At 42.5% G+C, this 72089-nt stretch overlaps 1 protein-coding gene across 1 annotated transcript; it reads left to right on the forward strand.

Annotated features, from left to right (window-relative positions):
- Positions 1–1943: 1943 nt before the first annotated feature.
- Positions 1944–27655, forward strand: TM9SF2 (transmembrane 9 superfamily member 2; the record flags this gene model as incomplete). The annotated part of the gene is made up of 17 exons (XM_079547053.1): positions 1944–2078; positions 4377–4444; positions 6658–6751; positions 7525–7652; positions 12081–12210; positions 13672–13796; positions 14441–14552; positions 16229–16308; positions 16403–16511; positions 16635–16767; positions 17006–17125; positions 19316–19373; positions 20019–20178; positions 21636–21787; positions 22827–22938; positions 23570–23741; positions 27435–27655. 17 exons carry the CDS (start codon positions 1944–1946, stop codon positions 27500–27502), a joined length of 1956 nt encoding a protein of 651 aa, XP_079403179.1. The 3' UTR covers positions 27503–27655.
- Between the last annotated feature and the right edge of the window lie 44434 nt (positions 27656–72089).

Here is a 72089-nt window from a genome sequence, read left to right on the forward strand (position 1 = left end):
GCACCTATAAGACTTCCTCCTTAAAGAACAATCAGCTTTCCTGGGGGGTCCAGGAAATTCACCCTTTGGGACTGAATCTCAAAGGACCTTCCCTACCAGTGTCCCAAACAGTTCAAAATTCAGTCTCTGGAAGTCCAAGGTAGCAGTTTTGCTGACCCCTCTCCTTACTTCACCAAAAATACATAACTTTACCATTTTGTAGTCACTCTTCCCAAGGCAGCTCCCAACCTCCACATCTCCACCAGTCTTTCTCTGGTTGTGAACAGCAGGTCTAGTGGGGCACCTCTCCTGGTAGGCTCTCTTATCAACTGTATCAGGAAGCTAACTTCCACACACTCTAGAAACCTCTCAGATTGCTTCTTCTGTACTGTATTATATTTCCAGAATATATCAGGGAAGTCAAAGTCCCCTGTGAGAACAAGGGATGGTGATCAGGGTGACCTCATTGCAGCCTTTCAGTACCCAAAGGGAGCCTACAAGCAGGAGGGGAATCAACTCTTTGAAAGGGTAGATAACTGCAGGACAAGGGGAAATGGTTTTAAGTTGAGGGAGGGAAGATTTAGGTTGGATGTCAGGGGGAAGTTCTTTACAGAGAGAGTGGTGAGGTGCTGGAACAGGCTGCCCAGAGAGGCTGTGGATGCCCCATCCCTGGAGGTGTTCAAGGCCAGGTTGGATGGGGCCCTGGGCAGCCTGGTCTAGTATTAAACGTGGAGGTTGGTGGCCCTGCATGTGGTGGGGGGTTGGAGATTCATGATCCTTGAGGTCCCTTCTAACCCTAGCCATTCTGCGATTCTGTGATTCTGTGATCACGCAACTTCTGCCAGCTGCTGCCTTAGCTGCCTCTGGACCGTGGTGATGTATCAAGTTGTGAGCTACATAGGAGTCCTCAAACCCTGGTAAGAACCAGGAATACAAAGATACTCTGAGAACCAAGTGTAAATCAGCAGCAATGCTGCGTTATTTATAAATACAGTCCTCCATTAGATGTTTGGAGTTTCTAAAGCACAATCAACCCAAACTGGTGGAAAACTGCAGGAGGTTGAGAAAGGTCAAACAAGAATCTGAGCAACACTCGCTCTGCATTCAGAGGAGGTTTAGGTTAGACATAAGGAAGAACTTTTTCTCTCAGAGAGTGGTCAGGCACTGCAATGGCTGCCCAGGGAGGTGGTGGAGTCGCCGTCCCTGGCAGTGTTCAAGAGGCGTCTGGATGAGGAGCTGCGAGATGTGGTTCAGTGCTTGTGGTAGGAATGGTGATGGGAGGATGGTTGGACTAGATGCTCTTGTAGGTCCTTTCCAACCTTGTGATTCTATGGTTCTATGATTCTCAATATATATGTATTTTGTGGGACGGACAGGTTGGGGGTTAGGAAAAGGCTCCACACGAGTGGGCATGGAAGGAGCCGCCAAGGCAGTGGGCACGGCCCCGAGCTACTGGAGTGCGAGGAGCGTTTGGACACCGCTCTCAGCCGTAGGGCTTGGGTGGTGCTGTGTGGAGCAGGGAGACGGACTACACGACACACATGATCCGCGTGGGTCCCTTCCGACAAGGTGGACGCTACGATTCTGTGACTCTGCACATTCACGCCGCCGCTTCTAGAGAGAATCAAAACCTGCACACGCCCACAGGGCCGCGCGCACCCGCAATGAAGCACAGCGCGCAGCGGGGCCGGCCCGTGCCGCCATGGCAACCGGAGCGGGCGGGGCGCAACCCGGAAGCGAACGCGCAGAGCGGCCCCGCGGCTCGCTCACGCCCCGCCCCCTCCCTCTCGGCCCCCGTCGGGCTGGCCGCGCGGGGTGACGTGTCCGAGCGCCAGAAGCCGGAAGCGGCGGCCGCTCGAGGCGGGGGGCGACGCAGCAACGACCGTTGGTGCCGCGGGCGCGCGCGTAGAGGCGCCGAGGGAGCCGCCTCCCCGCCCCTCCTCCTCCACCGCCGCCCGCCCGCGATGGCCCTGCGGCCGCTCCTCGTGGTCGCCGCTCTGGCGGTCACTGCGCCGCCTCACCCCGCCGCCGGCTTCTACCTGCCGGGCCTGGCGCCCGTCAACTTCTGCGAGCCCTCCAAGGAGAAGCCCGAGTGCAAGGTGAGCCCGCCGGGGCGGCCTGGGGCCGGGCGGCCGCGTTGAGGCGGGGAGGCCTCGGCGCCTCCCGCGCCCCTGGGTCCCGCCTCACTGCGCGGCCCGAGCCTGCCGGGCGTCCCGCCGCTCTTTTTCTCTCCTTTTGCTACCTGGCTGCCGCCTTGAGGAGTTTGAGCTCGCTGCGGCTCGAAGCGTGACGGCTGACGGTAACGCGTTAGTAGATGGTGCGACTGCCGGCTCCTCTCCCGAGTTACTGTCATCTTACAGACGGGAGCGGCCCGCCCATCTCCTGGCCCTTGTACGTGCTGCACCGAGCGAGCCTTTCCAGCTGGTCGTTTGTCAGGGGTTAGCAGCTGCTGGTTGCAGGTCGCAGGCAGATAACCGGCCAGGGTGAGTGTGCGGTGACAGCTGTGTCTTCCGGGCTGTCATGAGTCCACAGCACAGAGCTTCCCTGTCCCAAGCACTCTGATCCTAAACTCTCAGTGATGTTTTAAGTTACTTTCAGTACCTACAAACAGGAGGGCAATCAACTCTTTGAAAGGGTAGATAGCAGCGGGACAAGGGCACATGGTTTTAAGTTGAGGGAGGGAAGATTTAGGTTGGATGTTAGGGGGAAGTTCTTTACATACTGGCTTACTGGTGAAGTTTTCTCACGTAACTGAGTGGCATATTTGTGAGGATGCTGGTTGATAGGGGTGTGTTCTTAAGGCAGTTTTTGCTCCTTTGGGTGAGCTTTAGAAGCTGTTTGCTGCTGTTGTGACAGAAATGGTAGCAGCTGTACTTTTCTCATCTTTCTCAAGTGTGTTGTTTAATTCTGACTGGTCAGATCCTCTTCTAAACAGGTAACCATGGATTCCTTCAGTCTTCTTTCCACACTGCTTCTGTCATAGCACCAGAATGCTCTGTGGATGTTGTTTTGTGGGATCATAGAAGTAGTGTTTGAAAGAAGTAGTGTTTGAAAGCAACCTCAGGAGATCACAAATTTATTTAAGAAGCAAGACTGCTGCCAGCACGAGACCTGATCAGCTCTGCCCTTGTTTAAGCAAACCTTGAAAACTTCCAAGGACAGCACATCTACCACCTGCTACAGTGCTATGCTGCCCTCCTGAAGAAATACTTTTCTTCACCTACAGACTAAAGTTTTCAAGCTGAACTCTGTAGTTCTTCAGAGCATCCCTGAAAAACACTGCTGTTTTTAAATTATTCCTAGTTTAGGCTAGGGTCATGTTAGAAGATTTTTAAGCAAAGCAGGTTGCCTGCTGTCCTTTCGTTATACCTGAGATGCTTATGGAGTGATCCTGCTCAGGCATCATTGCTTTATTTCTTTTTTCCCCCCTCATGCAGTGTCCACAAAATGTTTGAATCCTTATCCTGAAAATGCATAACTTTATAAATGTGTAATTAGACAGTTAATATAAATCTGTCACCAGTGGCTAGCTGAACATTTTAGGATAACCTCATCAGCTGTATTATTCTGAAAATCTGTTTCTGAGTTAAGCCATTTCTTGTTATTCCTCTACCTTGTGCCAGCTAGGTTATGTACAAAGTGAGATAGAAGCATGTAGTAAGTCTGAGTCGTTCTTTTAGTTGAATTGCCCCCGTTTAGTGTAGTGTGTGGTGAGGAGGAGGAGATAGTGCATAATCAGATAATTGCCACAGCATAATATTTGTGTAAGTGGGTACAATTAAGCTTCCTTGTACAACGTTAATTTTTCATGTGTTCTAGCTGAGTTCTGACAGTTGCCACCGTTGATTTAGTAATACTGAGTTCTCCCCCATGTGAGATTTTTAGATTTTGTTGAAATCCCCACAGCTGAGTTTTTGGTTGCTTCAGAAATGAAATTGTGGACCAGTACACAGGTACTGATCTGATCTGTGCTTTTCACCGTATCCTTGTGAGACTTCTTGTGCAGAAGTTCTGATGATGGCTAAGATCGCTCCAGCTGCTGCATTAAACTAAAACTGGCAACTGTTTTATAACAGTTTTATAACTGTATTATTCTTGTATCTGATTTCTTGCTATCTTGTAGTCTGCATGCTTATGTTAGCCTTCTAGTGGTTTTGTCATGTGGGCTCTGTTTTCCCCATGCTCAGATAGCATTTAATTCATGGTCCAGGCAGATATAATTCGTTATATGAGAATGTGCATTTCAAGATATAGAGTTGCATAATTCTTATCTGCCCATTGTGAGACTTTCACTTACCTTATTGACACAAGAGCCTATGTGTGTGTGTGTGTGTATATATACAAAATATATATGAGCACAGATGAGATATAATCAGTGACTCTCTTAATTCTTTCAGTCTGGAATCGAGCTGTTTGTGAACAGGCTTGACTCTGTAGAGTCTGTCCTTCCCTACGAATATACTGCGTAAGTATCTTGCATGTCTGTGTCATTCTGCTTTTCACTTCTTCCCACAAGATGAATTGCATTTATCTTTAAGTGTTATTAGTGCCTTGATTTAGCTGTTTCCAAACGAGGAATGTCCGCTTATTTTTCCATTTTAGGTTTTATTTTTTCCATTTTCGTTTTTTTGTTTCCATTTTTTAATTAAACAATTTGCGAATCTCGAATGAATTTCCAAGAAATGGGTTTTTCGTTCCCTATTTCTTGATTTTCTTTGCAGATTCTCTCCTTATGTCCCTCCCTGTCTATATATTGTAATTTTGTAGGGCAAAGTATTACTACTGTCTTTAGTAGCCTATAGCCAGATGAGTTAAAGTGGTAACGAGGTGTGAACTTTCCATCAATTATCTTAATGAGGTGTTAAATGCTTTCTCGGTTTTCATCGTGGGAGTACACAAATATGTCTGTGATCTGTGCAAGTATGTAAAGTTGTTGCTTGGAAAAATACTTTGCTATTTCATATCGAAGAGATCAAGCACGAGTTATATCCACATCTTAATGCATATAAGCACGGGACACTTGAAGTTAGGAGGTATCCGGAAGGTGTGCTATTAAAAGATTCGGTGACTGAAAGTACTGTAACTTTTTTATTCAGTGGCATTTGATGTGAAACAGCTCTTTGATGCTTTTGTTTTATTATTTTCTCCAAGAATTCGATTTGCATGCGCTTTTTTTTTTTTTTTTTTTTTTTTTTTTTTTTTTTTTTTTGTGGACTGTCATGACGTGATGTGAAGCCTTAATTCCTAGCTAAAATTCCTGCACAAATAGGAAATCTGCAACTACTAAAGGAAACGTTTATTCTCCTCTAATTAATATAAACTGAGTTCTGAATAGCCAATCGAGAGGCTTGACTTCAGGGCTTTTCTTGTTCCTTCTGATACCAGAAGAATTGAGAAACTGTCAAGAGTCAAGGTGGAGAGTTAGAAAGTAGGTGTCCCTTAACAATAGCGCTGGGTGTGGGCGGGATGCTCTCCTCCAGTCACGCATGTCTTGCATGAAAAAGGTCCTCAGCTTCTGTGCATTCAGAGGCCTTTCCTGAAGGCCTCCCCTACATATTCCATAAGATACAAAGTCTCAAGTGCCTCCTTTATCTATTCAGTACAAAGAAGCAGACCCTTCCCACTGTCTGAACAAAGGTTATCTGTTAAGGGATTTATCAAGCTGCAACTTGTATCACTTCCCCCAAACCGGGCTGTGATTTTCATACTTGACAGATTCAAGTAAGAAACTATATATATATATATATATATATATATATATATATATATATATATATATACACATTATATATATATATATATATATATACACATTATATATATATATATATATATATATACACATTATATATATATATATATATATATATACACATTATATATATATATATATATATACACATTATATATATATATATATATATACACATTATATATATATATATATATATATACACATTATATATATATATATATATATATATACACATTATATATATATATATATATACACATTATATATATATATATATATATACACATTATATATATATATATATATATATACACATTATATATATATATATACACATTATATATATATACTATATATATATACACATTATATATATATACTATATATATATACACATTATATATATATACTATATATATATATACACATTATATATATATACTATATATATATATATACACATTATATATATATACTATATATATATATACACATTATATATATATACTATATATATATATATACACATTATATATATATACTATATATATATATATACACATTATATATATATACTATATATATATATACACATTATATATATATATACTATATATATATATATACACATTATATATATATATACTATATATATATATATACACATTATATATATATATACTATATATATATACACATTATATATATATATACTATATATATATATATACACATTATATATATATATACTATATATATATATATACACATTATATATATATATACTATATATATATACTATACTAACTATATATATATAGTTCCTTTACTTGTGATGATGGTTTTGATTTGAGGTACTCTGTTGGGTCTGACGTGCACATCTACTAAACTTTGTTAATTTTGCTATCTTTTCTATAATTCAGGTTTGATTTCTGTCAAGCGGAAGGAAAGAAACGTCCATCTGAAAACCTTGGCCAAGTGTTGTTTGGAGAGAGGATAGAACCGTCTCCTTACAGGGTTTGTTCTGTGAAAAGGGCTTTTATTAATACTTATAATCCAGTGTAACCAAAAGAGGTCAGAATCTTGAGGATCCTTTCATTAGGGCGTTTTAGGATTTCATTATCTGAAATTCCACATAATAGAAATCTGTCAATTTAACCTAACTTTGCGTAGGGTCATAGAATTGCTCAGGTTGGAAGAGACCTTAAAGATCATTAAGTCCAACCACAACCTAACCATACTACCATAACTCTTAACAACCCACTGCTAAATCATGTCCCTGAGCAGCACATCCAAACGGTTTTTAAACACATCCAGCCTGTGCCAGTGCTTAACAACCCTTTCTGTAAAGAAGTGTTTAGTGATATCCAACCTAACCTTACCCTGGCACAACTTGAGGCCATTTTCCTTTGTCCTGTCATCTGTCACCAGTGAGAAGAGACCAACCCCGCTTGTAAACCTTGTGGCCTGAAATGCTGCAGAGTTTTTCTTCTGTCTTTGGAACCTTGCTTCTCAGCTGAAATTCCTCTCTTGTTAGAGGAAATTGAGTACTCTTACTCTTGAAAACCAGGTCCAAAAATTGGGATCTTACAATGTGCTCTAAGATCACGAAGGGATTTTATAGTACGTGCCAATATGAAAAGCTCCTCTGTAATATCAATGTATATAGTTTTGAAAATTCTTTTTATTAGCATACACAGTAATAAGTGTATGGGGGAAAACTTGTTAAACTCTGGAATTGCAGCAACATGCTTTTACTAATTTTTTTCATATGTATTTCATTTTTGTAGTTCACATTCAACAAGAAGGAGACATGTAAAGCTGTTTGTACAAAAACGTATGATACCAAGAAGGCAGAGGATAAGCAGAAATTAGATTTTTTGAAAAAAAGTATGCTACTGAATTATCAGCATCATTGGTAAGTTGACATTGTTCATGGATTGGTTAGTCTAATATATTGCTGATAATTAATCATAGAATCATAGAATTCTGGCCTGTGTTGAAAAGGACCGCAATGATCATCCAGTTTCAACCCCCTGCTTTCTGCAGGGTCACCAACCAGCAGACCAGGCTGCCCAGAGCCACATCCAGCCTGGCCTTGAATGCCTCCAGGGATGGGGCATCCACAGCCTCCTTGGGCAACCTGTTCCAGTGTGTCACCACCCTCTGTGTGAAAAACTTCCTCCTAATATCTAACCTAAACCTAAATTAATGTAGTTGGTCATTTTGTATTTGCATGTTAATACAGATTCAACATGAGGCTTTTGCACTAAATCCATTACTGTCCTGTTTTTGCAAAAGTTATTTTTGTATGTTGCCTTAATGTCTCCTAATGCATTTATTTATTTTTACTTAAGAGCACTCACCAGGAATGAGTGCTTACTCCATGGAAACAAGTATGTTTCCAAACATAGCATGTGATTATTTTTTTTTTTTTTCTGCTGTCTGCTCACTGTAAAGTACTGCTATTTCTTTGCACCTGTAAGCATAGAAATTGGTTGGAGGTAAGAATTGAAACTTTCAGTCTACTTTTAGGTCATCTTTACTCTCTTCAAAAGCCTTTGCACTCTTTGTAATGTTGTGCCCAAGAGATGGGATCAGTAGTTCTGAGTGTGCAAAGTTTCTTTTTTTGTATAGGATATGGAAATGAAAGGTGGCCAGTGAAAATGAGCTCATTAACTTGAGGAACACCTACACACTGAATCTTTTTCTGTTCTCTGAGACCCTCTGTAACAGATACAAAAAATAGAACTGGAAAAAAATAAAATAAAATCTAAATTATCTTGGAATGTGCTGGGGCTCTGTTCCAGCTTGGATGTTGAGGTTCTCTTCTGATGGTCCATAAGGGTGAGGCATATGGGATGTAGATGCTGAAGTCATGCTGATTTTTTACTTAGGACTTAGGATGTGCTCTGCACCAAAATCCAGAAGCTGAGAAACGTTTATCTGCAGGGTCTGTGTAGGTGTTGTAGATGGCATACATGGATATTTGTCTGTAGTGCTTTTCTGTTGGTGTTCTGTGCTAACAGCAGCCTTTAGGTGCAAGCGTAGAAGGAACAACATTGGCATTAAGTTGTCTGAGCTTTCACTTTGGCACGTCTTTGGAATAAGCATAATTAATATTGCCCAGATGATTCCAATTACATACTGCCTGCTTCACTGAAACAAAAACTGGTTTTCATCTAATTAAATTAAACGATTCCGAACATATTAGTAAAAAAAGGAGGTGAAATGTTGAATGTTGCCATTGTCATTTAGGTGTTTTTCCTCTAATACCACATTTTGTTTGTTCAGTTTCAATGCAGCCATCCACAGTGAATAGGCAGTGAGTGCTTTTTTTGCTGTTCTTGGAAGCTGACGCTGTCCTGTCTAGGGGTAGACTGTCTCACTGATCTGCATCTTCTTGGAAATCTCTGGAAAATCAGTGAGGTTGCAAGCTGATAAACTAGATGAGAGGTTCACAGGCAGCAGCTGCATGTTTATATAAGTGAATAGGGGAGTAAATAAAGGAGCTCTGAAAAATGCAGCTGTTTTTGCAGGGATTTGTAGTGTATCTGTTTAATGCTGCAATAAGTAGGTCTTCAAAGATACTTCATTTAGTTATATTTCTTTTAAATCTTGCATGTGTTTATAAAATTTGCATTGCTTTGAATTTCACTGGTATGTGTTGGTGTGGCATAATGCTTAACCTTTGAAGCCTGTCTGTGTTTTGGTGCGTGCATGAAAAATGAAATGAAAAATTTCCCAAAGCTGTGATGCTATCACAAAACAAACACTTTTCTCTGCTTACATCAGTTCACAAATGTACTTAGCATATTTAAGAATGTTCTTTAGTCTGTACCCCAAACTTGATAGAGATGTTGCAATTCAATTGTTCAATTTTCAGTGGGACAACTTTCCTTTGGTGTGCTCTGTGTTCTTATATTTCTAATTACTTTAATAGCAAAAAATGAAACAATTGGAGCATTAGTTCTACTGCTGTAAAGCTTTGCGACCAGTGGCATGAAGTATCCATGTTTATGTCTGCTACAGTAACAGCAGTCCCTCATCAACCACAGATCCGCAGAGTGGAAGTGGCTGCATTTTGTGGTTCAGAAGTGTAATATAGGATTCGGGTACGTGGCAATCAGCAAGGTGTAGCATAAGGGAGGGTTTGATAGAGGTTTATTATCAGGCTTCAATGTGTCATAACATTTCAGGGGAACACAGATGGTGCAAAGTACTTTTAAGGCTTTCAAGGCCACTTAATAAGATTAGTAATTGACACACTGAATTGGACTCAGCAGCAACGGTGATATCCTGTCTCACCACGTTCATCACCAGATGTTCTTGGAAGACATGTAAGAATATTTGTATAGCTTATTTGCTCCTCGTGTATAATCTCTTCAAGTCATTTCAAATGTGAAGATTAACACTGAAAAATGATTTGCTTCTTAAGTTATCAATTTGTTCCAGCATTGCAGCTTGAAGGCAGCTTTGTATGCCTCTGCTGCAGAAGATGCAGGGGAAAACCTTTATCCCAACCAAAGTCATTTGCAGTAGGTTGATCTGTTACCTGTTTTTGTGCTTTACGAAATGGAGGTGCTAACAAAACCAACCTCTTGCACATGTTATGGAGCTAGAATTTCAAATGAGAACCAACTGTAATGACTTGCACCTGGAATAGCTGCAAATCTGCAGCTTAATTGTTCCCTGTACAGCATGGCTAGGCAAGTCAGATTTGGTTGTTGCTACTGCTGTTCATAGCTCTGCTGGAGACTGAGAGCTTGCAAATTGTGGTTTTCAAAGGGGCTTTTTAAAAACTTTCTTCTGTTGTGTCAATATGAGTCAATATTGCTAACCCAGCTCTGTATGGTAGCTAATGGTGGGGGTGATGCAGACCTCGTTATTGTTTTATCAGCAAAGGCACCACGTGTCACTTAGCAGTTCTTTATTGTTGACTGAAGTCCTAGTTGTGTGTGAAGTACCTAATGAGACCTTAGCAGGTATCTGTTAACCTTAACAGCTTAGTGACTGTAATCCTGGAGTGCTTAATTGTAACGAATATTCAGCAGCTTGATAAGTTCTGCAAAAGCCTGTCTTGTTGAGTTGGTGAGATGTCTTCTTTTGGTTTGGCAGTGCTCAAGAGCTGGCTGTTGTCTCATGTCTTCACGTGTGTCATTTACTAATTGAACTGTACAAATGTATCTGGGAGCAATTAATGATGCTTTAAGGATGGCTGCTGAATTTTAAATCTTCTTTGAATAAATTGCTTTTGGGATTTATCTTCCGGATAGTTAAAACACTTTGTGACATGAAAATGTACATTCTTAATGCTTTTCTAGCACAAAAAGAAAATTGAGCATGATGAGTATCTCTCAATTTAAAAGTATGTCTTTAGTGGGTTTTGTTTTGTTGATAGATAGATACAGATAGATATAGATGCACTATTTGCAGCATGTTGGATAGTATCTTTACCATGTTATTCTGTGTAAAGCTTTTGCTGTAGTCCCATGCAACTTCCTTGTCTCTAAATGGGAGAGAGAAGGTTTGTGGAATTTCAGTGGTAAGGAGCTGGCTGGATGGCCCCATCCAAAGGCTGGCAGTTGATGGCTCAATGTCCAGGCAGACATTATTGACAATGCCCTTCAAGGGTCCCTACTGGGCCTGTTTAATATTTTTATTGGTTATATGGATAGTGGGATTGAGTTTACCCTCAGAGACTTTTCAGGTGATACCAAGCTGTGTGGTGCAGTCAATGTTTTGGACTGAAAGGATGACATCCAGGAGGAGCTTGGCAGGCTTGAAAGGTGGGCCTGTGTAAAAACCTCACGCAGATGAACAAGGCCAAGTGCAAGGTCCCACACCTGAGGTGGGGCCGTCCTAAACATGGGCAAGGGCTGGTTGGTGAGTGGATACAGAGCAGCATGGAAAGAACTTGGAGATGCTTCAAGCAGTGTCAAGAAACAGTATTAGTATTATTAGTAGCAGTATTTCTGAAGAGCAATTAGAAAGTTGGAGGATTAATAATGTTTATGTAATGTGTGAGCAGTTTTTTATTTTGTGTTTTTGTCTCGAAGAGACTGGAAATTATGTAGTTCATTTCAGCTGCTTTCCTGGATGACTTGGGCTATTTTTAAAGAAAAAATAATGAAACAGTTCATTCCTGTGCCTTCAGAGTGAAAGAGCTTTATGATTTGATCTGTGTTTGTAGGGGCACTTCAGAAACTGGCTCAGTAAATAGAATGCTTTGGTGGTCACCCAGTGGGCCGTGTATTTCCAACACCTACCTATGGATTTGTCTATTTTTATTTGCATGATGCCATATATTTTGAAAGATGATGAAGTGTCAGTATATAATTCACAGGATTGTGGACAACATGCCTGTGACCTGGTGCTACGATGTTGAAGATGGCCAGAGGTTCTGCAATCCAGGCTTTCCCATTGGCTGCTACATTACAGAAGATGGCCGTCCAAAAGATGCCTGTGTTATTAATGTACGTTTGAGTTGGATTTTTTTTTTTATAATATCCTCTTTTTACTGTTCTAAAGACTTATTATGTCTGTGTCCTGTTTCTATGGTGAGTCCTCACTATCTTTGTTCCCCTAAAACTGAATGTTTTGATATATGTGCAGGTACTGCAATCTCTAATCTCACCTCAGCTTGTCTAAGAACTGCCTCCTCTGTGATGTATGTAGTAATTCAGAAAGGCTCAAAAAGAGAAGAATGTGGATAGTGTGTAGAATACATGGAATGCAGGAGAAAAACATTGTCCTTCATTGTCTGTGATGTCTAAACTTTGAAGAACTTGGATTTTACTTTAGTGTGAGATAGAAGTGTTTCATGGAAACAGGTTTTTGCAGGCGTATTTTTTTCTCTGCATGAGAACTAATAGTTCTTGAAGGAGTGCTTCTCTTAAAATGATGTGGACTGGTGGAAAAAGGCAATATATAAGAATACTGAGTGAAGCTTCTCTTCCATGTCAGATGGGTCCTTTTGGGTTAACTAGTGGAATTCCAGATAAATGCACTGTTAGTGTTATGCAGATAAGAATGCATTAAGAAATGTAGAATGTCTTCAGGTTATCCCAGACCTTTTCCACAGAGAGGTGATGACTAAGAAGCAGGTCTTTTGTTTTACTTACCAACTTCTAATTTTGTTTCTTTTCCTGCATAGTGAATTGATTTCAGAGACTCCATATAACTGGATGGTTGAAGTAGATTTGTGATCAAATATGTAATCTGGCAACATTTCTTAATCTTGTTTAAATATTTGTTTTTAATATAAGGGTAATAACTTTTGAAGGAGTAATTGAAAGGCTGTAGAAGAACACCTAAGAAAAATAAAACCCAGGCTTCTCATTAGGGCCCTCTGTAGAAAGGGCTGGGGACAGAACACCCTGAAGAAGCACTAACAAAGCTGCAGTAGACATAAAGCTTTTAACAGCTTGTTTAATGGACTGATCTTCAAACTGGAACATCCCTTCACCTGAGATGTCTGTTCAACATATTGAATGTTGTTTACAGTGAACCTTTGGTTTCAAACATGGAAGTGGTTCTGTCACAGACAGCAGTGATTTGCGTTGTCTTAAAAGGTTTGGTTTAATCTATGAAAAACATACACTGTGTTTTAAAAGAGCTAATTGTTTATTAAACGCATCTGGTTATGAAAGTTGTCACATAGCTGTCAATTCAGTTTGCTGCTTGAGTACAATGGAAACGTTGTCAGTTCCTCTATCATCTCAGGTGAAGTTCTGCTCTCAACCTGTAGTTCTGAGCTTTTTTTCTAATGCAATAAAGCAGTTCACTGTCTTTGTATTCCCAGAATTGTGCATGCATCTTTGGGAGAACTTTTTGACAAGAAAACTATGCAGTATAAAATTAAATTTTGTAAGGCTTTCAGGTGTCTTTATCTTCTTGATTTTTTTTAACCTTTTTTTTTTTTTTAATCATTTTAGTCAGAATTTCATGAAAAAGATACTTTTTATATCTTCAATCACGTTGACATAAAGATATATTACCATGTTGTGGAGAATGAAGCTCTGGGAGCAAGACTTGTTGCTGCTAAACTTGAACCAAAAAGGTCAGTATTCAGAAATAAGTTGTTGAGCAGTGATCCATCCCAGCACTCTTGCTTTGGTTTGGAGAAATCTTTTCAGGTATGTGATGTGTACATTAACTTTCCTCTTGATTGATGGAGGATTGATGCAATCTTACTCTGAGTTCTGTAGATCTTTGTGCACTATTTCCTACGTGTGCCAAAAAAGATAAAATGAAATTTGAAAGTAATATGTGTTAAGGGAAGCAGTCCCAGTAGGGAATGTTCCATATCATCATCGGTGCCAAAGGCAGGAGTAATTTGAGTGCAAATTCTGATGAATTCAGCAATCTGGATGCAGTGATAGCACAAATATAGCTATCAGTTGTTCAGGTGTCTGTGTGGTCTTTCTACAGCTGGTTTGATTATTACTGATGCTGCGTTTTAGAGAGTGTGTTCTTCTGTAGTTATGTTTTAGGAAACACTTCTGTGCCAACAGTTTTTGTGTCCTGATGTCCTCAGTTTGTGACACGCTCCTTAGGAGCTCCGAAAGTTGAGACATTAAGAAGTATTATAACGTTTAAGGGAAGAGTCGGGGATGAAATTGATGCTTGTGTAAGATAAGCAAATGATATCTTAATGGTGGCGTTAGTGATGCAGCTTTCATTCTGTGTTTTTTCTTCCTGCAGTTACAAGCATACTCATCCAGACAACCCTGATTGCTCAGGAGTGCCTATGGATATAAGCAATAAGGCTAATGGAGAAGTCAAAATTGCTTATACGTACTCAATATCTTTTCAGGTGAGTGCTAAGGTTTTTTTATGTTAGTTACTTCTTAAAATCAAATCTTTTGTGTTAACAATTAATTAATAATTAATGAATTAATAATCAGAATTATAAAGATAGCTAAAATTATTTCAGAGCAGTACATTTGTGGTTTAAAAACTTAATTTAAACTGAAATGTGACTTGGGACCTAAATGCATGCCTTACAATTTTGCATACCTCCCCACGCACCCTGAAAAATGCATATGCAGCTTTTAAAAGAATCACACTTTCTATGTCTGTCTAGACTGTCTGGCAGATTTTTTCTCACTCTAAGCTCCAACTCTGAGAAACTGTGCATTTTGGCAAATTAGTGCTGTAAGCAGTCCTAGAGGAAAAGCTTTATGTTTTTTCCCAAGGTGGTCTTCCCGTATACATCTGTAGGAAACTTAAGAAGCTGGTATTGTTCATCCCTCTATTCTCTAAAGGCACAGAAACACTTCATCGGGCAAAGGCAGGGACCAGTGATGCTTGAATGTGTCTCATTAGGATGAACAAGCATGATGTACCTTTTAAAATGGAATTTCCTTAAAAAGTAACAATGATGAAATGTCCAAGTATTAGTCCAAGACCTGTATTGCTTCTCTTATACAAATGGCATGCCCAGCTGCATGTGTTTTACTGTCTTGTGCATAATGTTATGTGACATGGAGGTATTCCTCTGAAATTCTGTCAGGTTAGTGGATCAGATCAGCTCAGGAGGACAGGAATTGAGGGAGTATAAGTAGAAGAAAATTGTGATTCTGTCCTAGAATTATTGATAAGGATGAGAAACTTGTTGCTTGCCTTGAGATATGGTTTTACTGCCTCTGTGAACTAGATACTTGATCTTGGTTTCTGCGTACTGTAATTCATTGCTTTGGGGTTCTTTTAATCTTCGCAAACAGCTTTACTACAAAGTGCTGTTGCTTAACTTACTGAAATAACATCCTGTGACAAAAACACGTGGCCGTTTGTATTCATTGATTGTGGCATTGATGGTTTGCTTAATAGTAACCTTCAGGTGATTAGCACTGTTTATTCTTGTTTCCATGTTTACTGTGAAACGTAAAATGAAGACGTGTTGTATTAGAAGTGTTTCTGATACATGAATATTTAGTCTGAATAAGTGTCATCAGTTGAAAAGCAGCAAGGAAAAAATTTCCTTCTGTTAACAACGTAAGTTTGTAGCGTTGTCTTCCCCACCTGTCTTGCAGCTCTAGCTGACAGTAATTGGATTGGTAGTTGGTGCATGAAGCTGCGTGAAAGCAGGAGGTAACTTGGGCAGTTGTGTTCAAAGAGGGGACCTTCAGGCTGAAGGCTGTTCACATAGCACAGCTTTGTCTCTGAGTATGGAGTGTGTTGACTTGCATACGCTAAAAAAATTTGTGCTCTCAATTAGTTCATTAGTTATCTGAATTCATGGGAATTAATAGAAAACTTCATGCTCTGAGAAGGCATGGGTCTTAATATTATTCAGAAAATGTTTTATTCTAGAGTCTATGGTCAACTCTTAAGTCTGTTTTTAAGTTGTTATTCTGTAAATATTACATTTAAACCATTCCAAATTGAGTTTCAATTCATCCTGAGATTTAAGATAGCTTTGCACGAATATAAGCTCTTGAATTTAAGTTGGACTCTGGTTGTGTCTGAAACCGATGTTTCTTCTTTCAGGAAGAAAAAAATATAAGATGGGCATCAAGATGGGATTATATTTTGGAATCCATGCCTCACACTCATATTCAGTGGTTTAGGTGAGAAGAAAGTTTGTCTTCAAGTATACAGTACCAAAATATTTTAACATTGCGATGTGGACGATGACTCGCTGCTGTTTTTCAATCATTGCAGCATTATGAACTCCTTGGTGATCGTCCTTTTTCTGTCGGGAATGGTTGCTATGATTATGTTGAGGACGCTGCATAAAGACATTGCAAGATACAATCAGATGGATTCCACTGTAAGTCTGAAATGTACCTCCTCAAGTGTATTTATAATGTAATTTCTTTGTACGAGGAGTTATTTTGTTACAGGCTACGCAAGTGTGATTTACTGTATGAAAATAGCTGGATTTCCTTTACAGGAAGATGCGCAGGAGGAATTTGGCTGGAAGCTGGTTCATGGGGATATCTTCAGGCCCCCGAGAAAAGGAATGCTGTTGTCTGTTTTCCTAGGCTCTGGCACGCAGATCTTAATCATGACTTTTGTTACACTGTGTAAGTAATAAAGCGGGAAGGAGTTGGTTCTGTAGAAACCATCTTTTCAGTGCTAATTGCGTGTAAAAAGAGCAGTACGGTTTTGTCTACAAATGTCTTAACGTCTTAAGATTAGAAACAGCTGAGCTGATACAGTAGACATATAAGTTTTTATCTTAAAGTTTAGGTACAGTACGTGGTGTACTGGCTTTAAGTCCAGTGTGTAATTAAGTTCTTAAATTGTGCATCTCCTTCATAGTTTTCGCTTGCCTGGGATTTTTGTCACCTGCTAACCGGGGAGCCCTAATGACCTGTGCTGTAGTTTTGTGGGTACTGCTTGGGACTCCAGCAGGTTATGTTGCTGCCAGATTCTACAAATGTAAGTAAAAGTTATTTAAAATGACAGGGCTTAAGTTCATTAAAGTAAATTATCGTCATAGAACTGACTTTTATTTTATGGAATGGTTTGTAGTTTCCCTCAGGGCAAGATGGAGAAATGTATTTACCTTAACAGAAAATAAGTATGGAGTACTGACACGGTTAAACTGATTTTGATGTGATCGTGCTTAGAGACCCTGAATTGCTTTTGCTGCTATGTACTTACGGAGTTACGGGGGAAATTATTTTTTACTAATGCTAATTCCTTCTGATGATTTTGTACTTATGTTTTCCTATGGCTGGAGGAATGCAGACCCTTAACTTGATTTTAGCTTTAGCTGTTGACATTGTTTGATAACTTTTTTTTTTTTCCTAATAATGAACTTCTGTTATTGCCTGAGATTTTTGTCACTGCTTCTTAGCTAGTTCAATTTTTGGGAGAATAGTGCTTTTCAGGCTGGATGTGGGGTGAATTAGCAGTATTCTGTGGCTGCAGCATCCCAGTGATATTTGGACACCAGGCAGTAGTTGGTTGATACTGTTTCCTCCCCTTACCCTAACTAGAAATCCTTTCAGGGCCTGTCCACTGACCAGAGCTAGTTTGCACCTGTACCTTCTGGTTTATTTTATGTCCAAGTGTGCCATCCTCTATTCTATTACCTTATGTCAATTACCTTACATGAGGTACAAGATTGTTTATGACTGAGTAAGCTGGTTTATTTTTTTGGACTGTTTGGACTATTATAATTCTGAAGACACTGTGCTAGAGAATTCATCTCTGATCTTGAACCTGAAAGTTAGCGTCGGAGTTCTTCACTTTCTTCTGACTATTTTATAATTTTCCTGTGGGGCACCAACTGGATGAAGAGCCTTCGTTTTGAAGGAAGCTTTCCCACAGTGGCAGTGATGGTATTTTTTAACTTCTCTTCAAACCAATTTTGTTTAAATAGAAGGAGACTTAAATGCTATTACATTCAACAGTGCTTTGGGGCTTCTTTATATCATGCTGGATGTTTTGTATTTTTAAAGATAATTTGAATTTTTTGATGGCAAAACGAATTCCGTAGTTTTAGTGGAGGTGGTAAGAATTATGTTTCTTATTATATTTGTCATGAGTTCAGTTGATATTTGACAATTTAACTAAATATTTAAGACAGTGAATGATGACTCCAGAGATATTCTTGTTGCAACGAATGGTAGAGCATGTCAACATGAATGTTTTTCCTTGCAGTGTGCCAGCAAAGCACTGAGAGACTTAAACAGCAAAATACAACTGAAACAGTTATCCAGTTCTAAAAGGTTTTTTTAATGCTGCATTTAAAAAGTGAAGCGTGAGTTGAAAAGAACTGGTTAATATTAATTACCTGTGCTGTGTTCTACCAAGGATTTTTTGAAGGAACAGAAAAGTAATTAAAATCATTCCAACCATAATCACTGCTGAGTCTTAAAACTAAAAAATACATAAATAAATGTGTCACGAGGGCACTGCTCAGCTGGAATTCCAGTGGGATATTTTCATTTGGAAGTTCTCTGACTAGAATTTTTATCAGTGTAGTACAAACTCTTCAGGATTTTTTTTTTTATTTATTTTTTTTTTTTTTAAATAAAGCTATCCTAGGTCTTTTGGTATCACCAGTGCTTAATGCCATTAAGATTTACAGGAAGGAGTGATGTTCTTTTAAGCATTAGTCCTAACTTGTAAAACTCTTAGACAAGAGTTATTTCAAGAAAGCAGCTTAGCTCTCATTTCATGTATTTATATAAATATTACATTCTAATATTTATATATTTATATATTTATATATGCTAATATATATAATATTATTTTCTAATGAAACTGTTCAAAGGCTAGAAAACTTGAGGTTGTTGATCATAACAGGTTTAAACTGTTTTTTAAAGACTTAAAAGTACTTCAAATCTTCTTCCTTAGATAAAGTGGTCAGAGGCCAGGTTTATTTACTTGAATGTTTTTCTCGTGGATCTGAGAGTTTTCTTTGCTCTAATCTTTGTGATCAAGCAATACGATGAAGGAATTTGTTATTACTAAAGATTTATTTTACTGTTTGAAATTTGAGCATGATAGGACGTTATTTGAGTATTTGCAAGCTAAGTGTAACAGCTAAATGGACTGGAAAATTAATAGTTGTGAGCTTAATGCACGTTTTGATGACTGTCAAATGTTTTAATATAGCATTTGGAGGTGAGAAATGGAAAACAAATGTCCTGCTGACATCATTCCTTTGTCCTGGGTGAGTTGAGAATATAGCCATGATTAAAAGAATTAAATTGCTTCTCTGACATGCATAGCTAATATTCCGGCTTCAGCTGTACAAGTAAATCTTATTACGGTGTCCCTTTGTTCCAGAAGCTGTAAGAGCATGGAGGTGCATTTGACAAAGATAGCTGTGTCAATGGCATGTCATACTTGGTTCTTTTTTATCCAAGTTCCGTGTTTACTTTTGCCACATGAAAAAACTGATTTAAGAAAGAGCAAAATCGTGCTATTAAGTTTCAGATGTAGTTCTTCCATGCTTTCTTTTCCTCTCTGTGCTGTCTTTCTGACCGCGCTATAGTTGGTCCTACATGGTGTCATACACTGTATAACCGCTGTGTTAAATTCTTCTACTTAATCACAGCAAGCAGTCTTACCCTGGAGCGTAGTTAAGACAAGCATATATTTGAAATTGCTTAGTTGGGATGTCAGCTCCTGCTGAAGTTCAATCCCACTGGATTACAAAAGAATCGCTAAGCTTGACCTCTTCATTTGGATATTTTTTGTGTCACTTGATTGTAGGAGATTTGCACTAAAATCCTTATACGGTTCTATTGTTTTGTGAAGACCTTTAAATATTAAGAAGTATTTCTATGCCCTGAGTGTGTGATGTATTTTTCAGAATCGTGTTTGCGGATTTTTTTATCATGAATCTCATTCTCTGGGGAGAAGGCTCTTCTGCAGCTATTCCGTTTGGTACCTTGGTTGCTATTTTGGCACTCTGGTTTTGCATATCTGTTCCACTGACGTTTATTGGTGCCTATTTTGGCTTTAAGAAAAATGTAAGTATTTCTTGATATACAATGTTGTGTTTTGTTTTTTTTTAAATATATTTCTATACGGCTATGTCTGAGGTAGCACCTAATCTAGTTCACCTTGTCAACTCCAGTCCTGTTCTCTTTCTTTAAAACTGCATTGTGTACCTGATCTTGAAATTCCAAGACTTGAATATTAAGTTGTTGAGTTGCAGTGATATTTCTGAGCACTGATCAGGCTTATCACTGTATTGGATTGAACGATTGTTCAAGGTAATGCGGAGATCCGGGCATTCTTTATTTTAACTACTATTTCTCTCATTACAGAAAATTCTGTTGACCCAACCAAGTATAAAGGGAAGCAGTTTATGCGTTTGTGGGTATTTTGTTTGGTTTTCCCCTGTGCATTTTGGTGCTGTTCTCTGTCTACAGAGTCTGAGATGAGAAGGGTGTCATCTTCCGATGAAGTTGCGAGTTCTTGTGAAATCTCTTCACTTAAGTCTTCTGTAAATGATTATTGCTGCTTGGCAGACACTAACTGAATTAACTGAGATTTCCTCCTAAACTGTTTTCTTACTTACATGAGGGTTCTTTGTGACACGAGTGACCAAACCCTAAGCAGTGAAATCAGTGGTTTTCTTTTGCTTGAAAAGTGGCTTACTGTGCCCCACAAGCTTAAAGACCTGTAAGTCTGTCTAATATTTTCTCCCATGTATGGGCAACCTTCATTTCAGCTCTCTGCAGAGCTGATGGAATGCCTTCAGAAAAATGTTTAATTATACTGGAAGGCTTTGTAGGTCAATTGTAGTTACCTTATTTTACTTAATTGAAAGTCAGTGGATTTTTGTCAGAGGGTTCTGACAAGGTAGTGTGAATGGTGTCACAAATATGTTAAAGCAGGAAAGCAAGTACTGAGCTGAAATTGTCGATTTTCTTGAGGTGATCTGTAAGAAAGGGGAAAGATGACAAAGTAGGCATTCATCTGCCTTAATTTTTCCTTTCCACCATGCTGATTTGTGCATGTAGCTTAATTAGACTTGAATTCAAGATTAAAGTAAATCAAAATTGCCAAATTGAATCCTCTCACTCTGTAAGTGTACCCTAATGTGATTCTTGAAGTAAATCCTGAAAAACAAGATGCAGAGATTTCTAGAAGGAGAAACCAAGAGTGCAGCACCACCACTTCCAAGCCAAACACTGAGAAATATGTTCCAGCTACACAACAGATCATAGACAGTCATGAAAGAGGAGGCTCAAAATATGTGTTGCAGTACTTTAAGTAAGAGCTCTCTTTCAGCTGTTTTGCCTTGCAGATTTTGTTAGCTGAACTGGTAGAAAACGCACATGTAATGGTAGATGAGCCTGTGCATATTCAGAATGTATGAATAGACTTCTGCCAGCTCTCCTGTCAAAGAGAAAGCAAAATAAGTAGTGGTGTAGTTTGACTTGTTACTTACCTAGCAATTTCTTTGTTTTGTTTGAAGGCTATTGAACACCCTGTTCGCACAAATCAAATTCCTCGTCAGATTCCTGAGCAGTCGTTCTATACAAAGCCATTACCTGGAATTATCATGGGAGGGATTCTGCCTTTTGGGTGCATCTTTATCCAGTTGTTCTTCATTCTGAACAGTATTTGGTACGTTAACTGCAACCTAAACTTTACCTTCTGTGTCATAATAGGTTGTCGTTTTTATGTGGAAGTTCATTCAGGTTGCATTGACTGATTGAGGGATACAGAATTACCAGAATACTGGCTCATTAAAAACGTAAACGTTAACATCTTTTTAACATTTTGTGGGTTAGAAGATACTCAGTGCTTGTGTTGCTTGCTGAGGTGTATGGAGAAGGGACTGTGACAAGCATAGCAATTTACAGCTGGCTCATATTCAGACATATTCAGATTACTCGGCCTTCTTGTGGAAGCTGCTCTAAAGTTGACATACATGCATATAACTTGAAATTAGTAAGCATGTCGTAAGGAAGCATGTGATCTGAGGGTGTTTGTTTTGGTTCAGGCTTTTTATTGTTGGGGTAGAAAGCAAGACTACAAATTGTTCCCCAAAATTGTTCTCCTTTCAAAGGCATCACGGAGTAATTCTGTTTAATATCAAAAATAATGCAGCTACTCCAGTTCAGGTGAATTTTGGTGTGAGTTCATAGCACGCTGACAAACTAATCTACTGTAAGGATTTTGTCTTCCTCCTGGCACAGTTTAGTTACTGGGGATCTTTAAACTGTTTCTGAACCTTGAATAGGTGCTTCTGCCCAGCATACACAGCTGAAGCATTTGACATTTCTTATTATTTTGCAGCTCTGCCCCTTTGATTGAAATGTGAGGTGAAATCCAAGTTCTGCTGAATTCAGTGGAAGAGGTCATGTTGACTTTACTGGAACTGTAATTTCACTCATTATGTGTAGTCAGTTTCTTCCCTAAAATCCCAAACACCAGCAGCATTGGGGCTCACTTTCTCGCTGTTTTCAGACTGAGCTGTCAAGGCTCTTATTCTTGATGTAGAAAGCAAATTAGTTAATTGTATGGGCACGGAATTAATAGTGCCTCAGTGAGAAAGGAAGTACCTTAAGGTGAAGGTGATATTACTGTGTACAAAGGAATAGTACCAGTACAATGTCCATTTTAATTTTTCTGGTTATTTTTTGAAAACTCTCTTCATTAGGTCTCACCAGATGTATTACATGTTTGGCTTCCTGTTTCTGGTTTTCATTATTTTGGTTATCACGTGTTCTGAGGCCACCATATTGCTCTGTTACTTCCATCTATGTGCAGAGGTAAGAAATACTCATCAGTATTCATACTTAGTACTGCTTTAAGGACGCTTCAAGAAATGCTAAAGACTTCTATAATTGGAAATAAGCATTAACAGAATTTGACATAAACATTTAAATATGGTATTAAATATCCTTAAATCGAGACTTTAAGAAGTGAAGCTACTTCTGGCACAGCTTGTAAAGAAATAAATAATAAATCAAACCCTGCACTGAGTGCCACTGAGTCAGATACATCACCTTCAGAGTCTCACCTCCTGGTTTCTGAAGATTTATCCACTGACTTTGCTTAATGAGAGTGCATTCCTTCATCTGCCCAACCTGGGGGGTATAATTAAGGGGAGTAATTAAGAACCTCCATGGTTTACAATAGTAGATTGGGCTTATTTGTGTTGTTTGGGTTTTTTTGCCTAATTGATACAGATCCTTCTTATCTCTAGTTCTGAATAATGTATTTAAAGCACTGTTGATTTTTATAGTTTTTGCTGTAGATCAAAACTATGAAAGCTTACTTTGAGATACAGTGATGGTAGAAGAAAGATGGCCAGTAGCTTTGCTTTCAGTATCAGAATCAGAGCATTAGAGGTATGTGCAATTGTACTCATATGTCTTTCTTTTTGCCCCCCACTTCTAGGACTATCACTGGCAGTGGCGTTCATTTCTCACTAGTGGTTTTACTGCAGTTTATTTCCTAATATATGCAATACATTATTTTTTTTCTAAACTGCAAATCACAGGAACAGCTAGCACCATTTTATATTTTGGTTATACCATGATTATGGTTTTGATCTTCTTCCTTTTCACAGGCAAGTACTTCTGAACTTTGATTTCAAATGTTGAGTTTACCTTCTGCTCTCCATAGGAGAAGCCTTGGCATGCTTTATCTTGATACAAGATTACAAATTTAATATGCAACTGTGATTTTTTCCCTTGATTTGATTTCTTCTGGAACTTTGTAATTCTTTTCCTGTTGCACTGAAGAAATGGCAGAGGAAGGGCAGAGAGACTTTTTTTTTTAATACAGTGTTATTAGAGTTTTGTCATCTTTATTATGAGTTTCTGGGCAAGCGTGTGTCTTAAGTGCTGCACTGCTCTTTGCTCATTAGTGAGATGAGGTGACAATCTTCCCTCTTCATCATCTTCAATACTAGAAAGGAATTTCCAGTCAGACATGCTTGTCCCTTATTTAGGATGGAGGACGCAGGAACTCTGCTTTCAAATGTTCATGAAAAAAGTTACCACGTGGCAATTCCTCGAAATACTTAGAATATTTAATTCTGTTCCAGCATTCCCTACAGAGTAGTATATTTTTTAAGCTATTTTGAACTGATCAATGCTTAAAATGATTTCAGGTTCCATGCTTATGAAGAAAACCTAATGACTTCTGAAGCTTTGATGCAGCTTTATGCATACAACTTTGCAGGCTATATTTTGCAGCCTCCTAGAGCACAAATGGTTTGCCATCAGAGCTTTTAATAGAGATACCACTATAAGTAGAATTTTCAGTTCCACTGAACACAGAGAAGAAAAAATGTTTAGCTGGAGAAGATGGGTGGCATTTGTGAGTGTTTATTCTTAAAGTGAACATCACACACTCATTTCAAAGAGCTTGCTGCTTCAAAGCAGTTTGTAGTCCACAACTGAATGTAGATAAGGATCAGGAACAAAAGCCTCCAAGGAGTATCTTGGGTCACCGATGGCTGGAAAGAGAGAATGTGATATTACAAAAAAACCTTTTAAAAAGCTCTGTCCCAGGAGTGTTGGGCTTGCGTCCGTGTCTTAAATAGCCAATTTAACTTCTTTTGGCCTTGCTAGAATGTTTTGGAGGTTGCATATCGTCTTTACTTTTATCTGTATTTTGTGTGCTGATTAGCAAGCTGTTCTGAAGACACAGATCAGATTCTGCTTTCCTTCCTCACTCTCTCTTACTTGTTGCTCTGACTTTCTCTTAACCTTTTATTTCTGATCTGGGTTTACTAATAGTCTCATTGAGGTACAGAGCTTAAGAATACATGATTGTTTGACTAGGAACAAATGCACAATGCTGATCCTCCTGGCCTGCATCAGAAATTGAGTAGCCAGCAGGACTTAGGGAAGTGATTGTCCTCTTGTGTGCAGCACTGCCGAGATCACACATTGAGTTGCTTGAGGGTACGCAGAGAAGAGTAGTAAAACTGATGAAGGGACTGGAGAACAAGAGTTGTGAGGAGTGGCTGAGAGAATTTGGGTGGTTAGGTCTGGAGAACAGGAGGCCGAGGGAAGACCTCATCCTTCTCTGCAGGTATTTGAAAGGACTGCACAGAGGAGAGTGTTGGTCTCTTTTCTCAGGCAGCGAGTGATAGGGCATGAGGAAATGACTTCTAGTTGTGCCAGGGGAGAATTAGGTTGGATGTTCGGAAGAGTTCCTTCATGGAAAGAGCGACAGACATTGGAAGTGGCTGCCCAGGGAAGTGGTGGAGCCCTGGGGGCACTGAAGAGATGTGGCAATAGGGGCAAGACTTAGTGATGGGTCTTGGTTTGTCATGTTGCTAGTTAGACTTACTGACTTCCAGCCTAATGATTCTGTGATTTCACTTATATCAATGTTTAAACATTGTGATGTATGCTTAAAGTCTCATGAAAAAGTAAGGCCTTGATAAGTCTATGATCTTTAATTTAGTTCCATTACCTTTTCTAATAGATATTCGGTATGTTCGCCTTTAATTGTGAACAGTTTTGGCCAAAGCCAGAATTGCATTTACATAGAAAACAAAGGGGACCATATTTTCTGTGCTGAGACTTCTGTTTTAGCTGCTTTTCTGTACCTTCCACGTACGATTTCCATCTTTCACTCACCCTTGTTCTCTCAAGCCAGTCATGTCACATGATGCCTTTAAAGGTGTGCAGTGCAACTCTTTTCCTTTGCTCACACATTCGCTTTCAGTTGACGGCCACCAACTGGCTGTGCAGTGCCTGCCAGTGAATTTGGGAAATGCTTTTCAGGATGTGTTCACAGGGACGCAAAGAATAAGTGATTTAGTCTTAGACTTCTTCAGATGCTTCCTGTAGTAGTTATCTGTCTGTAACTGGGACAGTGGAGATGCAAGTCATGCTCTGTAATTCCATTTGTGTGTAGAAGTTAGGGGAGGATTTAAGCAAAATAAACCGTAGGATTAGAACTTTGAAGCATCGTGTGCTTAATGGTTTTTTTTTACTTCCCACTAGAGTAAGGGTAAATTACCCCATAATTTAAGGGAGCAGTCGTATTTCTGAGCATATAATATAACTCTGTCCATTTAGCTTGGCATGCTAATTTGTGTTCCAAGGCAACATTTCCAGTTCTCTGAGATGCATTGAAGCACTCTGAGATAAGGGTTTATAGAAACGTGTTAAAGGGGTACTGAGTTCTCCAGATTTTTAAATGTAAAACCATACTGGCAATTTAGCAAAAACTGCTCCTAAAGGCATCTGACTTCTTGTGTCAGGATGATAAAGAAGCTAAAAAGAGAAAATCGTAATTGTTGTATCAAAACTATTCTGCTGTTGCTTACTCATCTGTTAAAATTTGTCAGGATCAGGAAGGGTTCTGATGGTGCCCTGCTGCTATGTCAGTGTAGCACATGCTTCAGGCACTTGCTTCCATACTGCATTCCAGGTCATTGATCAGACTCAGCAGGCAAAATACCGGGAGCTACATGACAAATCTTTGATTCGCAGCTGGGACTGCAACTACGTATCACAGTCAATGAGTCAGTTAAACATCAGTAGTTTAGCAAGCGTGAAGAAAAAAAAATTACTGGGATATCATTCATGGTTCTTTACGAGCTCGTGTACTGAATGAGTTAGTATGCAGCTTCTGTTGTGCCTCTTAGCAAATCTTAAACAAAGGTGATGTTTCAAAAGATGGCTTTATAAGAGGCATGCAGGCAAAAATCAGATAATTGTCACGGTTTTTTTCCTGCCCTACTTTTTGTGGGAGGAGAAGGTTCCTGTAGCAGCTGTTCTGAGCTGCTTTTAAGCGCAGTATCGTTCTGACTGAAGCTGTGCTTTAAAGCAAAACAGTTTTAACAGAAATATTCTTTTGCATGCAAAGTAGTCGATATGTTTAGGCTTTGCCAATCTGTCTGTTGGAGCTTCATAAAGAGATTCTCCTTTCTTGAGGGAAACAGTCCCTGTCCTTAAATTTCAGCTCAGGTTTGTTTATGCCTTTTGACTGCCTAATGTATTTCAGAAGCATTTATTTCTATGGTACATAGCACGTTTTTGGTAGGAAACAAGAAAAACGAGTGGTAGGAAGAGAAATGATGTGACTTAAAATGAGTTCTGCATGACATCTTTCCGATTGTGGAAATTGAGTGCGTACAGATCGGTTGATGCCTGTAAAGGCCGGGTTCCATCTCTAATTTGATCTGATCTGATGGGTACACTGAAGACTACACATAGCACATTGCATACGTAGATTGATATTAACGTCTGCTGTGTAACTTTTCCTAATATGTAACCTTCCTTTTATTTTTTAGGGACAATTGGATTCTTTGCATGCTTTTGGTTTGTAACCAAAATCTACAGTGTGGTGAAAGTTGACTGAAAGAACCAATGTCAAGAATTAACGCGGAAGAGGTTAAATCTTCACGAGCGTAACTTACAGACCTGATCTCCGTGATGAACTTGAGCTTTATCAGAAGTGTTGGCTTTCTGTTCTTTGAGAATGATACTGAATATGCAGCTGCCCCAAACACTTTCTTCCACTAACACGTTTATATTGTGACTTAACAGCCTGTTTTCATGCAGATCTCAGTGAAGATCAGAGTTACAATATTTATGCATTTGTAAATACAACGATACCTTAAAATAAACGTTGAATTCTAATGGCAGAGTAGAACCGGCTGTGTTAGGCAACTTAATGATACTTCTGATTAAAGTACAATTGTAAATAGGATTTTCTAGCTTGGTAGGTGGGATGAATTATTTTTCTTTGAGGGAAATGAGAACTTTTTATTATGCTAACTTTGAAGGATGACTCTTAAGAAGTGTCGCTTTTAGTTTGGATGTGATTTTTATTTTTTACTGGTATTATGTCCACAAATATTCTGATTTCTGTGACTTCATTAGTTTCAGTGTTTTTGGCCTTTTAAACTATGTGCCTCTGAGTCCTTGAATTTATAAATTCATAATCTAATAAATATTGTAAAAATGTCTTCAGTGGGTCATTACCTGTTAAAAATTCACACAAATCCGTAAATACAATTATATGGAAGATCACACAGAGCTTTTGATGGCATTTTCTGCAGTGTTCTGTCTCTTGACACTCCTTTAGATCTGCAGGACGCGTTGTGTCACACGGCTCAAACACTGCCGTGTGGTTGTGGCGCGTGAGAATGAAATGATGCACACACTTAGCAAAGACACTGCAGCATTCAGCCAGTCCTTAGCCCAGGCTCTTGTTCAGGAATTGCTGTGGAATGGTCAGTATGTTGAGAAGGTCTTAATGCGTGAGTCAGCATCCTCTGCTGCTCCTGCTTTAGAAAGATCTTGATGAAGCATATGGCAGCTGCTGCCGATTGTACTTAGTGTACGTTAAAAGAAAAAGCCAATTCCTATTTTTGCCTTATATTAAGAGACTACTGTCAATTTCAGGTGACTAGCATTTAATTGATATTTGCTTCTTTGAAAATGGAGTATTATATTCATATGTTGTTCAGTAATTTAGATTCAAAACACAATCTGGCTTTCGGTAAATTTTTTTTCACAAACCTGATAAAATCTTACTTCAAATTAATCTTCCTGTACCATTTGTCATTTGTAAGTTTGGGTGTTTTTGTTTTTGTTTTTGTTTTTGTTTTTATTATTATTGATTTGCTTTTCTAAAAAGACCTTAACCTAATGATGCTTGAATACTGAACCCAATAAAAATATCTTTGGTTAAGGTATTTTGTCATTATTAACCTCCTGGAAGCTGGCACGTAAGAATATTTCAGATAACATCTGAACTATAGTGCTGCACATCCCTGCTAGATGAACCACACCTCTCATGTTCTGCATATCTCCAACCACAGCTGTGTTCAGATGCTGTGGACGGAATTGTTTTAATTGTTTTCATGTCCCTCCCTGCAAGCAGTCACTAGGAAATGCTGATTTCAGATAACTCTTCCATGTTTTATGTTCAAAACAGGAAAGGGTGAGTGGGTGTTCTTTACAAATGCCATGAGCTGCAATGTGACTTGATTTAAATTTCTAGGAAGGGTATCAGTGAATATTCTTACTATCCTTGCTTCTGAGGTTGCATTCTATGTATATCCGTGGTTCAAATCATCAGTAGTTACACAGCTGTGAGTTTTTGGTTTGAGAAATGTGGATCGTGTTACTGCAATACAAGTGCAGTAAGTGCTCAGTAATGTCAGTGTAGTGATATGAAAACAGATCTTAAAGAGAGATTTGCAATTGCTGCATGAGAGTAAGATTAGCAGGGATGGGATGTAGCTATTATGATCTGTATGCAGGTTTGCAAGCGGTGCTTTGCCATTTTTTTCTGTCAAGTAGACAAATAGTGGTGGATTCTTACCTTTGTGGTGTTTCATTATTTTCTGGAATCTAAACCCGCAAGCAAATTTTTCCAAGCAGATTGGCCTTACAATAATGGCATCTGATGCATAATTGGGAATGGTTGAGTTTCAGTGCGCAGAGATCTGGGAAGTTTATTACATCATAGCTTTAAAAGCAGAGCTATTCTGAAGTGGTCTCAACCCTTGGAACTCATCTGTACCTCACATTTTGTTAGTTTTCTAGTGTAGAGTGTTGTTGTGTACAGCAGGGCATTAAAACGCTCTGCAGTGCAGCATATCTGTGATTCAGATCTCTTAGGAGACCTGGGGATTTGGTCTCTGCTTTCAGCAGTGCCTCTTCTTGTCAGAGCACATCGCAACTTACGTATTTTTCTGCAGGACAAAAGATTCCTTGTGCAGAAATGATCTAATCTTCACCCAACTGTGCTGCTTCCTACAAGTTACCTCCAGTGTAACCTTTGTTCTCTGTCCTGCTCTTTCTCCTCATTCCCAATATCTAACAGATCTCCGTAAAGCTGACTGCTGAAATCATTACCTCATGTATCAACTTCGGGTAGACATGTGTACGTAAGTGCATGACGCTTTAGATTTCAGATACTTAAAGCATAGATCTGCAGGGACTACAGGAAAGCTTGATTTATCGTTTGGTTACTGTAAACTGCCATGATGGGTTTCCTCTGCTCCTTTTATTTGTAACATCTGGAAATCCCTGTTGGTAAGATGGGAGTAGTGTTAATCTGCTTGTTAATCAGATATGCCAAGAGATGACAAATGAAACTTGCCACGTTTGAATGGCAGCACATTCCTGCAGCTTCCTGGACTTGCGACGCTTCCAAAAGTGCAATCTAAATTCTTCCTTCCCTCAGAGGGATTTTAGCATCACCTACTGGCCACAGCACATATAACCTTAAAGTATGGGAGCAGAGTTAAGGGTAAGATGGGACTTTTACCTAACCACACTCTTGGAGAAGTGAAGACATGAAATATATTGACATACAGTTAATTATGTATGCTATTTTCAAGTTCATCAACGATCAAGAATAAAGAACAGGTAACACTAGTCATTCATGTAAGTTCTCTGTGAAGATGTGTAAGTGCAGTCGTGTGCCTGGAAAAGGTCCTTTAGAGTGAACTGTATTTCAGATATACAGTCTTCCTTTATAAGGATCGGTTCTTCTCACCCAGATACCTTTGATGTCTTCAGATGGTTTTTTTTAAGTTCACTAAAAATGCAGCACTTCAGGCAGGGCCGTCAAGTCAAGATAGTTGATTGATTTTCTTCTCTGTTTTTGGAAAAAATATTTGTTGAGAAAACGCCCTCTATTTTTCCTATCTTTCCATGCCTAGCTTTTAATTTGTTCAGAATTCATCACTGAAATGAAGTGCTTACAATCACAGAACAACCAGACTTGAGGAAGAAAGGCACTGCTGACCTCCCAACATGGTGGGCAGTCCAGCCTCTGCTTACCCCCGCTGTTGTTGCAGCAGCAACACGAGGAGCAAGCTCGTCACTCCTGGAGCACCATAAGGTAGAACCATAGAATCACCACGGTTGGAAAAGACCTCCAAAGTCATCCAGTCCCACCTACCACCAATATAACCCCACAAGACCATGTCCTTCAGTACAGCTTGTAAACATTTCTCGAGCTCTTCCAGGGACAGTGACTCCACCACCTCCCTGGGCAGCCTGCACCAGTGCCCCACCACTCCTTTGGAGAAGAAACTTTTCCTATTATCCAATCTGAGATGTGACCGAGGAAGCCGGTGGGTTGGCGTGGAAGCCCATTCTCTCTGTGTCCCAAGGCCACAAGAGACCATGCAGTTGTGACATTTCTTCTCTAGCCTTGCTTAGGAGCTACAAAATAGAGCAGATGTCAGTCCTGTTTTCTACTTTTCTACAGGGCTCTGCTCAGATCCCCTGTTTATCCCAGGAAGCAGAGTGATGGCAGTAGCTCTGCACAGAAACTGTAGAGAGAAATAAAGGGGTTTCCCTTTATTCCCTTATTATTGTCAGACAGGACAATATCCAGACCCAGGGGGCAAAGTCCAAACAAAGAATTGATTCCTGTACCAGGAAAATACTGGTTTGTCAAAACAAAGTTTGCTCTGTTACACAATGACCAGTTTCAAGCAGAGATAGTGGTTTGGGCTTGGTTGGTTTGTTTGCCGTGGAAGACATTTCTTACAGCCAGATCAGAATTTCAGAAGAAAACAAGACAGGCAGACAAGTTTAGGCAGATTAGAAATGTGTTTCTAAATCCCCCAGCGATCTTCTTGACCACTGGACTATTTTAGGGTGAAACACATCTATCTTTTAGTCTTTGAAACAGGTTTACAGACAGAGGTTTTTGAAGGCAATTTTTTGCACAGAATGGGGCAGAAGTTGAATCTCAATGTTTTGTTGAAGAAAAAGCTGTTTCCTGGTCAACTTCACACCTGACACTTAGGAGGACTGCTGGTAAAATAACCTGAGTAGAACATCTACCCTGTAATTTAATCCAGGAATGCACTTCTGCGTACTGCAACACCAGTCCCAGCACACAATGTGCAAACAAATATCCAGCAGGATCCTCTTACAGAGACACTGACTATTGCTGTGCAGGACCTGGAGGTGGGAATTGTAGCCTTGGAATCCTTGAAAGTACTGGCAAAGGGAAATTCAATGAAAAATGCTAGAGTTCTAAGATTGCAGGTAGATGAAAGTGAAGAAAAATACTTTCTTTCATTCCTAATTAACTTTGCCCGAGCAAAGTTAACATGGCCCGAGCACAGAGAAGGCAGCAACACTTCTAGGTCCTACCCAGAATATTGCAGAAATCCAAATAAGTCACAGCCAGTCACAGCACTGAGAAATGCTCATGGGACATCAAATAATTACGCTGTTAAAAAGTTTACGAGTAATGGAAGAGCTCCATTTACAGAACTTAAGTTCTGGCAAAGAGAGAGCAGTGAGGTGGTGGAACAGGCTGCCCTGAGAGACTGTGGATGCCCTGTTCCTGGAGGTGTTCAAGGCCAGGTTGGATGGGGCCCTGGGCAATTTGATCTGCTACTTGATGTAGCACAAACCAGAGGTCCCAGTTTGTGTGGAGATGTGTTCCACCTTTCACCTTTATGTGTGTGTAGGCTGCCCCTACGTATCCAAACACCACGATGGTTCATCGTGCCAAGTGTCATCTGTGGGCTATGCAGGAGGCAGCCATAGAGTCCGTAACTCACAGCAGCGCTCAAGAGAAAAAGCAGCATTAAAATTAAAGAGGAGATGAAAGCTGTGCGACAAAAGGATTATCCAGGGTCCTGTCCGTGCTGAAAGTACCACATGGCCTCCCTCACAAAATATTGGTGCGCAGCAGTGGACGCCCCCGTGGTGAATCTCTGGCCAGGAGCCTCTTCTTAGAGATGCTGCTGCTGGATGTTTCTCCTGAGTCTGTATCAGTATCTCCCAAGATCACACTTCTGAAGAATAAGTGCTGTCCTCATCAATGGGAACGGTTTGCTATGTGGTGGGTATCTGCTGGTCAAAATTATGTGTAATTTTTACTTTCAGTTTAACTTAGGTTTAATTGTCTCGATTTAAGCCTCTTGCACTAACACTAAGCTGCTTTTGTTTTTACTTTGGATCCAATAATTTTAATGTTTCCTCCATATGGCAGTGGGTTTTCAAAGGAAAAAAACAAGGTCTGAGACGGAGTTACTTGAATGGATTGAAATTAGGAAAGTGAAACTAAAAATAGAAATAGGACATATCGAGCTAATGTGACATACAGAAGGAGCTTCAGAGTGATAAAAAAAGTCATAATTTAGATGAGAAAGTTTGTGTCTTTTGTTCAGTCCTTCTGTATTTACAGTGGATTCTCTTATGACTTCAGCAGTAGCTGAACTAAGGCACAACGTTTTTCACTGCAAAGAAGGCTGCAGGGTGACCTCATTGCAGCTTTTCAATGCCTAAAAGGAGCCTACAGAGGGGAGGGGAATCAACTCTTTGAAGGGGTTGATATGAGTAGGACGAGGGGAAATGGTTTTAAGTTGAGGAAGGGGAGATTTAGGTCGGACATCAGGGGGAAATTCTTTACAGAGAGAGTGGTGAGGTGCTGGAACAGGCTGCCAGAGAGGCTGTGGATGCCCCGTCCTTGGAGGTGTTCAAGGCCAGGTTGGATGGGGCCCTGGGCAGCCTGGTTTAGCATTAAACGTGGAGGCTGGTGGCCCTGCATGTGGCAGGGGGGTTGGAGATTCATGATCCTTGGGGTCCCTTCCAACCCTGGCCATTCTGTGATTCTGTGAAAGAAGACCCGAGTTGCAGGAGAATAGTTAGCATGGTTTTCTATCAGCTGACTTTCCTCTGCTCACATATATGATGCAGTCACTCTCTGCAGTTGGCCTCTAAGGTAGGAAGTTTTTCAGCGGTTGGATGATCCAAAAGTAGCTTAAACTGTAGTAGTGAACACATTTCCTATCCTCTGAGAGTCCTGTGATGATTTCTGAAAAGTGACTGTTGATGCATGACATAAAATGTCAGTGACACCATCGAAGTCACTGGGACAACTACTGCGTCTCATGTCACCTCTGTCACAAAACTGAGGGTTAAATGGAAACAGGAAGGCTATTGCCATTGCACTCCTGCAACATTCGTCACTGTCACACTGAGATGTGGTGGCTCTGTGCACCTGCTGTTCATGATGGGCATGGCTGAACAAAGCCATCAAATGCTTCCATTTGGGAGCCGGGACTGGCACTAAATTTACATTTGCCTTGTCTGGGCTGGGGTTTTCAGAAAGATCCCTGCTCCATTCTGTTACGGTGCATGGCATTGAGCAGAGACATTCAGTGAAGGAGCTATGCAGCATTTTACGTTCTCAGCCCAAACAAATGAACGCACACAAAAAAGCTGTGCCTGATGGTGGAATGAGAATTATTCATACAAATAGGAAAGGAAGGTTTAGATTTTAAAACTCTAACCAAGATAGAATATGGCACTTCTGCTTGTTTATTAGACATCACTTTTTTTTATCAGGGTCTGGAGCCTACCTCATCACCTGTGGAGAGTCTGATGGTGTTCTGCTGCCAGTGGTTACGGCAGTCCTTAAGGACAGGGCTATAGCATAATTGGTCTCCCACCATTCACCTGATGGAAAGTCTCTGTTTCTTGCTGGGATGCGTGGGTACCTGGGTTATTCCATGAAAACAAAATCATTCCACTTCATGTTTCTCACATCAAAACTATTCATGAAATCTTACCACGCTTGCCACAGACTTTCATTTTCTTAATAACCAGGAAAAGAACGACCTCGTTAAAGTGATGTGAGACATCACCCTTTGGATGTTCAACAGCTTTTGGAAAACTTTCATTCTGAAACGTGCTGCTTTCTGACATGACTGAAGGCAACAGCATCTAAGTGATGTTTCATAGGCTATATTCAGATTATTAACTATGTTCAGAATATGATTCTTACCTTGTCAAATTTACTGGCTGAGAAAAATTTAGTAAAAATCTGTCAAAGCTCCTGATTTTGTTTTATTTTCTCTCCTTTGGCACTGAAAACATGAGGTACTGCAGCGTTTTACATGAGGATTTCAGAAATGTGAAAAATTATGGAAAGTGTGAGAGTCACAGGTAGGCAGGACGTAACTTCTCTAAGAATTCTTTAAGTGTTCCTTTTGTCTGTTATTACGTCAAAGTGGAGCATAACTTCTGAAGCTATCAGCAACCTAATCCAAACTGCTAGTGCCACAGGGCTAAATTATAAAATACTTCAGTAAATCTAGCACTCACCCCCAAAGTGATGCCTTTGTGGCATCACTTGGTGCTAACTTTGTTCACTGAGGCCTTCTGCACGGGGCTCCATAAGCTCCTTACAAACCATAGCACTGTGTGCCCAGGGTCTGCAAAGAGGTAGGAACTGGTCCTGACAATAACAGATACGACCACGGAAGAGAATCCTGGTATCATAAAATCCCCAAGGTTGGAAAAGACCTCTAAGGTCACACAGTCCAACCGTCCACCTTCCACCAATACTCCCCATAAGCCATGTCCCTCAGTACAACATCCCAGTGTTTCCTGAACACCTTCAGGGTCAGTGACTCCCCCACCTCCCTGGGCAGCCCGTTCCAGAGCCTGATCACTCTTTTGGAGAACTATTTCCTAATGTCCAACCTGAGAAATCTCCAGCACTGGCACAACTGCAGGCAGTTTTACTTGATACAGATGTGCCTGCACCCCCCTTCAGAAATACTCAAACTAAGCTGTAATGTAATGTGGACCCGAACAACAGGATTTTCAAAAAAATTCCTAAAACTCTGCTTAGAAACTATTTTTTAAATGAGCCACTCAATATAACTGAAACTAAATATTAACAATTTCTACCTTGGGAAAAAAAAATGCTTTGTTCTACTCACCACTTAGTGAATATCATACATTTTATAAACAATTTTTTCTTTTCATCTTAGCTTCAGTACTGAAATTCGACTTTGCCCAGTGGTTCATCAGGAACAAGTGTCAACCGAAGTTCAGCTCTCCATTATACAGAGGGAGATTTAAAGACAATGATCTGTGGCAGACACAAACAAAACCACGGGTCTATGCCTTTTAAACAAAACCCATTTCCCTCCCCCTTCCCTGCAGTAAACAGCTTCTGGCTGCAGATTTGGTCCTTTATAGAAGAGATTTTTAAGATCCCAGATGACCTGTCCAGCAGCCTGGTAATCCTCAAATCATCTGCTTGCCATCCTAATGTGGAGATGTCACTGAAAAGGCTTGTTGACAACCTTCTGTTACATGAAAGATAAGTCTGTAAAACTGTGACCGTTTTAGTCGGTTAAACTTTAACACATGGCTGAATGAAACTCCCCTTTCTGATAAATTCAGGAAGACTGCTGGCAGAAGAAAATAGCATGGAAAAAAATACATCTTTTCTAGTTCACTTTGGGTTAGGGTAAGTTGATAGTGATTTGTATAACACCTTGTGAACTCTCTTAAACATATTTTAAAAGTTATTATTTTGCAAGTCTGAATGTCCTTTCCATGCACATCCTCGTGCAAAATGTTTTAAGCCATCTAAGCACCGTGTTTTATATCAGTATTTAGTTATTTTGTGTATAACAGGTTTGCTTAACAAGGGCTCACGTGGCAAAAACACAACAATCAAATGCATTAGTGTCTCCCAGGCTCTGATATTATCAGCATCTATGAATCCTTCAATCAATTTTTCTGTCGAGTAATAAATACTAATCTCAGCTAAACTGTTTTGTTACATATACAGCATGCTCTCATCCCAAACAACTCCTTAATCCACTATTTTAATAATAGTCTATGGATTAAAGGATCTATACAGTACACTGACACAACGTATTGAGGTAAGGATCTATAGATGGACATTTCAGTGATCCATTTTAATGGCATACAAGCTACCATAGCATTACAGCATCAACAGCCTGCAGATTATTTGGTGGGGTTTGAAGCACGCCGCAGCAATTCAAGTTTAAGGAACCTCCTTTGAGGTGAAAACTCTACTAGACTTACTGGGAGAGGGGACTTGGGAATAAAAGCATAGGGCATATGAATACTAACAAGCATTCACATACAATCTGCTGTAAAATATACAGAATATTTTGAGTTTTGAAGCCTGTTGAAATAACATCTGTAACAGCAGAGTCTGCTTTTTTGTCCCTCTCCTCATCTACACACGCATCATACTTTCCTCCTTGCGTGCTCCGTAGCTTTACAGTATTTCACACTGGAAAACCCATTGTGATGGACTTTTTTTATTTGTTTAAAAAAGAGCATTTGCTCCGAGTAGTTCTACGCCTGCTATTTTTCACCTTCTGAACTAAAGCATAACGTACTCACTTCTGCCGCCACCCTTGCAGCAGCCATCACCATGCCCTGTTGCCTGACTCACACTGAGCAAAACCAAAGGTGCCCTGCAGCGTAGGTTCTCCTGTGCACTGGGTGCAGTGTGGACATTGCCTGTAGCTCCTGCTTCTAGCAAGCCCAGGTGATGCATATGAAGAGAGAATCATAGCATCATAGAATCATAGAATGGCCTGGGTTGAAAAGGACCACAATGATCATCTAGTTTCAACCCCCCTGCTACGTGCAAGGTCATCAACCACTACATCAAGCTCCAGAGCCACATCCAGCCTGGCCTTGAATGCCTCCAGGGATGGGGCATCCACAGCCTCCTTGGGCAATCTGTTCCACTGCGTCACCACCCTCTGTGTGAAAAACTTCCTCCTAATATCTAACCTAAACCTCCCCTGTCTCAGATTAAAACCATTCCCCTTGTCCTACCACTATCCACTCTCGTTCCAAACAACTCGTGGCCTTGTGCACTGGTAAATGAATACTTGGCACTCAGGAAACAGACCTGCTCCCAGCCAGTGGAAACATATGCTCAGTGGATCACAACAAATAAAACATGAGGCTATATAAGGAAAGAGAAAGAAAACCAATACTGAAACCACACCACTTTTTGAAATGTATCACAAGCTCCTACCTGGAGTATTGGCAAGCACAGCTCCCCACTTCAAATTCCCTTACAAACTGTGTTTCCAGGCAGCGCATGGAGCACGTAGGCTGTGAACCACTTCCAGCATGCCAATATTTGACTTTTCTGAATTGCAGTGGTTCCAGGCAGATGCTTTTCAGTAATCTTCCCCAAAAGCTGTGTAGTAAGTATAACGTTATCTGAACTGGATAGCAATATGCACTCACTGTAAAATCCTCTTAATGTACGAAGTAGGGCTTCTATAACTTGATACTTTCTAGCTAGTGTTTTCTTTGATTTACTGCGAGACCTGCTCTAGTAGTTTTTACTTCCTGCAGCTCCACCTCAGCTACTGGCCCTTCATTTTTTCCAGATGTTTCTCCCTTTTTTAGCTTTCATCTTCCCTCTGTTGTGGCATTGAGTGCCGACCATCCCACAAGGAACCTTGAGGAAGCAGAGAATCGCCTGTGAGGCCTGAGGGCTGAGCAGGGGCTGCCTGCTCCAAGGAGAAAGGCTCTCAGTCCATTGTCTGAAGAGGAGGTTGGGGAGAAGAAAAGTAAATACTTCCTGCTCGCCCACCCATCTTTCTTCTGGCTCAGAACCCCTTCTCTGCCTCTCCTTCCCCTCGCTTAGCCACCCCCACTTATATCACCCCGTTATCACCTTAACCCACTGCCCAGGCCAAGCCTGTCTCTCCTCCAGGAGAGCAGCGAGTCCCAGCCAAGGCCCCCGAGGAGCTGTCACTGCGCTGAGCCATCAGAGCAGGCCCCAAGCAGCTCTGGCACCACAGAGGCCCCGTGACACAGCCGGCCATCACAAATGCCCTCCTGCCAGAAAGCGTCACCGAAACCTCCGCAAGATCGGTGCTGACAGATGTTTATTCCCCACTTTTGCACAAGGAGCTGAGGACGCCCTTTGTGCTCACAGCACCACGAGGAAGGCACGCCGCGCCCGCCCTGCTGCGATGCTCATTTCTCTCTTGCAAATCACAGTAAATGAGCATCAGGAGGACGGCGACGCGCAACGGCTTCGGGCGGCAGCACGGGGCTCTTCGCTACTTGGCTTCCACACAGACTCCAATAAAGATCGCGCATTTTTATCAGGGCGGCTCATTAATAGCTCTACGGCCTTCTACAATACGGCAGGGAGCAGGGCAGGGCAGGCCGCTGCCGGCTACCCGGCACTGCCCCGCGCCCAGCACCCGCACCGTCACCTCGGAGCCCTGAGGGAGGCGCTGGGGGCACGCGGGCGGGCAGAGGGCGCCGCGCTGAGGGAGCGCAGCCGGCAGCCAGGAGGCGCCCCGCCCCTGCTGCCAGGGCACGTGGGGGGCGGCTCCACACCCCCACGTGGCGCGCGACACACCTCCTCCTCCCTTCCCACCAATCAGCCCCACGGGGGAGGGGCGCGGCGGCGTTCCCCAGCCAATAGGCAGCGGCGGGGCGGGGCGAGGCGGCGATGGCGGCGGCGGTGGCGACGGCGACGCGGAGCTGGCGGTGGCTGTGAGTGAGGCGGCGCCGCCCCGCGGCACGAGCGGATCGGGGGCGAGGGAGCGGGGTCGGGACGCGGCGCCTGAGGGGGGCGCTGTGCGGCGAGGGCGGTGCGGGCGGTGCGGGGCAGGCGTCGGGAGGTGCGGAGGGCCGGAGGCGGCGCGGGCGGAGGGGCGGGGAGGTGAGTGGCCTCCGTGCTCTGACCTCGTGACGCCCCACCTGCGGCACCTGAAGGGCCTGGATACCGTAGGCATTTCGTAGCTGATTGCAGCTCGGAAAGCAAATGGTATCCTGGGCTCCATCAGAAGAGGGGTGGCCAGCAGGGACAGGGAGGTGATTGTCACTCTCTACTCTGTCCTTGGGAGGCCCCATCTGGAGTACTGCGTCCTGGCCTGGGGAATCCAGTACAGGAAGGACATGGAGCTGTTGGAGAGGGTCCAGGGGAGGGCCACAAAGATGATCAGGGGACTGCAGCACCTCACCTATGAGGATAGGCTGAGGGAGCTGGGCTTGTTCAGCCTGGAGAAAAGAAGTCTGCAGGGTGACCTCACTGCAGCCTTTCAGTACCTAAAGGGAGCCTACAAACAGGAGGGGAATCAACTCTTTGAAAGAGTTGATAACAGCAGGACAAGGGGAAATGGTTTTATGTTGAACGAAGGGGAGATTTAGGTTGGATGTCAGGGGGAAGTTCTTTACAGAGAAAGTGCTGAGGTGCTGGAACAGGCTGCCCAGAGAGGTTGCCATCCCTGGAGGTGTTCAAGGCCAAATTGGATGGGGCCCTGGGCAGCCTGGTCTAGTATTAAATGGGGAGGTTGGTGGCCCTGCATGTGGCAGTGGGGTTCATGATCCTTGAGGTCCCTTCCAACCCTGGCCATTCTGTGACTATCAGAAGAGCATGTGATGAGTCTGTAATAAACATAAGTATTGCTGTGTACAGACAGTATTGACCATGGTGTTCTTGGGGAGCCCTGGGACTTGTTTGTGCTGTGCTAGGGGCCTTACAGTCCAGGTTAGGCTTTCCTGCCTTCAGTAACGCCATCCTGCAGGGCACCCAGCGTCATATCCCAGCCTCTGGCTGACTGACTGAGCCTGCTGCTGGAGGAGTTGCATGCATGTAAATGCCTTTCCTTTTCCCCCTGTACAGGATCGTATATGCTAAGAAGGACATAAAACTGTTAGCATCCAAGGAAGGGTAACAAAGATGTGGAAGGGTCTGGAGGACAAGACATATGAGGAGCGGCTGAGGTCCCCGGGTGTGCTCAGAGCAGCTGAGCTAATGGCGGCTGCAGCTCCTCACAGCTCTGCTCTGTGTGACAGCGACAGGGCCCGAGGGAACGTCATGGAGCTGTCAGGGGAGGGGCAGCTGGGGGCTAGGGAAAGGGGCTGCACCAGAGGGTGGTGGGCATGGAATGGGCTGCCCAGGGCTGTGGGCACAGCCCCGAGTGCTGGAGTTCGCAGAGCATTTGGACACTGCTTTCAGACATAGGGTTTGGATTTTGGTGATCCTTTGTGGAGCCTGGAATTGGACTCGATGACCTGCCTGATTCCCAACAGATGTCACAGCCTGTCAGCAGTGGGAACTGCCTGTCCCTCATCACCCGTGCAGCTTTGGAGCCCAAAGGGCTGCCACACAGGTGCAGTCCACGAGCTCTTGCAGGACCTGAATTTGGGGCAGCTAAGCGGTTGCTGACCTGAGCTGGATGAAGAACCAGGAGTCCTTGCTCACATTTCAGCTGGACAGCCATTTAGCTGTGTGCAATGCAGACAGAAAAGACAGGGATGACTTCAAACTTTGGCAATTGATGCACCTGTTGGTTGAATTTCATTAGCAGCTTTGTGGTCTGTAGCAGGAGCTAGCAGGCGCTCCAGTTCTGGACATCAGTGCATGTCCTATGGCTGCCACTTTTGTGTCTTTATGAAGATGTTGCTGTCCTTGCAGTGCTGCTGTGAGAATGCTGTTGGAGTATTTGTGCTGTTAGCAGGCAGATGAAACTGACAGTGCTCAGAGCACTTACAATCTGTTTTTGCTCATTTGTGATTTTTCAAGGCCTTTTGCACTTCCCCTGCTTTGGAAAGATTTTTTTTCTTGGAAAAAGTTTTTTAAAACTCCTTTCAGCTGTTTTGAAGTAATAAGTTCAGCTGTTCTTTTTTTTTTTCTAATTGCTGGAGGCGTTAAGTGTGCTTTTACAAGCAATACTGCAGTAAAGTATTGCATATGAAAACTTTTTTCACCACAGATCTGTGTGGAGAGTTCTCTCTGCGCTTAGTGTTTTTGATGCAAAAGAACATTGCACCTGGTTGCCCTCAGCTATCTGAATGCAAGTGTGCTTCCCCCATGAACAAGAGGGCTTTTTACATCTGTTCCTTTACATGGCATGTTGTGGCCAGAAGCATACCCACGTGCCTGCACCACGTCAGTCGAAAGTGACATTGCTAACCTCACATCTTGGCGGAGTGCTGCAGAGTATGGAATGCACAACGTGGATGTGTACAGCTTTGGGAGTGCTGCTGGAGGAGTGCTGCTTCTGCTGCTGTGCCTCTAAATGAGCGTGATGGATTGCTGTGGTGTGGTGAGGCTCACCGAGTGTCTTCTTGGAAGGTAATAGAGGATTAATGATAATTCCTCGTCACGTCTCGCTCAGGCACTCTGCGTATGTCATCTACAATTTCTGCCCTTGGAACAGAAGATATTTTGCAGAATTGGGAGTTTCTTCTGTTGTCTCCAGTTGCTATCTTCTCTCCCAGGATCCTGCTGCTGTTTCATCTTGTATCTCACAGGACAAGTTTGAGTCTGCTTGGCAAATTAGTCTTGATGATGCTTTTCATGGATTGGACGCTGGAGGGTGCTAATGCAATGAGAGCTGAAATTGTTCCAGCAAATTAAAGGGCTCCCCTTTGTTACTTGTGAAATAGTTCTATTCTTTGTTGCAACATTTAAATGGGAAGACATCATCTGTGGTCCTCACTGGCCGCTGATCTTGCTCACTGTGTGTAGTGCTCTAACCAAGCATGTCAATAAAGCATTAAGTCTGTGAGGGATTTCTTTCCTGAATCTTTGTAAAAAAATAATAATAATAATAATAATAATCATTCATTTTGTACTCAATGCATTTTTAAGTGTGTCTTTCAAGATTATGGGCTTGGGATGAGTTTTACTGACTTTCTAGTGAGTGATAAGAGCGCTCTATGAGGCAGAACTGTTGAGAAACATCTACAAAACCTGTTTTTCTAGAAAGTGACTTTGGTTCACTGAAACTAGCATGGTCACATTGCTGGCTAGGTGAGCACCTGATTGTGGCTCGTGTGCTGAGGAGGAGAGGGGTGGCTTGAACACCACTGATGGAGTCCCTCGTGCTGTGACCCTCTGCCTGGGGATGAACCTGATTGAGCTCTCTAACATCAAGCTTTGGGGTGGCTATATGTATCATATATACACCGCACCTGCTTAAAGGTGTTCCTGCTGGCCTAACATTATGCTGAGCCTATCTCTGCTCTCCTCTGCAGTTGGCAGAAAGATGCCAGCTCACTGGTGTGTGCTCTGGCAATTCCATACCCAGTATTAGGGACTGTGAAACTACTGCCTGAGCCAGTTATTGTCCTGGCAGCAGCAGAGGTACGATGCTGTCTAATTAATGCTAATGAGAAGCAGGGTGCAAAGCCAAGTGTATACAGCTGATCACCCCTGGCACCCCAACAAGTCTGCTTAAAGCTGTCTCAGTCCTCAGCGATCCTTCGTGGCCCTCCACCTGCCTTTGTGGAACCATTAGCAAAATGGGAGCTGCCAGTTATAAAGTGTTTGAGCAAAACAGGATTGTTCCAAATACGCTTTCGCTAGAGGTCTTTCTCACGAGGTATGAGTGAATTACTGCTGTATCTTGTTCCCCTTTCCAACGCGTTGCTCTGTCTTCTCCAGGAAAGCATTACTTTGTGTTTGTTCTTTCACAAGCATTGCAGTGTGCTTACATACAGACTGGTGCAATTTTTCCTTTCTTCTAGAAATACGCAGCAGTTTTTCTCTTGAACAGAAGATGCGGATGGGCATGGAGAAAAGAGCTGTGTGTAGGGGAACCGGGTTAGGTCCTGCTCTGGCACTGTTTGAGATACACTTGCTCACCCAGCAACACAGCCAGCGTGGCTGGTTACGCCGCTTGGCATGATGTCAAGAACCGATACGCTAGCAGTGGTGCCAAAAGGATTTGCAGTTGTGCATTTCATGTGGGCTGCGGCCTAATTTATCCTGAGAGACCCGTGACTGGCAGAGAGGGATCACGGGCCTTATGCCATAGGTACTCAACGGCGTTGCGTTTAAGTGCTGCCAACTGCTGGCTGCTGAACTCAAGGCGCAAAGCCACCCCTTGATGGGAGGGGAGCGGGCCGTGCCTGGGCTGCCCGGCACTTCGCTGAGTGCAGCCTGTCTGTGCTGCTCACGAAAGCCGTGCAAGCGAGCTCTGCGCGGCTCTGCTGCCTTATGCGACAACGAGCTGCTGGGCTGGAGGCCTCTGCGTTCAGGGGTTGCTCAGGCCGGGGGAAATGCCCGTGCTACTGGATGTTCCTGAGGCTGCCTGCCTTGCCTTCTTCCCTCTGCTGCCGTGGGCAGGGCGACCACGCCTGCTTTCTTCTCTGCCATTTTAATTAAAAATGGTTGGCATCGGGGCTCTGCAGCAATGAAAGGGAAATGATGAAACTTTGAAGAATTTGGGGCATAAAGTCGATCTCTAAATTTTAATGTACTCATTGCGTTCAAACAGTTAATAGATGCGTTTTATTATTGGGCTTTCAGGTGACCTAATTTCCCTTAGTACTGTACATTTAGCTTTATACATCTGCACCTAATTTGTAAAAAAGGACTTAATGAGAAACTTCAAACAGTTTAAATGTCAATTACAAAGCAAGAGAGGTTTTAAAGTTCCAGTAATCTGTCCATATTGGTCATCGAAACATGATCCCAGGTGGATGTTAATTCAAGACAGATGGCATTCCAAAGGCACAATTACAAAGAGCTTATATGTTTTCAACACTAACAAGCTGTCACGCTATGTTGTAGCTACACTTCCAATACTGTATAACTACAATTACTGCTTTATCTGGTGTGGACTTGGTAATAAAGGGGTTTGATTCCCCACTCTTGAGTTGTCAGTGGGATTTCTGAGGTGAACTGGAGAGTGGGGTAAGGTAGAGTGAATATCTTTCATTTGGTCATGCTGCTGGGTTATTTTGTTTGATTGGCTGGTGGTTTGGTTGTTTTGGTTTGGTTTTTTGTTTGTTTTTTTTTTGCTTTTAAGTTGGTGAAATGCTATTCAAAGAAAGGAGGGGAAATATTGCATACATGCACAACAAGACTAGCTCATCACAGAAAGATTTCTATTTCCTGGCAACAATAATTAGCATTAGTCTTATCAGCTGCTAGGAAATAGCTATGACGACCTGTTGAAACCCACAACATCCTGGATGTTTTCACTTAAAAAGTCATCTGAAAGCTTTTGGAGCAATGCATGTGTTACTTGGAAAACTGAAGTCAAAGGGATTGATTGTGACTTTACTTGCAATGGTGTCAAGAGGGAGCAGTTCCACCACAGCTGGGCAGAAGCAGTACACCCAGAGCAAAATTAGGTTTGAATTATTTGTAGGTTTCTAAAAGGGTGATTAGGGCCATAGGCAGAGAAAGAGGGGCTGAATGATACAGGCTAAACGCAGGACTTCCCTTAGACCTAAGCATCAGCCTGTGGTAGACAGCAGGATCTGGTGTGAAATGTTTGATCTATGTGTCATATTTTAGATGGACAGGGATCTGTATAACTGATCATAGCTATGTGAAACACAGTAGTGTGTAATTTCCACTAATTTGTTTGTTTGTTTCTTGAAACCAGCTCATGAAAAAGCCAGATTTGCACTGCTCTGCCTAGATAGTGTTTTAATAGGCTTTAAAAATTCTACACTTTTAGGAGCAAGATTAATAATTCTCTCCAGGAAGGTTTTTAAGCTCCTGTGGGTGCGTGTATTCTTTAAAGAGGTTCTGAGAGTGAAGAGCTTACGCGTCTGCTAATTTATCTACCTTTCACTGGAAAGCAGAGCAGGAAGCAGGAGGGCTGTGATGCTTCATCCTCAGAATGCTGGAGTTAAGTGGTGAGGTTTTGCTTTTTAATTTTTGCTTTCAGTTAAAGAATGCTGCAGATGTGTTTTCTGAAAGTACCTTGCTTCCTTTTTGGAGGAGATGCAAGTGTTGTTTGAAATACGCAGCTCGTCAATAAGCGAACTGGACTCCTGAGCTACGCTTGAAACAAAATGCCAATTTTACCTACAGTTTTACTAGGTTTCCTGGTTTATACAGTGGCATTTCAATGGCCTCTAGTAATTGTTTTTAGCAGGAAAAAAAAAAATCAAACAAAAATGAAAAACACAACCCAAAGCTCATTAGCACAGAATTTGGCATGCCTTGAATCGTTAAATCTTTATATAAATGCAGAAGTAATTTGTAGCAAACAAAGTCCTTTATTTTTTTTCGGAAAGGCTTTCTTTTGAATTTTCAATTCTGGCTGCTGAGGTCCAGGTTGTTTTCCAAACGTCAAGTGTGAATTCGAGTACAGAGGAGGAACCAATTCATGTTTTAATTAAATGTTATGTGCGATTCTTGAGTGTCAAATATACTTAATGGTGATAAATGAGCAAAATTATTTGGAAAACAAAAGGTAATAAGAGAATGCTTAGATGAGTTTTTACATCCATGTATTTAACTCAAATTCAACACCAGCAGTGTTGCTCTCAAGTGTTTTCCCCTCAGATTCTGCAGTGCTTATCAGGGTAACACACCGTAGGCCTTTTATTTGTATCAGGCTAAGGTTGAGAGCTAACTGATTTTTAAAGCCAGAGCAGGGAGCTTTCTTGCACCTGGAAAATGAGGAGAGCAAAAGCAAGGGACATGTCCGCATCTTTTCCCTGATGGTTCTTCACCTGTGAATTTGAACTGCAGCGGTAATAAAAGTTTTGTGGACCTCATTTTATGTGAGATCATTAAGCGACAGGAGAATTCAGGCCTAGCTGCCCTTCATAATTCAGGACACCGAAAGGTGCCATTTATAAGCTCAAAGCGCCTGCGGGAAGGCAAAACAGGCTTGTAAAACTTAGGCTCCAAACTCCGAAAGGTAACTTGTTTGTACTGCTGGCTGTAGAACGTCAACAATGCAAAGGTGGTTGGTACTGGTTTTAAAAATGGAAAAACACCTGCCTCTAAGAGGAACTAATAGCCTGGATTTTCATAATTCTGGTGGTGGTGTGGCTTTTGCCTCCAAAGAAAAACCCAAAATATCATGGAGAATGAGCCAGGAAAGACACTGGCAGCTCAGGAAACAAGTCCAGTCTTGGTTCTCCTGTTTTCACTGGTATGCTTCCACTATTTATGATCAAAATGGAGGGAGCAGTTAATGCCTGGAGATGTTGGTTGTTGTGGCAGGACTCTGGTTGGTTCATTTTGTCGTTTGCTCAGTCAGGCTCTATCATACATTCCCAAATGTATGATAGAAATTTAGCCATCCATATCTACAATCTTAAATAACTTCTTGTTATCCGGTTAAACTGTTCAATCTTGTTAAAGTCCCTTAACTACAATTAGCTGGGTGTCAGTTTGCACAATCAGAACTTAAATTCCAATGAAGACAAGAGCTGACTGCACGTCATGTCTGCCTGCAGCACCTCTGTTTTGCTAATCGCCATGAATTCAGCATCTACATGCTTATGCACCCGGTTTTCAGCAGCAACGGGCTATGGAACTGTACCTACAGTGGCATCTCTCAGAAGACATTTTATGTAGGATCCAGAGAACTGGCAGCAATTTGGAGACCTATGTTTATTATGCCATTCTTACACTGCTTCTGTTGCCACGATTGACGTGCTTGGGGCCCTAAAGCATGGAGTTTAGTATGACCCCGGGGCCTTTCCAAGGTTGACTGCAGGACTCAAACCTTTATATCCACTATTAAAAGGCAGTTATATGCCTGTTTATGTTAGAGCCAGGTGCTTTGTTGCCTGTGGACATGCTGTTATTTGACAAAACTTGTGGTTTTTCTCTTTGTCATCAAAATATGAGAAGTGTTCATGCTGTACTTACATTTATCCCTCCCTCTTTGCGAATGGACTGGCTGCCTTCAATGGACTGCTTTGATTCCTGCAGGAGGATTCGAGTCAGGGTTTTCCAGCTCTCCGTAAGGATGTGTCTAACAGCACTACCACAACACTATTACTTCTGTATTTTCTTCATGAAAAATATACACTTGCTAGGTGGCGTTTCAGTAACATCTTTTCAATGGCATTATTTGCACAGCATTTTTAATTTAAGCTCTTTAATCCATAGTACATTTCTAGAGTTTTATGTGTTCATTTATTTAGGCTTTGTGGGCTTATTGCAATAAGCATCAGCTTTTTTGTTGTTGGCTCTGTAATAACACTGAAGCACTCCAAGGCACTTTGGGTTGGGTCAGTGCAAAATACTGACTTTGGTATACTGGAAGCATAAAATCTGTTTTCTTACTAACTGTTTCATTGGGAAGTTGATAGATGTGAAAAATGTTTAACAGGTTTTTTTCTTTCCTGTGAAACTAAGCTACCGAGGAAATCTTCTACTGCTACATGCTGCAATATGTCAGAAACACCGGTATGTTATAGTTGCATCATTATCTAAAGGAAAAATTGAGTGTGGGTTTGAAGTCGACAAGTGATGAAAGTAGCTCTGAGGTTGTCAATTAGAAAGCCAAGGCCTGGAATTGATAAGTTAATGGCCGGTTCCCTTGTCACCCCCTCACTTTTCTGCCTGCTCCCTCCTCACCCCGCAGCAGCTTTATTGCTCAGAACATAAAGGAAAGGCTCGTGTTGCTTTGTGTCCCAAGATTTATCTCACTAATATCATTCACTTACATTCGTGGCGGGTTGCAGTGTTCTTAGTGTAGACAGGTAGCTAAGCACGGAGAAACGAAATGCAGCAGAAAAAAATTATTCTCAAAGTGATGCCTTTTTTTTTTTTTTGTACATGGAGTACACGCAGCAAGTTTGGAAGCATTACATAATTCAACTTGTCTGTGACATTCAGTGGCAGCCAGTTGGAATCCATGTGCTCCCCTTAATGGTGGAGGGCAACGTGCATTTTTTTTTTTCCAAAGGGAGATACTGATTACCAAAGTTTGTGATATAATGCCATATAATGCAATAGTGTTTGCATTTTCCTTGGGCAGGAAGGAGCAAACGTATTGGCAATTTCTCCTTTCTAGAGGAACGTGGCTTTAGACAAATAGGTAAATTCTGGAGCGTAACAAACAAGATTTGAATCATTCTAGGTGTGCCGTATTGTGGGAATCCTCCCAAACTCATGTAAGCAACTTTAAAGGAGTATTAGGAGTAAAACATATTTCAAACAGGCATTGCACAAAACAGGGTACGATTCGTTTTCAGTTTCTGAAAAGCTTATGTACAGTGTGAGGTGTTTATGGCTTGTAAAAGGCTGCAGATGGGCGCTCCTGAACTCTGAGGTTTTCTGCTCATGGCACAGCTGCTACAGTGACAATGGAAATCCAATAATTTTTTCCACATAACCATCTCAACCAGACGAGTAATAATTAAGGGTATGAGAAGGCAGTTTAATTTGTAAGCACATTCAGCTTTTTGACCTTTCTGGTGCTTTCCCAGTGACCGGCAAACATCTGTTGAATGGTAAAAAAACTGCAGTTGCTGTTTACCTGCAGCAAATAATCCAAACAGGGAGCTCAGTGTATGGCTGGGAATCTGGTGTTCCTCTCTCCTTCAGCAAGATCTCAAAATGTGAAATAAATATTATTCTAGCTTAATTCACAGGAAAAGACATATGACATCACGCTCAACAGCTGAGTGCTGGATGGCGCTCCCTCTGCCTGAGGTGCCAGCCCAGCCCAAGAGCCAAGCTGCAGCCTTCTCCGTCTCTCTGCAGGAGGTTTACTACAGAAGAGGTAGCACAACACTATTTTCCATAACCACTTGTTCCTTCTGTACCATACTTTGACTTTTTTCCTGAGGTAGCTCTGTCTCATAATACACATAAATGTTGAAAATGTACAGTGATTTCTTACATATTGTGGCTCTGGAGTTCTTAGTAAAAAGGGAATGAGCTCCTCTAGTGGCCTGTTCCAAGACACGTTATCTCAAGGTGAAGAAAGATCACAGCATCCAGATTAGCCTGATCTGTTCATATCACCCCTAACAGACAGATAGCATAATCACAGGCTTCCCTCCTAAACTGGTCCTTTTCTTGGCATTTTGTTTTATCAATGCAGGAGATTACTGCAGTTACTATTTTGATTTTTTTTTTTCCAGAAAGCTTATAGTGTTAGATCAGCAATCCTCACCTTCCAGGGGAATAGGTATCGCTTTCTGGACTTTTCTTCCCTCAGTCTCTTTCATTTAATTTTATACCTGTTGCCTAGTAGATCTGTTGCTTAGGTACCATCTGGAAAAGCCAGTCTGTCAAATTTTGGCAGTGCCAGTCACTGTTCTGCAAAGGGCAGACCAATGCTAAAAATCTCCAGCCATCTCTTTCTTATATTGCAGCAGGGTGTTGGCCTCTGCACTTGCTTTTCTTTCCCCCCTCCCATTTGTTTTTTGCTGTTATTTAACTACATTTTCTCACTAATGGTAATCTTTCAGGGGAAATCTTTCTTCCCAGCAAGGATGAGACCACGTAAGCTCTTCAGCTCTTTAGAAGCCTGCTTGAAATTGATCACTTCTGTCTGAAGGTCCAAAACCTTACTCTGAACTTTTGACACTGCAGAGATTTATAGGGCTAAAAATTAAAAGCGTTCCCTTGCACCCATGTGCTGTACCTCTTCTGACAAATACCTGGAATCATACATGGTGTTCCTTCCTTCCTGTGCCAGTGGTCTCAAGCCTGGAGCTCCTGCCATGACTCATGTTCACCATATTCAGAATCTTAAAAAAGGGAAAAGCTTGTCTAAATTCAGCAATTTAAAACTTTTGGAACGGATGAAAAACATGTTCAGTACGCTAGAAATCAAAAAGAAAGGAATAAACAGTGCTTACACAAAGGCATGCTAGAAGAGAGAACGATGACTTGGCATTTCCAAATTTTTAAATCCAAAGTAGCCCACTGTTATTTCAACGCAGACAAGAAAGATTTCCTTCGACTGTGTCTGAAATCTACTGTCAAAGGGCTGCATTTCTTGAGGCACCTGCAGGGTTTATTTTTCTTTGAGTGTGAGGGCTTTTTTGAAAATCAGTTTCTTTGTCCTCTTTCGTTTGGGAAATGATCTGCTAACCTTCAAACACCGCCAACAAGTTGGAAAATCTTAAAGAGAAAAAGGAATGCACAGGGGCTTAGGTTTGGAACTGTAATGTGTGACTGTATAAAATCATTTATTCACTAGGGAATGTAGAAGCCAAAACTAAATGGTTTCAAGCCAAGTGTAAACTTATAGGAAGAATTAGCAAGAGTTCAGGCCTCTCTGGTATTACAGACCTCAAGGATGCTTGGAGGTCTTGACCACCTTCCTGATGTATCTGCTGCAAAGCATTACAAGGTCTGCTGTGTTGGGAGGACAGGCTGTAGAATATCTTCACTCTACAACCATGAAGAATGTTCAGAAAAGAAAGATACTGGCATTTTTAAACATTTTAGACATTTCCAGTTTCTTTTTTTCAGACCACTTTCTGATTCTGCAACTGATACAAATATTTTCTAGCATTTTTGTATAGAATATATGAGATGAGGTCTTGCTAGCTCACACCATTAGTAGCTGTGATGCCAGCACCTTCCTTCATAAAAAAAAAAAATAGTTTGGAACTCAATGAAAAGCAAAGAGCTGAACCCACTATCAGTGTGATTGGTAAAATTAGTGATCAAGAAATAAACAACAGTTTCTAAAATAATGGTTTCATTCTTAAAACAAAGTATATTAAAATGGCGCCAAGGCCTAAGCTTACTGCAATCTGCATAAATCATAAAAATAAAGAAAACAGAAACAGTGCTTTCTTGCTTCCAGGTTGGAAGTCAGAACATTGAATTGATGAAAGTCACTGCCTAAACTCTGGAAACCTGAGTTGCTTGCAGTACTGAGTTGGCTTTTGAGATCAGCAGTCTCTTCTGCAAGTACCAAGAGAATATTTTCTTCAATACATTCAATTAACTGAATTAAATGATTAATTTATTCTTGACCAATTGGGAGTTGAAAGAAGCAGAAAAGCTTGTTCTCTACCAATTTGAGAATAAAAGGTAATTATGTGAGGATTAAATTTTGTAATACTACAATGTTGAAGGATATTATGACCAAATACAAGATTGGTGCTAATTCTAGCTAATACTGAGTTATTTTAATAGGCCAATTTTAATCAAGTCACACCACAATTTATGTATGTATTTTTAAGTCCAGCTTGTTTACAACAGTGCTGTGCAGCTGATAAACCATGTCTCTAATTTTGTTGTAATCCAGTTTCCATCCAAAGAAGCATAAATCATATGTACACACAAAGGGACCGGCTAGTAAATAAGAATTGCGCCATACATGATTTTCTAATAAAAATAAAATTAATGTGAAAAAATACATAATGAGGTATAGAAAAGCTTAAATAGATATCAGTAGAGCTACTCTGTCCTTCTGGCTAGCAGTAAGGAGTGCCAAATTTAGTGTAAAAGCTATATTTAGTTACAAAGCAACATACAAACTGAGAATTAACCTTTCTTCAAGAATATAACTAAAATGTTTAAATGGGAAAACAAGATTCAAATTAATTATTTAACTCGAGGTTTTCTGGTTGGTTATTTAACTCATTGTTTTGAAATAAGTGGCTTAAATGATTTCATTCTGCTGAAAGTCATCAATAACTGAGGTACCTATGAGGGAAATGAATGCAAGTAAGTACAAACTTGACAAAAGGATCTGGAAATTCAGCCAGGAATGTGAACTCAAGGGAAAAGGGAAAATAATTTTTTCAGTCCTGTCTCTAAACATTTGGCATATGGGACACCCCACAATGAAATTTAATTACCTCTTCTGCCAATGGGATCATGAGAATAAAGGTGCTTCAGGCGGTAGCAGAATGAGCTCGGGAGGGCGGCTGGGACGAGGAGTATCTCGGTCAGCATCCTTTGGCTGCAGAGATGCCAAATCCTGCTGCAGCCGGTCCCTGGCACCCAGGCTTTCGAGTGGACATCACCCTGTGTCCTTCCACGTGGTGAAGCTCTTCCTGTGGGTGCCAATTCAGCACTTCTCATCATAGAGCTCTGAAAAAACATTGCTTTCTGTTTCTGACCAGACAAGATCAATGACCGGAGTGATGGAGCCGTGTGGTGTGGCGCTGCCAGGCCAAGAAGCAGATCTTACAGTGCTGTGGTGTGATGCTGTTGGTAGCTTTGATGAGTTTCCCTGGCTCCCCACTTTTGCCTCACAGTTATTTCCTGAAATAATGCTATATGTCTTGCTTGTATGTCCTGAGCCTCCAGGAACCTCCTCCCAGTCACTTCGCTCCCGTTGGTGTGCGCAGCAGGGGATTTTTGTAAGGGTGAGCCTGCTGCTCACTGCTGGGACATAGCGATGAAGTGATGAAGGATGTACAAGCAGCATAAAAGCAAGGTGGTAGATGTTTGCAAGGTCATCGATGTGAAAATGGCCCTCCGTTGTCCTGCAGGCAGCCCTGCTAGGCTTGAGGCTCTATGTGGTAACCAAACAATACCAGCACGCGTACGCAATGCTGGTGTAAAGGCTGTGTGTTACCTGCCCCATCTGGCTGCCCGGATTCTGGGTTTAGGGATGTGCTATCTCTTTGTAGTCCTTCTTTGAGTAAAACTTGGATTTTGCCTCACGGATCTCCCTGTGATGCCTCACGCATCCACTGTGAAAGATTAGCATTGTATATAGGTTTTTCTAGACCAATTTTCAGGATGACTTGGACCATTTTTTTCTGTAATGTTTCTAAAACTGGCAGAAGAAGAACTTTTTTTTTTTTTAACGCCTGCATACGCTGCAAGGGATATTTTAAAATAAAGATTTTTTTTTTTAATCTTTAAGCGAGTTTAATATGAGGTGCCAGATTTTAATTACAGTTGGCATTTATAAATGTGGTGCTGGCAATGGCAACCATATTGCTGAAAAAAGGCATAAATTTTGACACCGGCAATATGGGAGCCCAGCATAGGAGACTGTAAACCCAGTTGCATTCTGTTTTAATATGCTGGTTTAAGGAAAGAATTTCTAATGGTTCGTGTTTAAATAGAATGTTTAGGGTTAGATATAAAGTTGTTCTAATTTCAAACTATTTTGTGATTTAGGTCCTACCAAAGATCGGCTGCAGCAGTAGGTTTCTATTAAACAGCCTCTAAATAAGCGTGCTTAAAGTAGGAAAATAAGATGCTTCATTACAAGAAATGAGGTTGGCATCTACCAGGTTTTCCATTAAGTTCCAGGTCACAGACAAATAAAGGAAGTATGTTAGGAAAAAAAACCTTTTTAAAAATAATTAGGGAGATGTCTGTTTTGTTCACCAGATGGAAAATCAGTAGTTGTGGGTGGTCTGTGCTGGATGGGGCATCTCACAATTGGCAGAACTATGCCTTTAACTTTTAAAGTCCTGGGACAAAATGTGAAAGTAATTGACTGTTCAGAGTGCTCTCTCTCTGGATACCTATCATTGCTTTTAAAACCAGGATTTGGTGAGTTTCTGACTTTTTTTTTTTATAAGAATGCTCAAGCTGTTGTGTCTCGTATCGGGCCAATGGGATATATTTTAGTAGCTGTGCATTGGGGCTGTTGTCTTTTGTGATTACGCCCATGTGTGCCTGTACTTGCATGCGCACAACTGAAACACCGCAGCTTTGCAATTCTCTGTTAGCACGTCGTGCACATGTTTTTCATCATATTGTCAATGTTTGCCGTGTCAGGGTGTATCTAAACTGCCAGTTAACAGCACTTGTTTCTTTCCTGTGGCTCGTTCTTTTTTGAGATTCAGATCAGAAATGTCTATCGATTCGCCAGCCTCGCTGAAGAAAGAAGCTGCAACCTTGTTTTTGCAAACAAGAGGAAAATCCCTATTTTAAAATAAGTCAGGGCGTTGGAAAAGCTCCATGAATCAGGAATATCATTTTTTTAGAACAGTCAAGTAAATCAAGTGTGCATATGCAAGGAAGATGTGTATACATATGCATGTGAAATCTGGTTATTTAAGAAGGTGTTTGAATTTTCTCGGTGGAGTTTGCAACTTTGCTCACCGTTGCTGTTCTGGTGCTTTGTAATTTCCAAGTTAATGTGGAAAAATAGTATATAGAATGTGGAAGAAGAGTTAGGAAATCTTTGCATTCACATTACAAAACACAGATTTTAGTATCTGAACCGTGATAAGAATGAGTGCTGATCAGAGGTGACCTCTAAAAGAATGAGACAGAACCCATTTATGGCATAGGAGGTAATTGCTTTAGATTTTCCTTACTTTACAGCCAATTTTTTTGCAGTTATCTATATGAATGGTCACGGAGAATTGAATGTGCGTGTTATGTGTATATTGTAGCTTGTGTTAAACCGATCCCCACACTTACTATGGACAAGCATTCTTGAAGATAAGTGAGGCACTCAACTTAGTACCTTCTTTGTAAAATCCCTTTTGCTATGCATGACATGTCCTCTGTGTTTTTTTCCTTGCAGTAAATTATAAAGCTTTTTTCTTTCCATGAATCTCCTTCCAAGAAAACACATCCAGCCTAATAACACTCGCCTTGAGAACGGTGCATTGCCTCCACTACAAAGCCGTGTTTTCATTGAAGAGATAATTATAATATGGTTTAATGTTCTTGTCAACCCTGAAACACTGTCCCTAAAGAGTGCTATTCTGGAGGGTGTCTTTTTGAAGAGAGCTGAATGTAGTTAGGAAAACACACATAGAGCCACACACTTTTTCTGGTAAACTAAGACAGATTTTTAATGCAGTGTGTGCTTGCTGAAAAGAATTAGACGTTTTCTAAGGAGATAATTTAGGGCTGCTGCTTCATCCAGATTTCCTTGTTGAAAATGTGGAAATTTTGCTTCGATTTATTTATTTTCACACACACGCACACAGTGTTTATAGACTTTAAATCTATACAGAGACATAAACCCATGACAATAATTAAAATGCTTTTAATGTGCTTTGAGGCGCAGACTTCAAATGAGTAAAAAGCCCAAACTGGAACACAAATGGTTCTTCCCCGGCAACAAACATGCTTGGCTGTTGATATGCTGTAATTTTCTGCTTTACTTAGTGAAAACAGCAATTACTTATTTGTCCCACGTCCCCCCCCCAGCACAGATGCTCCTCAGTCTGTCCATTTTCTGGGCGCTGAGCAGGCTGTGCGAGTGCCTGTGCGCGTGCATGTGCTTTAAAGCAACGTAAGGCAAGTTCTCCCCTCACGCACCGTGCCGCTAACAGCATTTATGTGACACGGCCACCAGCCTGCCACCAGCTCCAGACAATGGTGTGAGTGAAAAGTAGTGCTTTGCTGTGGAAACGTTTGCTCCCAGGTGCAGGTTTGTAAAGCACCGAGCAGGGTTTACAAATGGGCGCATGTGCAGAGAAAAGCTGGATGGTCACACCAGTTAGGGCCGCCGCCGGGCTGAACAAATCTCTAACATTGCCTTTGCTGTCTCGTCTTTTGTGACGGTCGGGTGGTCGTGAACTGTGCCTGGTGCTACCAGGAGCTGCGTATTGGGGAGCAAAAAGCCTCGGAGTGGAACTGCGGCAAGGCAAAATTCCCACTGCCTGCAGCCGCCCTGGGGTGTTCCCGCAGGTTTCAAACCCAGTTACAGCTGGTAAGCTTGTGGCCACTCCACAGAAATACTTCTAACCAACAGGAAAAAAAACAGACTTGAAAAGGTACGGACGACACAAGTCCTGCAGGCAGCACGAGGCTGTGTACGTACACGAGCAGCGCGTGTTCCAGCCCCACACGGCCTGACTTCTGAATCTGCCGTTTGCGGTCTTGAATTTAATACCTAATTATTTTTAAGGGCTAATCTTAAATGAGGAATATGAGCTAATTAATTGAAAGTAGGCATTTTACTAAGTACGTAATTAGTGTAATTCTGTAGAGGTAGTTTAATAGGAGCACAACGCGTGGAAAAAGTGTATTATTTGATTCTGCATTACAGTCATCCAATCGCTAGCAATCCATTTGCTTGCTCTGAAGTCTATGGGATTTTTTTTTTATTTGGGTAGGAGGAATCGCAAAGTAGGGCCTTACATTACTGCAGAAAATAATCTTTCTAGAGAAACTTTTCACCGCCAAAACCTGCCTGACAGACAAACATTACAGGGTCAGTACTGCCACACACCGTTATAATATCCTTGAGATTTTTCCCCTGGGGAAATCTGCAGTGTAGAAGGCTGCCCTTCAGAGAATGAGCGCGTGTTTCAGGCAGAACCAGTGTTTTATACCCACATCATCAACTACGTTTTGCTTCTCCCACCATTTTGCTTTTGTTTTGCAGTGGAAGGAAAAAGAAAATACCAAATCTTAGTTGATGAATTTTATCAAATGTTACTTAGTGAATTTAGATGAGAAGTGCAGGAGAGGATTCCTGTTGTTCTTTTTCGTTCTATCTTCTGCTTTCTCACTGGAAATTTTCCTTATGAGTTTGTTTTGTTTTAACAAGATAAGTTCTAGCCTCATCTCTTTGATGCAAATCAGCATATGGATTTTTCATTGGCTTGTTTTGTTGGGTTTTCTTTGATTTCTTCATTTGTTTTGATTTTGGTTGTTCTTTTTTTTTTTTCTTTTTCTTCCCTAAAGTACCCCTTTTAATTCTGGAACAAGTAACTCATTCTGAGATTAAAAATTGGAAGAAAGGTATACAAGACTTCCCAAGCAGGCGAACATGACTAACTTTTGTAATTATACTCCTTTCTCCTCCCTCCCCCCCTACCCCCCAATATTAATTTCTTTATTTTTAAAATTTTAACTATGAAGATGTCACATTTAAATCCACTGGCATGCTAGATGCTGCAGATGAGACTCGATGATACCATCTGTCCTGACAGGCAGGTAGCTTTGCTGTTTCATTTCCTCATAAATTGCCCTCTCTGGGAAAGACTGTCAAGGGATACTTGCAGACAGCCCGTTTCGTGCTGTCCTCCTGCTGCCCAGAGGCACTCTTGCCCAGACAGACATTCTTGCTCCATTCTTAACGTGTCCATATATTCCGCTCTCTTTCTCAGTGAAATTTTGCAAACAAGGAGTTAATTGTTAAGCTCCAAATACTCTGGGTCTTTGTTTGAAGCCAGCTTTATTTTTAACACCTTGTGTATTCTGAGGCACTTGATTTCCAGCTTTCACATCCAAATGTTGTGATGGAGAGAGAAAGTGAATTGAAGGCTGCATTGTCATGTTGTGGGTGATAGCGTCTTGCTTTAGTGGGTAAATGCAGTCTCTGACCCCATTTCCTTTGGAAATTCCCATGAGTTGCATATTATTGATGTCAACTGATTCACTAGTAATATTCTATTTAAAAAAAAAAAAAAAAAAAAGCTGGAGGAAAATTTTGCTGAAATTCTCTTCTGATGCATTTTTATTATTAAGCTTGTTTTCTTTTATGATAATGGCATTCATTCAGCCTGTAGACCTCCATACATAGTGCATTCTTACAATTCTTTGCTCATAATGGGAGGCTCCGCAAAGACATGCGCCAGCTCGAGACAGCCTTCGTCAGGCTGCGGAGCAAAATGCCCACGAGTTAGGAAATGTCAGAATTATGATAGCTGGTGCAATTGAAGTTTAGGCCTCTTACAGAGTCGCATGATAACGTCGTCTTTAATTTCAGGATCATACAGTTTTTTCCACAGGACTTCTGTCTCAGTTACTGAGCAGGATGGACGATGCTGAGTTAATGAGCAGTTATTCAATATTTTGTTTTCTCCTAATTTTTCAATGTGTAGCCCTAGGCCTTATTTACTGCACACTATTGAAACCCTGCTGTGAAGACAGAATTGTTAATTTCCTCATGAGCTTTTCTATGGCACTTATTGCTATAAATATCTGAATGCTTAACAAACATTAATTAATTTATCTTCAGAAAACCCTTGCGATGAAAAGGGCTGGTATTACTGCTGTTTTACGAACAGAGAGCTGAGGCACAGGGAGATGAGGATCATGACTGTCCCACAGACATGAGTGCTCAGTTGTCAGCTTACAATGAAAGGAGGGATCTGCATTTCAGCATTCAGTTTTGAGGAACCTTGCCATCAGAGCTGAAAAGCAAGGCTGGGTTAGAGAATCACAGAATCATAGAATCACCAAGGTTGGAAAAGACCTAAAAGATCATCCAGTCCAACTGTTCAATAAGAAATAAGCTTCTTCTACTCTTACGAGAAGCACTAGTGAGTTGAGCTGTGTAAAAGCTGTGTAAAAGCTCAATTTATTTAATTAATGGCTTCTTTGTATTAAAAGAAAAAAAAAATCACTATGCCGAAGACAAAAGTAAAGAACATCCACCAAAAAAACAGAGGCTTTGGGCACACAAGTCCTTTTCGCCTGCACTCTTTTACTTATGTGCAAATAATTCTAATTCTATGCCAAGTATAAAATTTTGGAGACTCACAGAGCATTGTGGCTACGGCTCCACAGGAAAAGCTGGCAATATGTGGAATATTCAGTGAGCAGGGAGCTACCTGAGTCCAGAGAAATACTGCAAAAATGCCATGCCTTAAATCACAGGCTTTTCTTAAATCTAGCAACCTTACTTTGGGTTTCAGGAAAGTGCTTTTGTTCACTTGAGACTCACTCAGCCCTTTATTGCAGTCACAGAAGCATCTGGGAATTTTATTGAATTAGGCAGGACCCTAGCAGAATATGAAAGGCAGATATGAAAACACTGATGGGAGCACCTTCTTATAAATTGTTCTGTGGTAAGAAGCAATGGCATCGGTTCTTTCTGAAAAGATTCAAACATGTTGCTTTCCAGAACACTACCTTAACTAGCATTATGCTTGGCTTACCAGATAGAATCATAGAATCATAGATTCACTCAGGTTGGAAAAGATCTTAAAGATTGTCAGTCCAACCATGACCTAACCATACTACCCTAACAATCCTCCACTAAATCATGTCCCTGAGCACCACATACAAATGGTTTTTAAACACATCCAGGGATGGTGACTCAACCACCTCCCTCAGGAGCCTATTTCAGTGCTTAACAACCCTTTCTTTAAAGCAGCGTTTCCTACTATCCAATCTAAACTTACCCTGGTGCAACTAGGGGCCATTTCCCCTCGTCCTGTCACCTGTCACCAGCAAGAAGAGACCAACCCCGCTCTCACTGTAAGCACCTTTCCCCAGACTGAACATCCCCAGATCCTTCAGTCTCTCCTCATAGGCCATATTCTCCAAGCCCTTCACAAGCCTTGTTGCCCTTCTTTGGACCTGCTCCAGCACCTCAATGTCCTTTCTCTATTGAGGTGCCCAAAACTGAACACAGTTCACCTCACTCGAGGTGAGGCCTCATCAGTGCTGAGTACAGGGGCAGGATGACTTCCCCAGTCCTGCTCACCACACCATTGCTCATACAAGCCAGGATGCCATTGGCCTTGTTGGCCACCTGGGCTCACTGCTGGCTCATGTTCAGCTGACTGTCCATCAGAAGCATTTGCTTGGTGGAGGGCAGATCCAGCTCCTGTCCTTGCTCCAGTTAGTTATCCAAATAATGTATGTTAACTAAGTGCTGTTTAAAGTAAGAAGGTAGATTTTAGATGAGTTCATTCATCATCTAGCCTCAAAGGTTATGTTTGGGCCTGTTAGTGTCATCCCCTACATATCCAACAACCATACAACGATACACCAGCTAGCACGACTTCTGTGTCTCCAGTTAAGGTCAAAACCTAAAATAAAATTAAAAAAAACATCCTAAAACCTTAAACTTTCAAAAAGGAAACATGAACAGACAAACAAAAAAAGCCTCCCAGGTTTCTACGGTCTTCTTCATCCAGTTGTGATTCAGTTCAGTCCTTTGAAACATCTTTGGGAATGTATTGCTAAAGGTGATTTCATAAGCTGTGTGTCCCAAGGGCTGAATTTATGTTACAGCAAAAGGTGAACTTGGCTGCTTCCTAATTTCTTGTTCATTTGTTTTGTAGTCTTAGTGATGCAGTTTAGGGTAGTCTAGCCAGGCTTGCTGAGAGGGCATTTTAGCACAAAATGACACTGAACCTTCCATGGTCTCCTGGCACAGCAGCTGGAGAGCTGGGCTGAGCAATGCCCGGGTATGAGTGTGGTGTCACACCAAGGTGTTGGGCACTGATGCAGTATCAGCACCCTCTGGCTTGGTGCAGCAGGCAGGAGACTCATCTTCGTAGCAAAAGACACAGGAAAACAAGATCGCAGGAGATGGAAGGAAGATGGGTATTGCAGTACCATTAGCCTTTCCATCACCCAGTACAAGCAGATCATTGGAGTCATGACCTGCCAAAGTCCCACTGCCTTGTCTAATAATTCGATTACATTTGATGGCACTGATACTTCTGTTTTTTAACGGTGTTCTAGGTTGTTGTTTTTTTATTATTTGGGGAGGATCTCTGTGACTAACAATGCGTATGTGCATTGGGTGCCACTGCATGTGATGCAATGCCTTCTGCTCCAGCTCTGTCCTGTCCTCAGTGTGTTGTTTCAGTCCTATTCTTCCTCCACGGCTTCACAAAACCTCGGAGTTCTGTGGGAATGCCCCATTGCCTCACCTTCCCAGAGCTGCTGGGAGCCACAGTCACAGGGCAGAAGTTGTGGGATCTGTACCTGAGCTGTGCCCATGGAGCTGCAGCAATGGACTGGGATGCTTCATGGTTTAGTCTGACCAAGGGCTGTGCATGGAAGGAGCAAAGCAAAACATGCAGATTATTACCATCACGGATGTAACAGATCTTACCTCCTGATGTTGCACTGAAGTTTCTCAGAGTTTTTGAAGTTGGGTAAATCTGGGTGACTTCTAATGAGCATGACAACAACATAACGTACAGTCCAAATACTCACAGAATCACAGAATGGCCAGGGTTGGAAGGGACCTCAAGGATCATGAATCTCCAACCCCCCTGCCACATGCAAGGCCACCAACCTCCCCATTTCATACTAGACCAGGCTGCCCAGGGCCCCATCCAACCTGGCCTTGAACACCTCCAGGGACGGGGCATCCACAACCTCTCTGGGCAGCCTGTTCCAGCACCTCACCACTCTCTCTGTAAAGAACTTCCCCCTGACATCCTAAATCTTCCCTCCTTCAACTTAAAATCATTTCCCCTTGTTCTGCAGTTATCAACCCTTTCAAAGACTTGATTCCCCTCCTGTTTGTAGGCTCCCTTTAGGAACTGAAATGCTGCAATGCTCCCAGCCTTCCTTGCTAAGTCTAAAGAAATTTGAAGAGGAACATATTTAAAGGTACTGGTAATTTTAATACAGTGAAGAGCCTCGTTCATTTAAATCACCTGTTACCATTGAAGGTTCAAGTAACTTCAGCCTGAAGCAACCATGTAGCACAGACATCCCTCTCTGGTGCCTAGGTGCAGACCAAACCAAATGTGGAGGTTTGAGGTTTTTGTTAACAAAAAGACCAACATTGCTAATGCAGACCCCCTGCTATTGAAACACCAGAAGTGTTGGACTAGCAAATTAGCACAGAGGAAATCTGCAATTGCAGAAAAAGTCGGGTCTCATGATTGTAGCAATTGTTTACATCTTTCTACAACAAAAAAGACTGTTTAATCACGTTACATTACAACCCTGTGTTCAGATAGTGGGCGCTCACATTATTGCTGTTGTGAAGATGAGTTGTCACTTCTCTGATCTAGGTTGCTCTCACAACAAAGAGGCATTAAAGCTTTCTGTTTGAAATAGAATAAATAGAATAATTTCTTCTGGTGTGAGGCTGTGCAACAGTTTCCCTTGTACGCGCCCTAAAGTTTAGCCTTCACTAATTGGTTCAGAAATGAAAATTAATCAGTGCAAGGGAAGGGAATTCACAGCTGAATTCTAATTACAGAGTAAATAAGCAAAACCATGGTCGGACAAGGCGAAAGCGTGGCATGGGAGTGTAACGCACAGCTCTAGCTTGTTAACTGGAACTGCTGTCCTGAAACAGCTCTGTGTGCTAGCTTTTACCAGCAGCAGGCAGCTGGAGGAAGGCAGGAGATGTACATTTAGGAACCAGCTGTGCTGGTTGAGAGTGGCTCTACTGCCGCTCCAGGAGATGTGATTGCTTCTGGGGATCTGCCTCAGAGATACCTGATACACTCTAATGGGTCTCATTTTGCCTGGAACAGGGTTGGGGGCACTTCTGCAACCTTCTTCTACTGGCAGGGCTGGAAGCCGATGGCGTCTGGCTGCTGGGTCCTCCCAAGCACCCCAGGTTGGTGCCTGAACAGGTCCTGTTTGGAGGACATTTGCCTGCAGCCTTAAATCACTGAAAGCAGCGTGCGTCCTGCTGCTTTACGCTGCTCCCTAGAAGGCATTTCATACACCTGTTTCTCCCTCACTAAGCTCATAGGCTTTCTTCTGACACTCAGTCAATGGCACCAGATTCCTCACCATTTCAGTAAAGGTATCTTTCCTTTTTTTTCCATGTTCTCTGTGAAATGTAAATTCACCCATTGGTTGATAGGCTACATCTTTCCTAAGATTCTGTTCAGGTAACATTAGGTTGAAAAATGTAAAGCAAAATATCCAGAGTTTTGGAAAATGATAGTTTTCCGCTCCTGATATTTCTCATTTAAAGAAAATTGAAGAGCATTTTGTTTTACTTTGTTTTGCTTTCATTCCTCACACTCTCTGTACCTCTTACCTTTTTTTTTTTATTTTTTTATTTTTGGTTTGATAAAAAGGCCAGTAAAATGAAAACCATACACCAGGATGTGCCCGTACACTTTGACTGAAATAACAAAACGCCAAAGCTTTGACAATGATTTTTTTAATTAGTTCTTTCTCAATACAGAAAAAGAAATTCAACAAGCTGTAGTTAGTGCTTCCCTTGCAGTGCTCTTTGTGCTTGTCTGTGAAGAGCAATACAAAATTCTGTAGCTACAGAATTCAGGCTGGTATCCTGGTTTGCTCAGGGGTCATGTGAAAACACGGTGCTGAACCCTGTGCAATTGTTGCTATCGCCAGCTTCTGCTGCTTCTGTAAGGAGCAGAAGCAACCACAAGTGAAGTTGTATGGAGCAAGGGAAGATGATTCCTTTTTGCAATCTCTTTTCTGCTAGACTTGTAATGGCTTAACTTGAATTGGCAAATGGTGATAAATGCTGATTTTAAAAAAATAAAAATCATTTTGAAGGATTTATAAAATGTTGAAAATTGCAACCGTGCAGGTGTACATCTGGTTCTCTGACATGTGCTCCTTTCTGCCTCTTTCTGCTCTGAAACCGTGGCACTGCCTTTGCACTTTTAGAGGGACTTAGGAAGGAAAAAAAAAAGAGGCCAGGCTTGACAAAAGCTGCTCTCAGCAGTTATGTGGTGAAGTTAAAGCCTATTAGCCACTGATTATTTTTCAAGCAGAAATTAAGCCCTGCTATGCCCAATGGATACCATCTCCAATGGAAGAGCCCCCAGCGTGGTGAGCTGTACTTCCATGGCCACGCTGCCTTCTCCAAATAACAACACTGCCACGAGTTTTTCTCGAGGAGAGTGCAATCTGCATTGTGTGCTTTCGAGGTTTTCTGCTGCTGCCGAAGCTAATTTAATACTTTAAATTAAAGCCTAATCCTCAGCCCGATGGGGCTTCATTTCAGGCCCATAAAACGTGCAGATCCGCGCTCGCTGCCCTGGAGTTGGAATCCCGGGGGACGCAGGGTGGCAGCGGGAACAGGCCCGGCCTTCCGACGTGCGAGGCTGGGGCCGGAGGGAGCGGTGGGAAGGAGCAGCGGTGGGAAGGAGCAGCGGTGGGAAGGCCCGGCCCGGGGCCTCGCCCTGCACGCCGCCCTCCGCGCGGGGCCGCCGCGGCCGCCAGGTGGCAGCGCTGCCCCGGCGGAGCGGAGCGGGCAGAAGCCGGCGGCGGGGAGAGCCCCGGGCGGGCACGGCCGCCTCGTTTCCCGTCCTCTGATACACGCATGGCTCGCTTTTCTCCTGTTCAGCGATGGTGTGCGGCTGGCTGAGCGTCGTTTCCTAGGGTACCACTGCGTCGGACGCTTGACTGTGTAAAGAGCCATTACTGTTCCACGCAGGTGAATTGTTCGTGGATGACAGTCATAGAGATGGCAGCGGTTAGCTTTAGTGCCTCCATCACAACATCTGCGCCTTTACAGCCAGCTGCAGGAATGTGAATGCACGGACGGTCTGCGGCCTGCCTGATGAGGAAAGAAACAGACGTGGCATCAAATAGTATTGTCTAAGGGCTGTCGGCCTAAATCCCTCGTGCTGTAAATCGGACCGATGCCATTTAATCCAAAGGAATTGCACTGCTTTGTGAAGAATTTTGTGGTCGACTGTTCAGGAAATGCCTGTTTTCTGCTGGGAAGGAAGGAAGAAACGAGCCCAGTTCAGCCCCGTCGCCATGAAGTGACGGCTGTTGTCTGATGCAGCTCTGCTGCTGCTGCTTGGTGCGATGCTCGCAGTGTACATGCAGCAGTGATTCATCGCCACGCTCCTTAGCTGAGATAGCAGCCTCGCCAACCCTGCCGCTAAGGTTAACCTGTATGATGCATAAGGACAACAGATGGGAATTCTGGTGTGGAGCCACCACAAAAAAATAAAAACATGTTCCAAAGGGAAAAGGATCTTGTATTTCTGTGCCTGAACCTTTGATCTTCCTTCACATCTGAAGGGAAGAGTAGACCTTTTGCTGAAGACACATGGTTTTGCATCTGTGAAAACACAGCTGTATAGAGCAAAACAACACTGGTGGAAAACACAATGGGTTCGCTGTGTTACTTTAGATCTCAGCATTAAAGTTCTTAAGAAATACTGTTTTTTTCAAAGAGCCTTCCAGAAGCACACTCTCATTAGGCTGTTGTTTGTTGAGATTTTATTCTGTGGATGTTAAGGTTCATCGGTGATCAGGAGACATCTGCTACCTACATAGTTAAAACGAGATCCTGGGAAAAGCCTGGCAGCCCCTCAGTGGCCCTATTTTAATGGTATTCTAAAAAAATACGGAAATGAAAGCGTCAAAATTTATAGGAAAGCATGGACTGGCAAAATAACCTTGAGAAACAGTCTCACTACAGAGAAAACAATCCCTATCACAAGTGCTGTAGTTCGTAGTGCTGTGTATAAAATATATAGCTATTTCAGAATAGCATGCCATCTTTCCTCAGTCGCCTCAGAGCTCCCTGGAAAGCAATAGGGGTGCCTCTGGCCACAGCCTGAGCACCGTGGCAGCTCTGCCATCATGCCAGCTGCCTGTCCCCTGCCTCCCAGTGTACACAGTGACACACTGCTGTCCCAACCATCCAGAGCATCCCAGCCAGCTCCGTGAGCTTGCTTCACACCTCTTGTTTCCCAGCAGCACCGCTGCTTGCTCTGTTGGGTCAGGAGTCCCACTGAGGTCCTCTTTTTACACGGACTGGTTTATTGCAAAGGGCAAAGAGAGGAGCTGAAAGGAGAAATGCTCAGTGTGCACAGCTCGGCAAACACACTGTTATTTCTTTGAATGTAGCCAATTGCTTCCTGAGCAGGGAGTGAATCGGACTCTTCTTTTAATTCCTGATGCTGGCACACCAGTGTTTTGCTCTTAAAATGGATCTGTCTTGCAGCCTTACAGTGAATTTTCAAATGTGTTCAGGTTCCTAAACATGCAGCTGGCACGTAATTGGATTTTGAAAAGAGCATAAGCAGGTTAGACATGGCAGCATCTACCGAAATCGGTGGGATTTATGTACCAATCCTGCTCTCAAAGATCCTGCCAGGTGCCCAGAGAATCTTCAGTAGCCCTGGAAAATCTGGTCACAGTCCATCCCTGTGGTCGCTCCGCTCACATCAATATTTGTCTCCCATCTCTGCCCCCTGTCTGGCCTGCACTGATGCCGGAGCCCTCTCCTTTGTAGTTCCTAACTCAGGGACATCCCTCTTCATGCCACCTACCCAACAGGCTCTTCAAAGGCTTGGTCAAGCGGCCCTGCACCTGCTCATATTTTTCAAATTAACTTACCTCTCCTTTCTAGTGACTTTTAATTCATTCTTTGCGTTGTTTTGACTCTGTATTTGGGGATAAGAGGCTGTACAAACAGGTATGTGTGTACACACAAGGAGGGCAGCGTGCTGCAGATCTCTGTGAATCTGCACGTCTCCAGGTGGACTGCAAGCCGACAGGGCATTAATTTTGTGATCTGCCCACAACTGCTGGGTTTCATATTTAAAGCATGGGAACCCAGAATCAGAATATTAGTATTTTTGATTCCTGGCTTGCTAGAGTGGTCGCCTCATGCAAGCCGTTCCCCATCTGTACAGTGGATCCTGCCTCTCCCTGTGCACGCGTGTCGAGCCCGGGTAATTAATTAGAGCCCGTGCAGCCCTCTGAAATCCTCTGACAGAAGGTGCTGGAAGGTGCAGCAGGCTGCTTGGGGCTGAGCAGAAAGCTGCTCCCCAGCTCATTCCCAGAGACATGCCTCTGTTTTCTTCAGGGGGAAACAAATTAGGAAGGGAGCAACCGGCACGCGTGCCTCCCTTGCCGCGCATCCCAGCGATAACAACAGCTTCATTAGCGAGCTGACAAAAACAAGCGATGAAATATTAACAGTGAACACAGTCGGGGGAGCCTCTGCGAGCTTCCCTTTGGAAGGAAGCTTCATGGGCGAACCAAAGTGAAGACGTGAAGGCAGGGAGGGGCTGCCCCGATGGTCTCCTGCTCGTGCCGCTGCCTCCCGGCCGGGTCCCTCTACCGGCGGCCGGCGGGTGTCGCTGCCGGCCCGTCTGTGCGCCCGGCCGGGCCCGGCCCTGCAGCCAGCGCGGGGCTTTTGGGGAAAGGAGGCGGTCCCAGGCCGCGCCGCGGGCAGGGGAGGAGGTTGGGGGGTTTCGGTGTGTGTGTGGGGGGAGAAATGGGGAATAGCGGCTTTATTCTTGTCTTTTTTTGGGGGGGTTGGGATGGATGGGAGGGCGAGCCCCCCTCAGCCCGCGGCGGGCGTTGCTCCGCAGGGTCACAGGCTGTGGGGCAGCGATCCGCTCCCGCGTGCCGAGACACCATCGAAATGCCGCCGGTAAAGGCAAATTAGCGACTTCTTTTTTTTTCTTTCTTTTTTTTTTTCTTTTCTCCCTTTTGCTGTCGTTACACGCGTAGGTGTGCGCTGAAGACAATAAGTGTTTGCATTTGGCCGGAATATCGCTGAACACCGGTGCCAGCGTTAATTTCCTATCTGAGCAGCGAGTGAGGGGCTGTAGGTGGGCATTCGTGCTCTTACAGACACGTAGGGGAACCATTTTCCTTGGGCACTGCCGTGCGTGTGCCACCAGCACGGTGCCTTCCCGCCGGGATTGCCGTTCCTCCCCTTTCTTAAGGAAAAAAAAAACAAACGAAAAAACCGATAAATGCTTTTTAACATCTCCCGATGTTCTGGGCTGTCCGTGTCCCCGTTTTGTCCTTTTGCGATGGATTCACAGTAATTTGCAACTTTTGAAAGCTACTCATTGTTTCTCAGAACTTATTGAAATGCACAGATATGTTAAATAGGGAAGAGAAAAAAAAACCAAAAACCCACCCGATGACTTCTGTTTCACTGCATATGCAAAGGAGCGTAGCCTGCCTGTTCCCTGGCGTTTGTTAGTCACATCCTGTTGTCCATTGTTTTGCTGTTTGTGGTGCGAATCCCATGTATTTAATGGTAAAGAGCCAGGGTGGTTTTCTTCTTCCAGCGACGGTGAGATGAGCTGGGCAAAAGCGCTGCAAACGCAGGAAGAGCGGAGATGCCGATGTGCAGCTCCATCGCAGAGCTGTGCCTGCCCCTCGCGAGGCTCTGCTCGCAAATATTGCCCTGCACTGCTCTGCTTCCCGACTCATTTTGGCCCAGACGCTGTGCGAATGAATACGTGGAGCAAACTTTGCCGTTCTTCCCGCGAGGAGCTGCAGGCACGGCGCTTTGCTCCTTTTTGCCTGCCCGAGGAGGTGATCTGCTGCTTCTCTAGGCTGCCTGTTCCTTTAAAATCCTCTCCAAATCCCGCAAGAAAAGCTGTTTGTAGCAACAGGCCTGTTTCTAACGTTGGGGGGACACACCGTTTTCAGACGATGAGATTTTCAGGGAAACAGAAATAAAAGGTGTGAGTTTCGTAAGTGGAAGGACAACACCGATATCAAAGCGCCGTGGTTCCAAAATGGTTTTATTGAAAAAGGACATTGAAGACCGAATTTGTGATGTCGTTATGGCAACAGAAATAGTTGGGTTGTGGTGTGTGTATCCAGAACGTAAAATTGTAAGACAGCGGCAAAATAAGCGCAGTGCTGTAGTTGGAAACCAAAGAGATCAGTGGCAGCCCCGTATCTGCTGGTCTCACTCGCAGCCTGCAGTGAATGCTGCAGTCTTGCTCTCGTGTGCCCAGTGCTACCGTGGTGCTTTACCCAAGGTGCGAGCAAGGCACTGCAGTATTCACTGCCTTGAGGTTTACGTTTGTCATTTTTGCTGTTGCCACGCTGGCACAGTGATATTTAGCACTGTTCTATATTTCCTCCTTTTCCAGAACCTGTGACTTCTCTTCTGCCGTGCTGCAGGGATGTGTGCTCTGATCCCTTTTTGTCCCTGCCACTCTCCGCCTTGCCTCCCGCAGGACTGTCGGGAGCAAAAAGAGCTGAACGTGCTCCCCTTAACTCTTTGCAATGGTAAAATGCTGCCTCTGCCTCCAGTCCAGTCGTTAAGCTGCAGCCCATCCTCGCAACCCGCGCTGCTTTAGAAGCGGCAGCAAAATTTGGCTGCACCGTAACACGCTTCGGGAACCTTTTGTCCCGCATCTGACATGGATGAATTTGCCAAGTTTCAAATTTCAGGGGCACGGCAGTACATTTGTAAGTCAGTGTTTTTGTTATTCTGGAAAAGTTATTTGACTTGCAGGCTTTCTTAGCTTACGTTTAATAAAAAGGAGATGGAGTGTGACATTGGGCAGTTTCACAGCGTTATAGGTTTGGGCTGTAAACAAAGACAAATGAATCTCGATTACTTTCAGTCTCGGAAGTTTGCTGTCATTTGTTCATAAACTGTGAAGCTGATGCTACGGGATGTTATTCAGGAAAACAGGGCTTGAAGCCGCTGACAATGTGCCTGAGTAAGTACTGCGGGACCAGAGCCTCTGCCTGCTCAAAATACAGTACCTGCATCCGAGGGAAAGAGCTCCTGAGCTGCTCTCCCCGCAGCACTTTTGATTCTCTCTGGGATTGCCTTGCTAAGATGCTGGTCAGGATGTGAAGAGAAAAAGAGAAATTGAGGTTTTGGACTGATGCTCGTTTTTGGTTTTGGTGGTTGGTTTATTTTTTTCCTACTCAACCTCCTCAAAGCAAAGCAAAACAAAAGAAAAGAAAACAAAGCAAAACAAAGCAAAACAAAACCAAAAAGCTTTTCTTCAAGCATCTGATTTTAATTTGATGCGATTTTGTAGAGGTTTCTGAAAAATTAAAGCATATTCCTCCAACGTTCTGAGCTTAGATTTTTAGCATTTTACAATATAAAATTACTTGACATTATTTAATTGGACATGAGGGTGTAATACAGGAATTTCCGTTACGTGATGGATTAATTGTTTTCCTAATACTTTAAAGGCTGGGATCCAAACATTTTTCCATTCTATTGCGAAATTAACTGCAATAAATCTGTCAGACCCAATTATTCATTTAAAACATTCCACACTGATTAAATCTGCACATTTGCCGGTGCGTGTGCGCGGCTGCGAGCGGGCGGCACGGAGAGGTGTGCGGCGGGGGGCGGCCGCACTCTGCTTCCTCCCCGAAACGGCGGAGGGCTGGGGGGCGAGCACTTTGGGGTTTAACCTGGAAAATGTCATTATGCAGATGGTGCCCTGCAAGGAATTCAGCAGGCAGATATCTCTCCGTCCGTCCGCGGCCGCTCTGTCCATCTCTGTCCTCAGTGCCAGCTCTGAGCAGGCAGCAGCGTAGCGTGGAGGTGTGCGACGCCGTCCGACTCGATCCTATTTTACTTCTATGGTGCGATGGCGGATTTTTTTTTTTTTTTTTAATAGTTTGTTGATGTTTTCAAAGTCTCTAAACAAAGTCAGATGTGTTAACAGTCTTATTAACAATGTTAAAATGGAATTAACAGCTTGTGGATACCTCGGGAGCACAATAGCATGTCAGCCTACCCTGCCCCCTTATAAATCGTGTCCCGCTGTCTTTCCTTTGTTTCGGGCCCAATCAGCAAACCAAAGTTTTGTCGAGGCAGAAGGGCAGCCCGCGCCTTTCTGCGGGGCCACGGCGGCAGGCCGGCCGAGGGGAGGGCTCCGCTGACCCGCCAGGCTGCCTGACCTCTGCCTTGCCGGTTTGGAGGTTTGAAAGGCTTTTCCTATGTTGTAGTTTACTTTTATGGTCCTCTCAGTGCCGCCACGAAAGCTTTTGTTTACTTGAGATGTATTTGGGGTTCGCTTTCTGTTAACCTTCGCATCGCTCCCAGGGCTGCGCTGCGCTTGGGAAGGCTTACCTCTGGAACAGTGTCGTGCCAGACTGTACACAGCCACCACCGACCGCAGCCAGGTTTTGATATTTCAAGAATTGTTTGCCTCTGAGAGGGGAAGCTAACAGCAGCACGTGCTGCTCTTCAGGGCGATTTCACCGGAATGGGCTTCTGTGCAAGAGAAAAACTTTTACTTCATGTTCTCTCTCAAGTTTTCCTCCGGCAGCCCTGCTGAAATCTTAAGAAATGTCACCCGTCACATCGCAGTGTTAAATGTAAAAAGGGCATTTAATGAGACGTAAATTTTTTCATGTGGCTAGAGTAACCCAGGGTTAATTTGCATATAAAATTTATGTGAAACGAAAGGCATTCCCCATAAGAAAAGTGTTTATATGTTTTGCTTTAGCCATGATAATGACATTTTTGCTCCTTTCATCCGACGGTCTCAAAGTATTTACAATTCCTTGTAGGGCTGCATAGCACCACGAGGCAGGCGGGCGCACCATCCCAGCTGCACGCCACACACTGTGTGCTGCAGGCAGGCTGCACTGTGCCCAAGGACTGCAGAACAGCAGCAAGCTAAGAAAAGCTAAAGTAGTCCTGTTTATAGCCGGCGCTACCCCAGCATCCTTCCCTGCTCTGGCTGTTTCCCACAGCCGCTGGCAGGAGATGCGGGGGGATGTGGCACACAAAAGCACCTGCTGGAGGTGCACCTGGAAATCCAGCTTTAGGAAGTAGGCGTGCTCACTGTCCCCAGAGCCCTGCTGTGCTTTATTCAGTTGTGGCACTTGGAGGCATCACCACAGCGCCCAGCGAGAGTCTCTCCAGTGTCATCGTAAGCGCGTGCTGTCATCCCTGCTTCCCGTTCTATAACTCATCATTCAGAAAAGTTGGCTCTTGCTGCTGCTGAACAGCTTCTTTCTCATGGCACTATTTTATCTACTGATGTTTTTATGCATATTGCGCTCATTTGTCTGCATTTGGGGTCATCATCTGTGGATTCAGTTCCACTGGTTTATTAGTCCTTAGAGATAGAATAAGCCCATCCACGAGTAATTTTCTTCAACCTCAGTTTATGTAGCTATTTTGAAA

Source organism: Tetrao urogallus (assembly GCF_951394365.1).
Source record: "Tetrao urogallus genome assembly, chromosome: 1".
Taxonomy (NCBI): Eukaryota; Metazoa; Chordata; class Aves; order Galliformes; family Phasianidae; genus Tetrao; species Tetrao urogallus.